The sequence below is a fragment of the Triticum urartu genome, chromosome 1A (genome assembly GCF_056163025.1).
Source record: "Triticum urartu cultivar PI428250 chromosome 1A, HENAU_Tu73, whole genome shotgun sequence".
Taxonomy (NCBI): domain Eukaryota; kingdom Viridiplantae; phylum Streptophyta; class Magnoliopsida; order Poales; family Poaceae; genus Triticum; species Triticum urartu.
This window is the reverse complement of record NC_141873.1, coordinates 563,423,130-563,495,218: the sequence shown is the minus strand read 5'-3', so window position 1 is coordinate 563,495,218 and position 72,089 is coordinate 563,423,130. Positions and strand designations below refer to the sequence as shown.

At 45.1% G+C, this 72,089-nt stretch overlaps 3 protein-coding genes across 3 annotated transcripts; all 3 read left to right on the top strand.

The window, feature by feature from the left end:
* Nucleotides 1-30,967: 30,967 nt before the first annotated feature.
* On the top strand, nt 30,968-31,812 carry LOC125529496 (uncharacterized). The gene is made up of 2 exons (XM_048693911.2): nt 30,968-31,265; nt 31,387-31,812. Exons 1-2 carry the CDS (start codon nt 31,212-31,214, stop codon nt 31,627-31,629), a joined length of 297 nt encoding a protein of 98 aa, XP_048549868.1. The 5' UTR covers nt 30,968-31,211; the 3' UTR covers nt 31,630-31,812.
* A 22,135-nt stretch (nt 31,813-53,947) lies between these two features.
* LOC147992762 (uncharacterized) lies at nt 53,948-54,439 on the top strand (the record flags this gene model as incomplete). The annotated part of the gene is made up of 1 exon (XM_087539132.1): nt 53,948-54,439. A coding segment is annotated over one exon (492 nt), but the record flags the coding sequence as incomplete, so codon positions are not given.
* Nucleotides 54,440-68,251: 13,812 nt separating this feature from the next.
* On the top strand, nt 68,252-69,562 carry LOC147992761 (uncharacterized). Its single transcript, XM_087539131.1, has 4 exons — nt 68,252-68,268; nt 68,353-68,774; nt 68,853-69,045; nt 69,133-69,562. The coding sequence occupies exons 1-4, from the start codon at nt 68,252-68,254 to the stop codon at nt 69,215-69,217; spliced, it is 717 nt and encodes a 238-aa protein (XP_087395257.1). The 3' UTR covers nt 69,218-69,562.
* Nucleotides 69,563-72,089: the final 2,527 nt, after the last annotated feature.

The window sequence follows — 72,089 nt, the reverse complement described above, 5'->3', positions numbered from 1 at the left end:
TGATATCTGCACTTGGAGACATTCTGTTAATTGAATGGATAAAGAAGCAGTTTACTAATGGAATGAACCAGGCACGTTCACATACTTATTAGCTGAGTGATTAGATGAAAAGATCGCCGTACATGCACTGGAATTACACCTAGTAGTAGATCGATGGAGTATACTACGTATCCACGATACATGCACCACCGCCCACACTATCCGATCTACACAAACATACATGTATTGATAGGCACCCGCTGTTGTTTCTATCAGATGGGGACAGAAGGATATCGCCGCCGCCGCCGCCGCCGCCGTCGACGGGCAAGCCATGCGTAGTGTGCAAAATCCTGAGATATGAATTAACAGAACACCTGGGAATTTTCTTGAGTGCCTACCTTACAAGATGAGTACGTCGTGGAGCCACAGCTGACCGCATGTCGTCTCCGTCGCCGTGCCACGGCCTGCGTGCTTGGCGAGGAGCTCATCCATCCACCGCCGGCCGCACGGTCTGTGTCGATGCTGTCGAGTCATAGACTGCAACTTCGTGTGAGCCACCGTCAGCCACGCTTTTCCTCCGGAAGGTCTAGCACACCCGGTCGTTGATTCATACCCAATAAATATAAACGCATCGCTAATAACATGAATTAGCTAACCGAGAGCTATTTTTCAGGAATCAGTTAGTTAATTAGTATTGCATTAATTAATTAATAGCTAACGGATTTGCATGGTGCAACCGAATAGAAACTCCATGCATGATGGTCACGGTGGATGGAGCTAGGAGTATGTATTCCTCGGAGTACCAACCCATTTTCCTATATATATATATATATAGGGAAAATTCATCCTACCACCCGGTGATAGTTACCCCATATGTCTCATATACTACCATCGGGTACTATATATACTACTTTTATCATTTTAAATATATTCGTATATTATATTTAAGATATTTCAAAGCAAGTTACATGAAAAAATTGCATATGAGCCCATAGTTTTTGTTATATTTATAAAATATGTACATATTTGTACGTAAAAAAGAGTATACTCAAAAGATGGTATATACTACCTAAAAATTAGTATATATACTACCTAATCATTATTATATACTACATACTCTTGCTTTCGACGGATACTACATACAACATACAAAACACAAGTGGTATCAGACTAACTCAATATTGTGAAGATAAACATGAAACCAAATCAGTGTTGAAGACAAACCAAATGCAAAGACTATGCAATCAGGACGCCATTGAAACACACCAAACAAGAATTTGGTGGTGGCGTTACCCACCGTATAAGAAGTATTAGACCCAGACACAGCGCACAATTATCGTGGCGCTCCGAAGTCAAATTCCGCATTAATGTATTCACACTTAAAATGTATGTCTTCATTGATTGAAGATATACGTTACTCCGTGTGTTGCACATCTAAGTCATCAACATGCATAAGCATTAGGATGTGTGTCCAATTACAGGACATTCGAGTATTCTAAGATATTTAGCTCACACCGCAATTTACGAAACATTTTCTCATCCAAGGGCTTTGTGAAGATATCTGCCAATTGCTCTTCAGTGTTGACATGAATGATATCAATATCTTCCTTCATGACATGATCTCTGAGAAAGTGATGACGGATCTGAATATGCTTTGTCTTTGAGTGCTGGACTGGGTTGTTGGCAATCTTGATGGCGCTTTCATTGTCGCAGTAAAGTGGCACTTGCTTCACATGGATGCCATAGTCCTTGAGAGTTTGCTTCATCCATAGAAGTTGAGCGCAGCAAGATCCAGCAGCAATGTATTCAGATTCAGCAGTGGAGAGAGATACACAGTTCTGCTTTTTTGAAGACCAACAGACAAAAGATCGTCCAAGAAAATGACATGTGTCTGATGTGGACTTGCGATCAACCTTGTCACCAGCATAATCAGCATCTAAGAATCCAACTAGATCAAACTCTAAGCCTTTTGGATACCATAATCCTAGTGTTGGGGTGTAAGCCAAATATCGAGGAATTCGCTTCACTGCTAAGTGATGCGATTCCTTTGGTGCCGCTTGAAATCGGGCACACATACAAACGCTAAGCACTATATCTGGCCTAGATGCACATAAATAGAGTAAAGAACCAATCATGGCGGTATACCTTTTGATCGAACTCTTTACCATTGTCATCGGGACCCTGGTGACCTTTGGTTGGCATCGGCGTCGTATATCCTTTGCAGTCTTGCATCCAAAACTTCTTCAGGCAATCTTTGAGGTATTTCTCTTGTGATATGAAGATGACATTGCTTTGTTGACGGATTTGAAGACCAAGGAAGAATTTCAGCTCTCCCATCATGGACATCTGATATTGTTCTCGCATCATGTGTCCAAAATCATCATTGTATCTCCTGTCAGTGCAGCCGAATATAATGTCATCCACATAGATCTGGCATACAAACAGTTCTCCATCATATGTCTTCGTGAAGAGCGTAGGATCCAGAGAACCAGGTTTGAAGCCTTTGCTCTTTAGGAAGTCTTTGAGTGTGTCATACCAAGCGCGAGGGGCTTGTTTGAGGCCATACAGTGCCTTGTTGAGCTTGTATACCATATCAAGACATTTTGGGTCCTCAAAGCCAGGTGCTGTGCGACATACACTTCTTCTTTAATCTTGCCATTCAGAAAGGCACTCTTCACATCCATTTGATACAGAAGGATGTTGTGATGATTCACATCCATTCAGAAAGGCACTCTTCAAGCCTAGCCACGGGAGCAAAGGTTTCATCGAAGTCAATCCCTTCTACTTGAGTGTAGCCTTGAGCAACGAGATGAGCCTTGTTTCTGACAACTTAACCATGCTCATCTTGTTTGTTGCGATAGATCCATTTTGTGCCAATGATGTTATGCTTTCGTGGGTCAGGACTCTTAACCAATTCCCACACATTGTTCAGCTCGAACTGTTGAAGCTCTTCTTGCATCGCTTGAATCCATTCAGGTTCCATGAAGGCTTCAGCAACTTTCTTGTGTTTAGATATAGAGACAAATGCAAAGTGCCCATAGAAATTTGCTAGCTGTGTTGCTCTTGAACGAGTGAGTGGACCAGGTGCATTGATGCTATCAATTATCTTCTCAATATGTACTTCATTTGCAACACGAGGATGTACTGGACGAAGACTTTGCTCTGGCTGATCATTGTCTTCATCATCAGTATTGACTTCGGGCTGAGCAGTGTCTTCGGGTTTTGATTAGGTGCAGAAATGATGAGTTCTTCTTAAGCCTGTGCCTCTGAAGGTATGATTTCTCCAGTACCCATAAGCTTGATGGATTCACTTGGTGAGAATTCATCTAGCACATTTGGCAGGTGCTCTCTTTGCGAGCCGTTAGTTTCATCGAACCGCACATCCACAGTTTCAACCACTTTATAGTGAAAGAGGTTGAAGACACTATAGGAGTGCGAATCCTTTCCGTAACCAAGCATAAAACCTTCATTTGCTTTCGGTGCAAATTTTGAAGTGTGATGCGGATCCTTGATCCAGCACCTAGCACCAAATACTCTGAAGTAGCTTACGTTTGGCTTCTTACCAGTTAGTAGCTCATATGATGTCTTCTTTAGAAGCTTGTGAAGATAAACACGGTTGATGACGTGGCATGCAGTATCAATGGCTTCAGGCCAGAACTTCCTTGGAGTGTTGTACTCGTTAAGCATCGTCCGAGCCATCTCAATGAGGGTTCTGTTCTTGCGCTCCACGATGCCATTCTGCTGAGGTGTGCATGGAGCTGAGAACTCATGAGTGATGCCCAACGTATCAAGATAGGTGTCGAGGCCGGTGTTCTTGAACTCTGTGCCATTGTCACTTCTGATGTGCTTGATCTTGATGCCATAGTTCATCATGGCACGATTGGCAAATCGTCTGAAGACATCCTGCACCTCAGTCTTGTAGAGAATTATATGCACCCAGGTATATCTTGAGTAATCATCAACAATAACGAAGCCATAGAGACAAGCAGTGGTAGTAAGAGTAGAGTAGTGAGTAGGGCCGAATAGGTCCATGTGAAGCAGTTCGAAGGGACGTGATGTCGTCATGATTGTCTTCGAGGGATGCTTGGCCCTCGTCATCTTTCCAGCTTCGCAGGCACCACACAGATGATCCTTCTTGAACTTGACGCCTTCGATGCCTAAGACATGCTTCTTATTCGCGAGAGTGTACAAGTTCCTCATGCCAGCATGCCCTAGCCTCCGATGCTAGAGCCAACACTCTGAAGCTTTTGCTAGAAGACATACGGCCAATTGTGGTCCTGCTGAGTGATACGTCTCCAACGTATCTATAATTTTTGATTGCTCCATGCTATATTATCTACTGTTTTGAACCATATTGGGCTTTATTATCCACTTTTATATTGTTTCTGGGACTAACCTATTAACCGAAGGCCCAGCCCAGATTTGTTGTTTTTTGCCTATTTCAGTGTTTCGAAGAAAAGTAATATCAAACGGAGTCGAAACGGAACGAAATCAACTGGAGAAGTTATTTTTGGAAGGAAAGCTACCGGATGGACTTGGACCCCACGTCAGGAGCAAAGAGAGGTGCTCACGAGGGTGGGGGGCACCCCACCCCCCCTAGGGCGCGCCCCCTGCCTCCTAGGGCCCCCGAAGCTCCACCCACGTACTTCCTGCACCCATATATACCCACGTACCCTAAAAACGTCGATGAAGAGAATAGATCGGGAGTTCCGCCGCCGCAAGCCTCTGTAGCCACCAAAAGTCAATCGGGACCCTGTTCCGGCACCCTGCCGGAGGGGGGGAACCCTCACCGGTGGCCATCTTCATCATCCCGGCGCTCTCCATGACGAGGAGGGAGTAGTTCACCCTCGGGGCTAAGGGTATGTACCAGTAGCTATGTGTTTGATCTCTCTCTCTCTCTATCTCGTGTTCTTGATTTGGCACGATCTTGATGTATCGCGAGCTTTGCTATTATAGATGGATCTTATGTTTCTTCTCCCCCTCTACTCTCTTGTAATGGATTGAGTTTTCCCTTTGAAGTAATCTTATCGGATTGAGTCTTTAATGACTTGAGAACACTTGATGTATGTCTTGACGTGCGTATCTGTGGTGACAATGGGATATCACGTGATTCACTTGATGTATGTTTTGGTGATCAACTTGTGGGTTCCGCCCATGAACCTATGCATAGGGGTTGGCACACGTTTTCGTCATGATTCTCCGGTAGAAACTTTGGGGCACTCTTTGAGGTTCTATGTGTTGGTTGAATAGATGAATCTGAGATTTTGTGATGCATATCGTATAATCATACCCACGGATACTTGAGGTGACATTGGAGTATCTAGGTGACATTAGGGTTTTGGTCGATTTGTATCTTAAGGTGTTATTCTAGTACGAACTCTAGGGCTGTTTGTGACACTTATAGGAATAGCCCAATGGATTGATTGGAAAGAATAACTTTGAGGTGGTTTTGTACCCTACCATAATCTTTTCGTTTGTTCTCCTCTATTAGTGACTTTGGAGTGACTCTTTGTTGCATGTTGAGGGATAGTTCTATGATCCAACTACGTTATTATTGTTGAGAGAACTTGCACTAGTGAAAGTATGAACCCTAGGCCTTGTTTCCTAGCATTGCAATACCGTTTATGCTCACTTTTACCACTTGTTACCTTGCTGTTTTTATATTTTCAGTTTACAAAAACCCAATCTACCATCCATATTGCACTTGTATCACCATCTCTTCACCGAACTAGTGCACCTATACAATTTACCATTGTATTGGGTGTGTTGGGGACACAAGTGACTCTTTGTTATTTGGTTGCAGGGTTGTTTGAGAGAGACCATCTTCATCCTACACCTCCTACGGATTGATAAACCTTAGGTCATCCACTTGAGGGAAATTTGCTACTGTCCTACAAACCTCTGCACTTGGAGGCCCAACAACGTCTACAAGGAGAAGGTTGCGTAGTAGACATCAAGCTCTTTTCTGGTGCCGTTGCCGGGGAGGTGAGTGCTTGAAGGTATATCTTTAGATCTTGCAATCGAATCTTTTTGTTTCTTTTTTTAGCACTAGTTTAGTTTATAAAATAAAACTATAAAAAAATGGAATTGAGTTTGTCTCATACACTTCATCTTTTTAATATCTTTCGTGAGTATGATGGAAAGGAAAATTGTGCCAAAGTGTTACAAGAAGAATGTATTAAAATGTTTGGCACTAAATCTTTGAATGATGAGCATGTTTGCAATGTTGTTAGTATGAATTCCTTGAATATCCATGATGCTAATGATATGCAAAGCCACAAGCTTGGGGAAGCTATGTTTGATGAAGATGATATTTTTTGTCCCCCAAGTTTTGATGAGAAAATTTATTATGATAAAAGCATGCCTTCTATCTATGATGATTATTGTGATGACACGTATGCTTTAAAGAATAATGATAACCATGAAACTTCTCATCTTGATCTTAATTTTCAATCATATGATAGTTATTTTGTTGAATTTGCTCCCATTACTATTGAAGAGAAGAATTTTGCTTATGTGGAGAGTAATAAAATTTGTATGCTTGTAGATCATGAAAAGAATGCTTTAGGTGCTGATTATATTGTTGAATTCATTCATGATGCTACTGAAAAGTATTATGAGGTAGGAACAATTGCTTGTAGGAATTGCAATAATATCAAGTTTCCTCTCTATGTGCCTAAAATCTTGAAGTTATGCTTGCTTTACCTTCCTATGCAAGTTGATTATTGTTCTCATAAGTTGTTTGCTCACAAAATCCCTATGCATAGGAAGTGGGTTAGACTTAAATGTGCTAGTCATATTCTTCATGATGCTCTCTTTATATTTCGATTCTTATCTTTTTGTGAGCATCATTGAAATCATCATGCCTGGCTAGGGGCGTTAAACGATAGCACTTGTTGGGAGGCAACCTTATCTTATTTTAGTTTCTTGCTTTTGGTTCTGTTTAGGAATAAATAATCCATATAGCCTCTAGTTAGATGTGGTTTCTGTTTTAATTAGTGTTTGTGCCAAGTAGAACCTTTGGGAAGACTTGGGTGAAGTCTTTACGATCATGCTGTAAAAAAACAGAAACTTTAGCGCTCACGAGATTAGCTAAAACTTTTTACTGGAGAGTGATATTTAGTTGATTATTTTTGCAGATGATTACTAGACAAATTCCTCAGGTCCACCAATTTATTTTAGAATTTTTGGAATTCCAGAAGTTTGCGTTAGTTACAGATTACTACAGACTGTTCTGTTTTTGACAGATTCTATTTTTCGTGTGTTGTTTGCTTATTTTGATTAATCTATGGCTAGTAAAATAGTTTATAAACCATAGAGAAGTTGGAATACATTAGTTTTAACACCAATATAAATAAAGAATGAGTTCATTACAGTACCTTGAAGTGATGTTTTGTTTTCTTTCGCTAACGGAGCTCACGAGTTTTCTGTTAAGTTTTATGTTGTGAAGTTTTCAAGTTTTGGGTAAAGATTCGATGGACTATGGAATAAGGAGTGGCAAGATCCTAAGCTTGGGGATGACCAAGGCACCCCAAGATAATATTCAATGATAACCAAGAGCCTAAGCTTGGGGGTGCCCCGGAAGGCATCCCCTCTTTCGTCTTCGTTCATCGGTAACTTTACTTGGAGCTATATTTTTATTCACCACATGATATGTGTTTTGCTTGGAGCGTCATTTTATTTTCTTTAGCTTTGCTTGCTGTTTGAATAAAGTATCAAGATCTGAAATTATTAAATGGGAGAGTCTTCACATAGTTACATAATTATTCGACTCCTCATTGATCTTCACTTATATCTTTTGAGCTTTATAGTTTTGCTCTAGTGCCTCACTTATATCTTTTAGAGCATGGTGGTGGATTTGTTTTATAGAAACTATTGATATCTCATGCTTCACTTAGATTATTTTGAGAGTCTTAAATAGCATGGTAATTTGCTTAATAATAATAATATGCTTGGTATTCAAGATTTGTAAAACTTTCTTTTGAGTGCGTTGAATACTAAGAGAAGTTTGATGCTTGATAATTGTTTTGAGATATGAAGATGGTGATATTAGAGTCATGCTAGTTGAGTAGTTGTGAATTTGAGAAATACTTGTGTTAAAGTTTGTGATTCCCGTAGCATGCACGTATGGTGAACCGTTATGTGATGAAGTCGGAGCATGATTTATTTATTGATTGTCTTCCTTATGAGTGGCGGTCGGGGACGAGCGATGGTATTTTCCTACCAATCTATCCCCCTAGGAGCATGTGCGTAATACTTTGCTTTGATAACTTCTAGATTTTTGCAATAAGTATATGAGTTCTTTATGACTAATGTTGAGTCCATGGATTATACACACTCTTCTTCCTCCCACCATTGCTAGCCTCTCTAATACCGCGCACCTTTCGCCGGTATCATACACCCACCATATACCTTCCTCAAAACAGCCACCATACCTACCTATCATGGCATTTCCATAGCCATTCCGAGATATATTGCCATGCAACTTTCCACCATTCCGTTTATTATGACACGCTCCATCATTATCATATTGCTTTGCATGATCATGTAGTTGACATTGTATTTGTGGCAAAGCCACCGTTCATAATTCTTTCATACATGTCACTCATGAGTCATTGCACTTCCCGGTACACCGCCGGAGGCATTCATATAGAGTCATACTTTGTTCTAAGTATGTTGTAATTGTTGAGTTGTAAGTAAATAAAAAGTGTGATGATCATCATTTTTATAGCATTGTCCCAAGTGAGGAAAGGATGATGGAGACTATGATTCCCCCACAAGTCGGGATGAGACTCCGGACGAAAAAGAAAAAAAAGAAAAAAAAGAGGCCATAAAAAAAGGTGAAAAGGCCCAAATAAAAATATAAAAAAAATGAGAGAAAAAGAGAGAAGGGGCAATGCTACTATCCTTTTACCACACTTGTGCTTCAAAGTAGCACCATGATCTTCATGATAGAGAGTCTCTCATTTTGTCACTTTCATATACTAGTGGGAATTTTACATTATAGAACTTGGCTTGTATATTCCAATGATGGGCTTCCTCAAAATGCCCTAGGTCTTCGTGAGCAAGTGAGTTGGATGCACACCCACTTAGGGCTTCTTTGATTCAAAGGAATTTTATAGGATTTCTGGAGGATTGAAATCCTTAGGATTTTTTCCTATGTTGGTCCTTTGATTCATAGGATTGGATCCCATAGGAATTTTTCCTATGGAATCTTCTGTACTACATTTCATAGGAAATTTAACATCCACTCGAACCTCTTTTTACAATTCCTTTGTTTTTCCCGTGGCATCAAACAATCATTGCTAATTCTATAGGATTCAAATGGGCATGCCACTCCAACCCTACACTTTTCCTATTCCTATGTTTTCAAAATCCTACGAATCAAAGAGGCCCTTAGTTTCTTTTGTTGAGCTTTCATATACTTATAGCTTTAGTGCATCCGTTGCATGGCAATCCCTACTCACTCACATTGATATCTATTGATGGGCATCTCCATAGCCCATTGATACGCCTAGTTGATGTGAGACTATCTTCCCCTCTTTTTGTCTTCTCTACAACCACCATTATATTCCACATATAGTGCTATATCCATGGCTCACGCTCATGTATTGCGTGAAGATTGAAAAGTTTTGAGAATGTTAATAGTATGAAACAATTGCTTGGCTTGTCATCGGGGTTGTGCATGATTTAAATACTTTGTGTGGTGAAGATAGAGCATAGCCAGACTATATGATTTTGTAGGGATAACTTTCTTTGGCCATATTATTTTGAGAAGACATGATTGCTTAGTTAGTATGCTTGAAGTATTATTATTTTTATGTCAATATGAACTTTTATCTTGAATCTTTCGGATCTGAATATTCATACCATAATTAAGAGGAATTACATTGAAATTAAGCCAAGTAACACTCCGCATCAAAAATTCTTTTTTATCATTTACCTACTGGAGGACGAGCAAGAATTAAGCTTGGGGATGCTTGATACGTCTCCAACGTATCTATAATTTTTGATTGCTCCATGCTATATTATCTACTGTTTTGGACCATATTGGGCTTTATTATCCACTTTTATATTATTTTTGGGACTAACCTATTAACTGGAGGCCCATCCCAGATTTGCTGTTTTTTTCCTATTTCAGTGTTTCGAAGAAAAGTAATATCAAACGGAGTCGAAACGGAACGAAATCAACTAGAGAAGTTATTTTTAGAAGGAAAGCTACCGGATGGACTTGGACCCCACGTCAGGAGAAAAGGGAGGTGCTCACGAGGGTGGGGGCACCCCCCTAGGGCGTGCCCCCTGCCTCGTGGGGCCCCCAAAGCTCCACCGATGTACTTCCTGCACCCATATATACCCACGTACCCTAAAAACATCGATGAAGAGAATAGATCGGGAGTTCCGCCGCCGCAAGCCTCTATAGCCACAAAAATTCAATCGGGACCCTATTCTGACACCCTGCCGGAGGGGGGGAACCCTCACCGGTGGCCATCTTCATCATCCCGGCGCTCTCCATGACGAGGAGGGAGTAGTTCACCCTCGGGGCTGAGGGTATGTACCAGTAGCTATGTGTTTGATCTCTCTCTCTCTCGTGTTCTTGATTTGGCACGATTTTGATGTATCGCGAGCTTTGCTATTATAGGTGGATCTTATGTTTCTTCTCCCCCTCTACTCTCTTGTAATGGATTGAGTTTTCCCTTTGAAGTAATCTTATCGGATTGAGTCTTTAATGACTTGAGAACACTTGATGTATGTCTTGCGTGTGTATCTGTGGTGACAATGGGATATCATGTGATTCACTTGATGTATGTTTTGGTGATCAACTTGCGGTTCCGTCCATGAACCTATGCATAGGGGTTGGCACACGTTTTCGTCATGATTCTCCGGTAGAAACTTTGGGGCACTCTTTGAGGTTCTATGTGTTGGTTGAATAGATGAATCTAAGATTTTGTGATACATATCGTATAATCATACCCACGGATACTTGAGGTGACATTGGAGTATCTAGGTGACATTAGGGTTTTGGTTGATTTGTATCTTAAGGTGTTATTCTAGTACGAACTCTAGGGTTGTTTGTGACACTTATAGGAATAGCCCAATGGATTGATTGGAAAGAATAACTTTGAGGTGGTTTCGTACCCTACCATAATCTCTTCGTTTGTTCTCCTTTATTAGTGACTTTGGAGTGACTCTTTGTTGCATGTTGAGGGATAGTTATATGATCCAACTATGTTATTATTGTTGAGAGAACTTGCACTAGTGAAAGTATGAACCCTATGCCTTGTTTCCTAGCATTGCAATACCGTTTTGTTGGAAATATGCCCTAGAGGCAATAATAAAAGGATTATTATTATATTTCCTTGTTCATGATGATTGTCTTTTATTCATGCTATAATTGTGTTATCCGGAAATCGTAATACATGTGTGAATAATAGACACCAACATGTCCCTAGTAAGCCTCTAGTTGACTAGCTCGTTGATCATTAGATAGTCATGGTTTCCTGGCTATGGGCATTGGATGTCATTGATAACGAGATCACATCATTAGGAGAATGATGTGATGGACAAGACCCAATCCTAAACATAGCACAAGATCGTATAGTTCGTTTGCTAGAGTTTTCCAATGTCAAGTATCCTTTCCTTAGACCATGAGATTGTGTAACTCCCGGATGCCGTAGGAGTGCTTTGGGTGTACCAAACGTCACAACGTAACTGGGTGACTATAAAGGTATACTACGGGTATCTCCGAAAGTGTCTGTTGGGTTGACACGGATCAAGACTGGGATTTGTCACTCCGTATGACGGAGAGGTATCACTGGGCCCACTCGGTGATGCATCATCATAATGAGCTCAAAGTGACCAAGTGTCTGGTCACGGGATCATGCATTATGGTACGAGTAAAGTGACTTGCCGGTGACGAGATTGAACGAGGTATTGGGATACCGACAATCGAATCTCGGGCAAGTAACATACCGATTGACGAAGGGAATTGTATACGGGGTTGCTTGAATCCTCGACATCGTGGTTCATCCGATGAGATCATCGAGGAGCATGTGGGAGCCAACATGGGTATCCAGATCCCGCTGTTGGTTATTGACCGGAGAGCGATCACGGTCATGTCTACATGTCTCCCGAACCCGTAGGGTCTACACACTTAAGGTTCGGTGACGCTAGGGTTGTAGGGATATGTATATGCAGTAACCCGAATGTTGCTCGGAGTCCCGGATGAGATCCCGGACGTCACAAGGAGTTCTGGAATGGTCCGGAGGTAAAGAACTATATATAGGAAGTGCTATTTCGGCCATCGGGACAAGTTTCGGGGTCACCGGTATTGTACCGGGACCACCGGAAGGGTCCCGGGGGTCCACCGGGTGGGGCCACCTGCCCTGGGGGGGCACATGGGCTGTAGGGGTGTGCGCCTTGGGCCAAGGGCACCAGCCCCAAGAGGCCCATGCGCCAAGAGATAAGGAAAGGAAGAGTCCTAAAAGGGGAAGGCACCTCCTAGGTGCCTTGGGGAGGATGGACTCCTCCCTTGGCTGCCGCCCCCCTAGGAGATTGCATCTCCTTGGGCCGGCGCCCCCCCTAGGCTCCCTATATATAGTGGGGGAAGGAGGGCCTCTACCACCATGCCTTTGGTGCCTCTCTCTCCCTCTCCAACACATCCTCCTCCTCCATAGAGCTTGGCGAAGCCCTGCTGGAGTACTGCAGCTCCATCACCACCACGCCGTCGTGCTGCTGCTGGAGCCATCTTCCTCAACCTCTCCTTCCCCCTTGCTGGATCAAGAAGAAGGAGACGTCACGCTGACCGTACGTGTGTTGAACGCGGAGGTGCCGTCCGTTCGGCGCTAGGATCTCCGGTGATTTGGATCACGTCGAGTACGCCTTCCTCATCCCCGTTCTTTGAACGCTTCCGCGCGTGATCTACAAAGGTATGTAGATGCAATCCGATCACTCGTTGCTAGATGAACTCCTAGATGGATCTTGGTGAAACCGTAGGAAAATTTTTGTTTTCTGCAACGTTCCCCAACAGTGGCATCATGAGCTAGGTCTATGCGTAGTTCTCTATGCACGAGTAGAACACAAATTTGTTGTGGGCGTTGATGTTGTCAACTTTCTTGCCGCTACTAGTCTTATCTTGCTTAAACGATATTGTGGGATGAAGCGGCCCGGACCAACCTTACACGTACGCTTACGTGAGACCGGTTCCACCGACTAACATGCACAAGTTGCATAAGGTGGCTGGCGGGTGTCTGTCTCTCCCACTTTAGTTGGAGCGGATTCGATGAAAAGGGTCCTTATGAAGCGTAAATAGAAGTTGACAAATCACGTTGTGGCTTTCACGTAGGTAAGAAAATGTTCTTGCTAGAACCCTTTTGCAGCCACGTAAAACTTGCAACAACAATTAGAGGACGTCTAACTTGTTCTTACAGCAAGTATTCTGTGATGTGATATGGCCAAAGTTGTGATGAATGATATATATGTGATGTATGAGATGTTCGTGCTATTGTAATAGGAATCACGACTTGCATGTCGATGAGTATGACAACCGGCAGGAGCCATAGGAGTTGTCTTTATTTTTTGTGTGACCTGCGTGTCATTGAGAAACGCCATGTAAATTACTTTACTTTATTGCTAAACGTGTTAGCCATAGTAGTAGAAGTAATAGTTGGCAAGCAACTTCATGGAGACACGATGATGGAGATCATGATGATGGAGATCATGGTGTCATGCCGGTGACAAGATGATCATGGAGCCCCAAGATGGAGATCAAAGGAGCTATGTGATATTGGCCATATCATGTCACTTTTATTATTTGATTGCATGTGATGTTTATCATGTTTTGTACATCTTGTTTGCTTAGAACGACGGTAGTAAATAAGATGATCCCTCATAATAATTTCAAGAAAGTGTTCCCCCTAACTGTGCACCGTTGCGAAAGTTCGTTGTTTCGAAGCACCACGTGATGATCGGGTGTGATAGATTCCAACGTTCACATACAATGGGTGTAAGACAGATTTACACATGCAAACACTTAGGTTGACTTGACGAGCCTAGCATGTACAGACATGGCCTCGGAACACAGAAGACCGAAAGGTCGAGCATGAGTCGTATAGAAGATACGATCAACATGAAGATGTTCACCGATGTTGACTAGTCCGTCTAACGTGATGATCGGACACGGCCTAGTTAACTCGGATCATGTTATATTTAGATTACAGGAGGGATGTCTATCTAAGTGGGAGTTCATTGAATAATTTGATTAGATGAACTTAATTATCATGAACTTAGTCTAAAATATTTACAATATGTCTTGTAGATCAAATGGCCAACGTAGTCCTCAACGATGGCAGCAACTACACGGACTGGGTCCGGAACCTGAGGATCATCCTCATAGCTGCCAAGAAAGATTATGTCCTACAAGCACCGCTAGGTGATGCACCTGTTCTCCCTGCAGAACAAGACGTTATGAACGCTTGGCAGGCACGTACCGATGACTACTCCCTCGTTCAGTGCGGCATGCTTTACAGCTTAGAGCCGGGGCTCCAAAAGCGTTTTGAGAGACACGGAGCATATGAGATGTTTGAAGAGCTGAAAATGGTTTTCCAAGCTCATGCCTGGGTCGAGAGATATCAAGTCTCCGACAAGTTCTTCAGCTGTAAGATGGAGGAAAACAGTTCTGTCAGTGAGCATATACTCACTATGTCTGGGTTGCATAACCGCTTGACTCAGCTAGGAGTTAATCTCCCGGATGACGCGGTCATTGACAGAATCCTTCAGTCGCTTCCACCGAGCTACAAGAGCTTTGTGATGAACTTCAATATGCAGGGGATGGAAAAGACCATTCCTGAAGTATTTGCATGCTGAAATCAGCAGAGGTAGAAGTCAAAAAGGAACATCAAGTGTTGATGGTGAATAAAACCACTAAGTTCAAGAAAGGCAAGGGTAAGAAAACCTTCAAGAAGGACGGCAAGGGAGTTGCCACGCCCGGCAAGCAAGCTGCCGGGAAGAAGCCAAAGAATGGACCCAAGCCCGAGACTGAGTGCTTTTATTGCAAGGAAAGTGGTCACTGGAAGCGGAACTGCCCCAAATACTTAGCGGACAAGAAGGCCGGCAAAACGAAAGGTATATGTGATATACATGTAATTGATGTGTACCTTACCAGTACTCGTAGTAGCTCCTGGGTATTTGATACCGGTGCAGTTGCTCACATTTGTAACTCAAAGCAGGAGCTGCGGAATAAGCGGAGACTGGCGAAGGACGAGGTGACGATGCGCGTCGGGAATGGTTCCAAGGTCGATGTGATCGCCGTCGGCACGCTACCTCTACATTTACCTACGGGATTAGTTTTGAACCTCAATAATTGTTATTTAGTGCCAAGTTTGAGCATGAACATTGTATCAGGATCTCATTTAATACGAGATGGCTACTCATTTAAATCCGAGAATAATGGTTGTTCTATTTATATGAGAGATATGTTTTATGGTCATGCTCCGATGGTGAATGGTTTATTCTTAATGAATCTCGAGCGTAATGCTACACATGTTCATAGTGTGAGTACCAAAAGATGTAAGATTGATAATGATAGTCCCACATACTTGTGGCACTGCCGCCTTGGTCACATAGGTGTCAAACACATGAAGAAGCTCCATGCTGATGGACTTTTAGAGTCTCTTGATTACGAATCATTTGACACGTGCGAACCATGCCTCATGGGTAAAATGACCAAGACTCCGTTCTCAGGAACAATGGAGCGAGCAACCAACTTATTGGAAATCATACATACTGATGTGTGCGGTCCAATGAGTGTTGACGCTCGCGGTGGCTATCGTTATGTTCTCACCCTCACTGATGACTTGAGTAGATATGGGTATATCTATTTAATGAAACACAAGTCTGAGACCTTTGAAAAGTTCGAGGAATTTCAGAGTGAGGTTGAGAATCAACGTGACAGGAAAATCAAGTTCCTGCGATCAGATCATGGAGGAGAATACTTGAGTCATGAGTTTGGCACACACTTAACAAAATGTGGAATAGTTTCACAGCTCACGCCGCCTGGAACACCTCAGCATAATGGTGTGTCCGAACATCGTAATCGCACTCTATTAGATATGGTGCGATCTATGATGTCTATTACCGATTTACCGCTATCTTTTTGGGGGTATGCTTTAGAGACTGTCGCTTTCACTTTAAATAGGGCTCCGTCGAAATCCGTTGAGACGACACCGTATGAATTATGGTTTGGGAAGAAACCTAAGCTGTCATTTCTAAAAGTTTGGGGATGCGATGCTTATGTCAAGAAACTTCAACCTAAAAAGCTCGAACCCAAATCGGAAAAATGCGTCTTCATAGGATACCCTAAAGAAACTATTGGGTATACCTTCTACCTCAGATCCGAAGGCAAGATCTTTGTTGCCAAGAATGGGTCCTTTCTAGAGAAAGAGTTTCTCTCGAAAGAAGTAAGTGGGAGGAAAGTAGAACTTGATGAAGTATTACCTCTTGAACCGGAAAATGGCGCAACTCAAGAAAATGTTCCTAAGATGCCTGCACCGACTAGAGAGGAAGTTAATGATGATGATCATGAAACTTCAGATCAAGTTGCTACTGAACTTCGTAGGTCCACAAGGACACGTTCCGCACCAGAGTGGTACGGCAACCCTGTCTTGGAAATCATGTTGTTAGACAACGGTGAACCTTCGAACTATGAAGAAGCGATGGCGGGCCCGGATTCCGACAAATGGCTAGAAGCCATGAAATCCGAGATAGCATCCATGTATGAAAACGAAGTATGGACTTTGACTGACTTGCCCGTTGAGCGGCGAGCCATAGAAAATAAATGGATCTTTAAGAAGAAGACAGACGCGGATGGTAATGTGACCATCTATAAAGCTCGGCTTGTCGCTAAGGGTTATCGACAAGTTCAAGGGGTTGACTACGATGAGACTTTCTCACCGGTAGCGAAGCTAAAGTCCGTCCGAATCATGTTAGCAATTGCCGCATCCTATGATTATGAGATATGGCAAATGGACGTCAAAACGGCATTCCTTAATGGTTTCCTTAAAGAAGAATTGTATATGATGCAGCCGGAAGGTTTTGGCGATCCTAAGAATGCTAACAAGGTGTGCAAGCTCCAACGCTCGATTTATGGGTTGGTGCAAGCATCTCGGAGTTGGAACATTCGCTTTGATGAGATGATCAAAGCGTTTGGGTTTACGCAGACTTATGGAGAAGCCTGCGTTTACAAGAAAGTGAGTGGGAGCTCTGTAGCATTTCTCATATTATATGTAGATGACATACTTTTGATGGGAAATGATATAGAACTCTTGGACAGCATTAAGGCCTACTTGAATAAGAGTTTTTCAATGAAGGACCTTGGAGAAGCTGCTTATATATTAGGCATCAAGATCTATAGAGATAGATCAAGACGCCTCATAGGTATTTCAAAAAGCAAATACCTTGATAAGATATTGAAGAAGTTCAATATGGATCAGTCTAAGAAGGGGTTCTTGCCTGTGTTGCAAGGTGTGAAATTGAGCTCAGCTCAATGTCCGACCACGGTAGAAGATATAGAAGAGATGAGTGTCATCCCCTATGCCTCAGCCATAGGTTCTATTATGTATGCCATGCTGTGTACAAGACCTGATGTAAACCTTGCCGTAAGTTTGGTAGGAAGGTACCAAAGTAATCCCGGCAAGGAACACTGGACAGCGGTCAAGAATATCCTGAAGTACCTGAAAAGGACTAAGGAAATGTTTCTCGTTTATGGAGGTGACGAAGAGCTCGTCGTAAAAGGTTACGTCGACGCTAGCTTCGACACAGATCTGGATGACTCTAAGTCACAAACCGGATACGTGTATATTTTGAATGGTGGGGCAGTAAGCTGGTGCAGTTGCAAGCAGAGTGTCGTGGCGGGATCTACATGTGAAGTGGAGTACATGGCAGCCTCGGAGGCAGCGCATGAAGCAATTTGGGTGAAGGAGTTCATCACCGACCTAGGAGTCATACCCAATGCGTCGGGGCCGATCAAGCTCTTCTGTGACAACTCTGGAGCTATTGCTCTTGCCAAGGAGCCCAGGTTTCACAAGAAGACAAGGCACATCAAGCGTCGCTTCAACTCCATTCGTGAAAATGTTCAAGATGGAGACATAGATATTTGTAAAGTACATACGGACCTGAATCTAGCAGATCCGTTGACTAAACCTCTCCCTAGAGCAAAACATGATCAACACCAGAATTCCATGGGTGTTCGATTCATCACAATGTAACTAGATTATTGACTCTAGTGCAAGTGGGAGACTGTTGGAAATATGCCCTAGAGGCAATAATAAAAGGATTATTATTATATTTCCTTGTTCATGATGATTGTCTTTTATTCATGCTATAATTGTGTTATCCGGAAATCGTAATACATGTGTGAATAATAGACACCAACATGTCCCTAGTAAGCCTCTAGTTGACTAGCTCGTTGATCAATAGATAGTCATGGTTTCCTGACTATGGGCATTGGATGTCATTGATAACGAGATCACATCATTAGGAGAATGATGTGATGGACAAGACCCAATCCTAAACATAGCACAAGATCGTATAGTTCGTTTGCTAGAGTTTTCCAATGTCAAGTATCCTTTCCTTAGACCATGAGATCGTGTAACTCCCGGATGCCGTAGGAGTGCTTTGGGTGTACCAAACGTCACAACATAACTGGGTGACTATAAAGGTATACTACGGGTATCTCTGAAAGTGTCTATTGGGTTGACACAGATCAAGACTGGGATTTGTCACTCCGTATGACGGAGAGGTATCACTGGGCCCACTCGGTGATGCACCATCATAATGAGCTCAAAGTGACCAAGTGTCTGGTTACGGGATCATGCATTACGGTACGAGTAAAGTGACTTGCCGGTGACGAGATTGAACGAGGTATTGGGATACCGACAATCGAATCTCGGGCAAGTAACATACCGATTGACGAAGGGAATTGTATACGGGGTTGCTTGAATTCTCGACATCGTGGTTCATCCGATGAGATCATCGAGGAGCATGTGGGAGCCAACATGGGTATCCAGATCCCGCTGTTGGTTATTGACCGGAGAGCGATCACGGTCATGTCTACATGTCTCCCGAACCCGTAGGGTCTACACACTTAAGGTTCGGTGACGCTAGGGTTGTAGGGATATGTATATGCAGTAACCCGAATGTTGTGCGGAGTCCCGAATGAGATCCCGGACGTCACAAGGAGTTCCGGAATGGTCCGGAGGTAAAGAACTATATATAGGAAGTGCTATTTCGGCCATCGGGACAAGTTTCGGGGTCACCGGTATTGTACCGGGACCACCGGAAGGGTCCCGGGGGTCCACCGGGTGGGGCCACCTGCCCCGGGGGGCCACATGGACTGTAGGGGTGTGTGCCTTGGCCTATATGGGCCAAGGGCACCAGCCCCAAGAGGCCCATGCGCCAAGAGATAAGGAAAGGAAGAGTCGTAAAAGGGGAAGGCACCTCCTAGGTGCCTTGGGGAGGATGGACTCCTCCCTTGGCCGCCGCCCCCCTAGGAGATTGCATCTCCTAGGGCCGGCGCCCCCCCCTAGGCTCCCTATATATAGTGGGGGAAGGAGGGCCTCTACCACCACGCCTTTGGTGCCTCCCTCTCCCTCTCCAACACATCCTCCTCCTCCATAGAGCTTGGTGAAGCCCTGCCGGAGTACTGCAGCTCCATCACCACCACGCCGTCGTGCTGCTGCTGGAGCCATCTTCCTCAACCTCTCCTTCCCCCTTGCTGGATCAATAAGAAGGAGACGTCACGCTGACCGTACGTGTGTTGAACGCGGAGGTGCCGTCCGTTCGGCGCTAGGATCTCCGGTGATTTGGATCACGTCGAGTACGCCTTCCTCATCCCCGTTCTTTGAACGCTTCCGCGCGTGATCTACAAAGGTATGTAGATGCAATCCGATCACTCGTTGCTAGATGAACTCCTAGATGGATCTTGGTGAAACCGCAGGAAAATTTTTGTTTTCTGCAACGTTCCCCAACACGTTTATGCTCACTTTTACCACTTGTTACCTTGCTGTTTTCATATTTTCAGTTTACAAAAACCCATATCTACCATCCATATTGCACTTGTATCACCATCTCTTTGCCGAACTAGTGCACCTATACAATTTACCATTGTATTGGGTGTGTTGGGGACACAAGAGACTCTTTGTTATTTGGTTGCAGGGTTGTTTGAGAGAGACCATCTTCATCCTACACCTCCTACGGATTGATAAACCTTAGGTCATCCACTTGAGGGAAATTTGCTATTGTCCTACAAACCTGTGCACTTGGAGGTCCAACAACGTCTACAAGGAGAAGGTTGCGTAGTAGACATCACTGAGAAATCTACCATGTACAAATCGTCCTTTCGATATCCTTCAAAGACTAGAGATTTGTCAGATTCCATAAGCACAAGGCAACAATATTTTCCAAATATCACTACCATATTCAGATCATAAAGCATTGAGACAGACATTAAGTTGAAACCAAGGGATTCAACAAGCATCACTTTATCCATGTGCTGATCCTTTGAGATTGCAACTCTACCTAGACCCAATACCTTGCTTTTACCAGTGCAGCAAATGTGATATGACTTTTGTCAGATGGTCGTAGGGTTGAGTCCATAAGAAGACTCCGATCACCAGTCATGTGGTTAGTGCATCCACTGTCCATAATCCACTCAGAAGCCTTTGGTGTCGTACCCTACAGTGCAGTTTGGGGGATAGGCTTCACCAAGGGAAGTGTGAAGCATAAACATTTGTCGAACAAGCATATTATCAAAGTTCAGATCCCGGTTAGGATAAATAGGATGTATGTTAAGGAATCCTGGGACGAAATACACAATAAGACCATTTGGACATTTTATCTTGCGTCCCACAAGATGTTTAAGGTCCCCAACATAAGCATCAGACGCCTTTGATTTCAGGCTGGAGACCTTTCCCTGCAAAAGAGAGTTAATTTTTCTTAGCCACCCACATCCTCAGGGGTGGCTTAGAAGCAATGAGTCTAAGTGCAGCATCTGAGAATTTTGGCTTTGGAGCCCTAGCAAATAATCTTGCAGGAGGAGAATAATACTCATAGGAATAAGCAAAATAGTTCTTGGTCTTATGAACATAGCAGTTTGATGAAACACGCTTATATTCATAGGTCTGAGTATGGTTTCCCTGCAAAACATTGGCGTTAGGGTGACTCTGGTGAGTCCTCTGTCTGTATGAAGCCTTTGGACCATATGAAGCGTTTAGTCTAGGGTTTTTCTTCTTCCCAGGTGGTGTCATGATGACATTCACCTGAAGATTTTCAAGACAACTCTTGGGCACCCAGATCTTCTTCAAAGGGGGTTCATTCCTGCAGTTAGTACCAATATACCTGGCAAACACTTTACCATTTTGATTCTTGAACAGTTTATAGTTTGCATCAAAGGATTCATCAATGATAATAGGGTTAGCACAAGTGAAGCCAGATAAGGTAGATGGATCCACTGAAGGTCCCTTTGCAGCAACCCATGTGGTTTTGGGGTACTGCTCATGCTTCCAGTAGGAACCATCAACATTCATTTTCCTCTCGAACCCAACACCCTCTTTCCTAGGGTTTCGGTTCAGAATCTATTTCTTGAGGACATCGCATAGTGTCTGATGCCCTTTGAGACTTTTGTACATTCCTGCCTCAAGCAATGTCTTCAACCTGGCATTCTCATCTGCAATAGTAGTGGTATCCTCAGAAGAGGGGTTAGTTTCCACATCAGCAGTTGAAGACATAGCAACAGTAGTAGCAGTAGACATACAGCAACAGAGACAGCATTATCACGCTCAAGACATTTTAGACATGGTGGTTCAAGTCCTTCCTGAGCGGAACTGGTCTGTTGAGCGCGGAGTGACTCGTTCTCCTTTTGAAGATCTTCATGAGCGGATCTCAAGTTCTCAAGCTCTTGCTTCCTTTGAAGATAATCATAGGAGAGCTTTTCATGAGTAGTTGAGAGCGTTTCATGACGACTTTCAAGTTCTTCGTACTTAACATGAATATTTTAATGTCTTTAATTAAGGACTGAGATCGGGTCATTTCCACGTCCAACAGGTCATCGCCTTTGTCTAGCAATTTTTGAATATGCTCCATAGCATTCTGTTGCTCTGTTGCAATTTTAGCAAGTGTTTTGTAGCTAGGTTTGGATTCACATTCAGAGTCATCTTCACTTGATGTTTGAAAGTAAGCATCGCGTGAGTTTACCTTGGCACTACGTGCCATGAAGCAGTAGGTGGGAGCAGAGTCATCCTCATCATCAGCATCAGCGTTGGTGTCGAGGCCATTGTCTTCAGTGTTGAAGATGGACTTGGCGACGTATGCTGAAGCTAGAGCTAGACTTTCCATGCCTGAATGAGATTCCTCTTCAGACTCCACCTCCGCCTCCTCAGATGCAGACTCCTCCTCTGAATCCATCTCCTTGCCAACAAACGCACGAGCCTTGCTGGATGAGCTCTTCTTGTGTGATGAAGACTTTGACGAAGACTTAGAAGAAGACTTTGAGGATTTCTTCTTCTTGTTGTCATCAGAATCATATTCCTTGCTCTTGTTCTTGTTGTTGTTCTCATTGTCCCACTGTTGACATTCAGAGATGTAGTGACCAGGTTTCTTGCACTTGTGGCACGTTCTCTTCTTGTAGTCACGGGAGGAAGCTTCATCATTTCTTGAGATGGATCTCGAAGACTGTCTGAAGCCTTTCTTCTTGGTGAACCTCTGGAACTTCTTCACCAGCATGGAAAGTTCCTTTCCAATGTCTTCAAGATCCTCAGAACTGCGGTCAGATTCTTCTTCAGATGAGGAAACAGCCTTTGCCTTCAAAGCGTGAGTTCGGCCATAGTTGGGACCACAGATATCTCTTGCGGAGACTTTGATTATCCCTACACACAGCGGAGACTTTGATTATCCCTGCAGATAACTAGCACAGTCTTCACACAATGAAGTCAATCAGATCATGCAAGCAGGCAATGACTTCACGAAGACAAACTGTATGTAAAGAGAGATAAAGGATAGAACCAGTTGCTTGGTGAGGACAAGGATTTGTTGGACCAGTTCCAGTTGTTGTGACAACTGTACGTTTGGTTAGGGAGGCTGAGATTCAACTCAGAAGACCGCGTCTTCACCTTATTCCCCTTGAGTAAGGACACGCAGTCCTCACCCAATCACTCTGGTAAGTCTTCAAGGTAGACTTCCAAACCTTCACAGACTTCATTCACCGGCAATCCACAATGACTCTTGGATGCTCAGAACGCGACGCCTAACCGGCTGGAGGATTCACAGTCCTCAAGTGTAACAAGTCTTCAGGTCATGCAGACAAAAAGACTTCAGTGATGCCTAACACTCTTTGGCTCTGGGTGTTTAGGGCTTTGTCCTCGCAAGGATTTCTCTCTCAAATGCTTCGGAGGTGGGTTGCTCTCAAACGACAAAAGCCGTGCACTAACTCTGAATAGCCATCAATTTATGGTGTAGGGGTGGGCTATTTATAGCCAGGAGGCAAGCCGACCTGATTTGTCCGAAATGACCCTGGGTCACTAAGGAACTGACACGTGTCCAACGGTCAGATTTCAAACACATGCGGCAACTTGACTTGGGCTACAAGTTAAGCTGACTTATCCAGCGCTGGATAAGATTTGCTCTCATTGTCTTCGCTTGAAGACATACGATTTGGTTGAGCATCACATCAGTCACTCTAACTTTGTTCATTTGGACCCCACTTAACAGTGCGATGGTTCCTATGACTCAACAAAGAAGAAAAGGAAACTACGAAACAACTATGTCTTCGCACTCCATAGTCTTCATGTGATGTCTTCTCATGTCATAGTCTTCAATGTGAATATCTTCACAGACCACCATTATCTTCAATGTCTTCACACATTTTTAGAAGTCATCTCTGGTAGGTAAACCGAATCAATGAGGGACTTCTACTTGTGTTATCCTGCAATTCTCACAAACACATTAGTTCCTCAACCAAGTTTGTCGTCAATACTCTAAAACCAACTAGGGGTGGCACTAGATGCACTTACATTGACAAGACCTCCCCAAATATCCAAACACCACAAATGTTTACACGCACATTACACATTCGAGTATCTTGGACGCCAAAGAAAACTTTTATTTTTATTTTTTATTTATTTTTAAAATTTTCATTGTTCACACCCGGGTGCAACTGAGCATTGAATCATCTATAGTTCCATCGCTTGCGTGAGTATTAGCCTAGACATAGTGAGGCAGTGGTGGTGGTATTGGCCTGTTAGGGCGTGTATAATGATGCTATTTTAGAAGTGCACGTAGGATAAATGCTGAGATGGAGGAGAGAGAAATTATAAGAAAAAACATGTCTTCTCTTAATTAAAAAGATGATCTCTTAGCAACAATATGTTTCATCACATGTTCAGTGATGCCTCGTTAGCATCATACAACATATTTTATTGTCTTTTCTAGATTACATAGGATTAAGATAAGACTGTCTTGTAAACCAATGTACATACATGCCTTTATGGACCGTGTAGTCTCTTCTATTTGCTCATGACGTTTCCTTTAAGAAGGAAAAAGGACCAACTAGAACAAAAAAAATACTAAAAAAACCTAACTTCAGATTTTTAAGCATGGAAAATTGAACTATTTTTATGGAAAATTTATGTGTTGTGAGCATGACATTCCCCTTCAACAAGCATGGCAAATCCTAACAAAAAAACTGAGCATGCCAGAATTTACCATGTTTGCTGAAGGGAAAATTACTAGGCTCACGGCATGTAATTTATCATTAAAAAATATTTGATTTGCCATGTTTAAAAATCTGATCTCAGATTTGTAGTGGAATCAACAAAATTGAGGCAATCCGACTAGAAAAAATGTAAAAGTAAAAAGTAAAAAAAAAATGCACGCATACTCTTTGCGAGATGGCCTGTTTTGGCGGCTCGCCTGAGAAAACCTGCTGAGACAGATCCTTTTGGGGCCTGCATTCATTTTCCAGGCGGGCATTCCTCTCTAGTCTATAGCATCCGCCCATGTCTCCCACCAGGATTTCCTATTTGACGCATAATGTGTCAAATTGACGAAGGTTCGCAGAGGCGAGCGATGCGAAGAGCTCAGTGGGCCGGGGCCCGTTTAGCGGTTGCGGATGGGTGGTTCTCTCCTACTTCTGGGAACCTTCCGAACCGGTATTCTTTTTTCCTGTTTGTTTTTCGAGGCTGGTTTAATTTAAGTTTTTTTTTCTTTTTTCGTCTTTCCTTTCTGTTTCTTTTTTTATTTTCATTTTTATCTTTTCTGTTTCTATCTTCTTTTTTCTTTTCTTTCCTTTTTCTGTTTCTTTTTCAAAATTCGCAAATTTAAAAAATGATCAGAATTCAAAATTATTTCTAAAACATGAAAATATGTTTGGAGTTTTCAAAAAAAATGTTCGTGTGTTCAGAACAAATTTCACAAATTGAAAAAAACGTTCGTGTTTTCATAAATGTTTCCCAATTTTAAAAAATGTTTGCTTTTTCAAAATTTTCGTAAAATTGAAAAATATCACATTTTCAGAAAATGTTCGTGTTTTCAAAAAATATTCATAAATTTCAAAGCAATTCACCTGTTTCAAGATAATATTCACAATTTGAAAAAATATTCTTCTTTCTGAAAAATGTTCGCACAATCAAAACAATGTTTGCATTTTTAAAAAATGTTTAAACAAATTAAAAAAAATATTCACAAAAATCAAAATATGTTCAATTTTTTCGAAAAATGTTCGTGTCTTTAGAAAAACATTCAACTTTTGAAACATCTCATATATATTTTTCAAAGTCTTCATGGTTTCAAAAGACATTGCAAAATTTGAAAAATGGTTGTTTAAAAAATGCATTAGCTACTGTGTAATCCTACAGTCATTTTTCTTGCCTACAGTATGTCCGTACGAGTAGATATTGTTCTTAAAACTGTGCGCTGCTTGTATGTAATCAAAGTTGGTGTCGTCTGTTGGCTATCGTTGCATGCACTTCCACTGGAGGTCCAAGGTTTGATTCCATGCAAAGCGCTCGCATTTTTGTTTTCTGTATTTTCAATTCCGCGATACAGTGCAGTACTGGGCCAGCCAACAGACTCTATGCGAGATTGGCTGTTTTGGCGGCTCGTCTGTAGCATCCGCCCATGTCTCCCACCAGGATTTCCTATTTGACGCATCATGTGTCAGATTGACGGAGGTTTGCAGAGGCGAGTGACGCGAAGAGCTCAGTGGGCCGGGGCCCATTAAGCGGTTACGGATGGGTGGTTTTCTCCTGCTTCTGGGAACCTTCCGAACCGGTTTTCTTTTTTCCTGTTTGTTTTTCGAGGCTGGTTTTCTTTTAGTTTTTTTTCGTCTTTCCTTTCTGTTTCTTTTTTATTTTCGTTTTTATCTTTTATGTTTCTAACTTCTTTTTTCCTTTCTTTCCTTTTTCTGTTTCTTTTTCAGAATTCGCAAATTTAAAAAATGCTCAGAATTCAAAATTGTTTCTCAAATTTGAAAATATGTTTGGAGTTTTCAGAAAAATGTTCGTGTGTTCAAAACAAATTTCCCAATTGAAAAAATTGTTCATGTTTTCATAAATGTTTCCAAATTTTAAATTTGTGTTTGCTTTTTCAAAAATTTCGTAAAATTGAAAAATATCATATTTTCAGAAAATGTTCGTGTTTTCAAAAAATATTCAAAAATTTCAAAACAATTCACCCGTTTCGAGATAATGTTCGTGTATTCGTCTTTCTGAAAAATGTTTGCACTTTCAAAACAATGTTCATCTTTCTGAAGAATGTTCGTCTTTCTGAAAAATGTTCACACAATCAAAACAATGTTTGCAGTTTTCAAAAATGTTCAAACAAATTAAAAAAATGTTCACACATATCAAAATATGTTCAAATTTTTCGAAAAATGTTCGTGTCTTCAGAAAAATATTCAATTTTTGAAACATCTCATATATATTTTTCAAAGTGTTTATGGTTTCAAAAGACATTTCAAAATTTGAAGAATGTTTGTTTAAAAAAATGCATTAGCTACTGTCTACTCCTACAGTCATTTTACTTGCCTACAGTATGTCCGTATGAGTAGATAGTTCTTAAAACGGTGCACTGCTTGTATGTCATCAAAGTTGGTGTGGTCTGTTGGCTATCGTCGTGCGCACTTTCACTATAGGTCCAGGGTTTGATTCCATGCAAAAGCGCTTGCATTTTTGTTTTCTGTATTTTCAATTCCGCGATACAGTGTAGTACTGGGCCAGCCCAGGCTAGAACGCGACACATAGGAGGTCCCCCTCCCACCACCAAATATGCTACATCGACGAGCTTAATACGGGGCTTTTACGGACCCTTCCTTTCAACTAAACTTGGCCCCCCTTGATTTTCAGGGTGATGGGGCCCCGCCCTCTCCCTTTGTCCAATCACATTTTGCCAACTCAAATTCACCCTGTAAAATGCCTGTAAGAATCCGTTGATGTAGCATTGCTCTCCCAGCACCGACACCTCCCCCGGGCAATTCCTACGGGAGCTCCTATACGGCGCCGGTAGGCGCTAGCGGCGCTCGCTAGCGACGCCTAGTGGGCCGGCCCAACAACTGACTGAATAAGGAAACGTGAAGAAAAAACAGACCGTCCTAACTCTTCTGTAAACTCTACAAAAACTAATGAAAATATGGCATAGCTGGGATTGGAACCAAGTATGACATCATTCAGAACTTATCGCGGTAACCATTAGACCATCCTAACTCTTCTGTAAACTCTACAAAAACAGACCTACTTAAGGTTTCATTAGTAAAATGTTAAAACTGCAGGAAAACCAATATAAATTATTTTGCAAAAAGTAAAGTCTAGCTTTCGCCTTCTATTCCTTTTGGAAGGGGGCTCGGGGGAAACCTTTTATCGGAAAATATAACTGAGTCAATTTGCCCAAATTTTCAATTCGCAAAATTCATGTGACTAAAATACATACCTTTCTTTAGTCTTCATTCAGAACTTATCGCGGTAACCACTAGACCATCCTAACTCTTCTGTAAACTCTACAAAAACAGACCTACTTAAGGTTTCATTAGTAAAACGTTAAAACTGCAGGAAAACCAATATAAATTATTTTGCAAAAAGTAAATTAGAGAACAAGTTCATATATTTTTAGAAAAGTTCATAAAATTTATAAAGCTCATCGATTTTTAAAAATATTTCATTGATTTTGGAAAAAAAATCATTGATTTTGAAAAGAATTCATCCATTTTGAAAAAAGTTCATCGATTTTGAAAAAAATATTCATCGATTGTGAAAATAGTTCATCGATTTTGAAAAAAGTTCATCGATTTTGAAAAATAGTTCATCGATTTTGAAAAGAGTTCATCGATTTTGGAAAAGAGTTCGTCGATTTTGAAAAGAGTTCATCGATTTTGGAAAAGAGTTCGTCAATTTTGAAAAGAGTTCATTGATTTTGAAAAGAGTTCATCCATTTTGAAAAGAGTTCGCCAATTTTTAAAAGAGTTCATCTATTTCGAGAAAAAGTTCATCAATTTTGAAAAGAGTTTGTCGATTTTGAAAAGAGTTCATCTATTTTGAAAAGATTTTTTCAATTTCAGAAAGAGTTCATCGATTTTTTTAAAAAGTTCGTTCACATTAGCAAAAGAAAATAAAGATTAAAGATTAAAAAAGTTCATCGATTTTGGAAAAGAGTTCGTCGATTTTGAAAAGAGTTCATCGATTTTGGAAAAGAGTTCGTCGATTTTGAAAAGAGTTCATTGATTTTGAAAAGAGTTCATCCATTTTGAAAAGAGTTCGTCAATTTTTAAAAGAGTTCATCTATTTCGAGAAAAAGTTCATCAATTTTGAAAAGAGTTTGTCGATTTTGAAAAGAGTTCATCTATTTTGAAAAGATTTTTTCAATTTCAGAAAGAGTTCATCCATTTTTTAAAAAAGTTCGTTCAAATTAGCAAAAGAAAATAAAGATTAAAGATTAAAAAACCAAACAAAACCGTTCTGAATAAAAAACGAAAAACTAAAGGGAATAAAAAACAGAGAAAAACCGTTCCGAATAAAAAAGAAAGACGAAAAAAGGGAAAAAGAAAGAGGAACGTAGGAACAAAAGGAGAGGAAGTAGAAGTTGAGCAACTAACGCTAGACACTGGAGTGGCTAGTGTATCACGCGAATAACAGTGTGCTCACAATTCGAACTCGAGACCTCACGGATGAAACTACGTGGCAATAACCACCGAGCAAACAAGCCCGGCGTGATAACTCCTTCAAAATTTTCTTATTTCTTCCATCCTTTTTCCTTTTTCCGTTTTTCGTTTTTTCTGTTTCTCTTTTTTTCTTTTTTCTTATTCCCGGTTTGATGATTTCTTTCAAATTTGTGAATTTTTCTTAAAATGGATGATTTTTTTCTCAAAATTGATTGTTTTTATTCAAATCAATGAACTTTTTTTAAATTTGATGAACTTTTTCAAATTTTTTGAATTATTTTTAAAACTTCATGAACTATTTTCAGTTTGGATGAAAATTTTGAAATTTGAAGAACTATTTAAAAAAATGGATGAACATTTTTCAAATTTAATGTAATTTTTTCCAAATTGATGAACTTTTTTTCAAATTTGATGAACTTTAAAAAAACAGATGAACCATTTTCAAATTTGATGAACCTTTTTCAAACCGATGAACTTTTGTGTTGAATTCAATGAACTTTTTTAAAAATTGATGGAATCTTTTCCAAATTTTTGATTTTTTTTCTAAATCGATGAACTTTTTTTAATTTTGTGAACTTTTTCTCAAGATGATGAGCTTTTTTTAAAAGCAATGAACTCTTTTCTTTTCCACAAACTCTTTTGAATTTCTATGAATCTTTTTTTCAAATTCGTAACTGTTTTCTGTATTTTTATAGAATTCTGTTTCGAATTTATATTTTATTTTTAAAATAATGTACACTGGATATATATAGTACTATGTGTTAACTACAGGAAGGTCAAATAGAGATTTTTCTTGTTTCGTTGTCAATGGAATACCTTGTGCTAGGGGTTCGAACCCCAATATTCACGAATTGCTATAGGAAAATAAGCCCCTATATTTCTTTTCTGCAGATTGTTAGCAATGTTTTTAATTGGGCCGCGACCCATTGCCGGTCGCTGTAGGCGCCCGTTGGACAAGTGGCGCCTACAGCACCGACTAGGAGCTCCCCCTCCCCTGCCAGAACCACGGACTTTTCTACATCAAGGGGCAATTTACAGGGGGTTTACGGGCAGGCCGCCCAGACCATCAGTGAAAATCAGGGGGAAGGGGGGCAATTAATTAGGAGAAGGGGTTATTTAGCGCAATTAAAACTGGACAAGTAAGCTGGTCCGTAAAGTTTCGTCTGTGTGTCTAGCATTTTCGCCAGAACCATCCTACATACGTTCCATTTCTCCCATCGTTTTAAATAGCCCGCTATAGTTTCGCTATAGCACGCTATATCGTTTAGAAGAGGTCCTACTCTAAGGGTCTTTTGTGCAAACACATGAGCAAACATTTTAAATAGCCCGCTATAGCACCGAACGCTATACCATTTTAAAGAGGTCCGCCGCTAACAGGCTTAGCACGCTATTTAAAACTTTGTTTTCTCCTCTCCTCTCCTTCGTAGGAATGTCTATTTTTTGCTAAAAAAATAAGAAGGAATGATCTACGTTTTCCAGGAGAGCATTCCCTCCGTGCTCTGTAGCGTCCGCCCATGTCTCCTTCGCTCACCCCACCACCGACACCTCCCCCGGCCGGTAGAGCCAGCCTACGTACGTTCGATTTCTCCTGTCCTCTCCTCCAGCATCTTCCAATTCGGTGCTCCCACTTGGACGGGAGGCGAAAGGCCTTCTTTCCTCCTCTCTCCCGCCGCCCACGCCTCTCGGCAACCTCCGACCGTTGCTTCCCGTGGTCACCGTCGCTTTCGGCCGGTTGCTCGGGTTGAACCAGCGGCGCTTTAGCTGTAGAGCACGTGAAAGGTCGTGGTTGCCAACCAGCCCCCACGTTCCCACCCGATTAGAAAATCCCCTCCCTGCTTTCCAATGCCACCCACCGCCGCGCGCCGCCGTCAACGACGCCAAACGCGCCTTGTTTCCTACTCCAAGATCCCACGCTACGTATAAAGAGCACCCCCTCTGCTAGTTGGCAGCCAGGCTAGCTCTCTCGCTCCTTCGTCCTCGCAAGCATCACACCAGATCCACCGTAGGAGCAAGGAAGGGAGATCCACCTAACCCACCAATGGCGGCCGCTGCTTCCTCCAGCGCGTGGAAGGCGAGGTGGCTCCGCCCCGAGGTACGCACCGCTCCCTCCCATGCAGTGTTCTTTCATTTCATCTGATCTAGCTTAGTTTAGCGATCTCGCTCGCTGGGTTTGTGATGGCCATGGTCTCACGACGGTAGCATGGTCTTGGCAGGCGTACCCTATCTTTGCGGCGACGGGCGTGGCCGTGGGGATCTGCGTCATGCAGCTGGTGCGCAACATCACCACCAACCCCGAGGTCCGGGTGACCAAGGAGAACAGGGCGGCCGGGGTGCTGGACAACCACGACGAGGGCCGCCGCTACGCGCGCCACCCCTTCCGGAGGTTCATCGACGGCAAGTCCGCCGAGATCATGCCCGGCATCAACAGCTTCTTCACCGCCCCACCAAAGAACTAGACGTCGTTGTCGTCGCCGTCGGAGAGCTCTTTCTTCAACTTGAAGGGTGGAATCAATCCCTTCGCGAGAATTACATTCTTTTTTCCGCATGAATTCAAGTATTATTCGCCATGATTGATTGTCAGGCGCTGTACTATATTGATTTTTGTGATCATATATAAGTAGAAAACTTGATCTGAATAATCCCTATGTCTTGAACAACTATTACGCGCGCGCGTGTGTGTGTCTTTCTCTACCACCAAAAGTGTTAAAGTAAATTGTTCTGAAGATTCCCGCAGAAAAAAAATTATTCTGAAGATTGATCGGAAGTGATCGGTTGCATTTCGCAGTTTGTCTTGGCCGCCGACGAATTGTTCAGTCTGATTGTGTAGGTGCCAGGAATTTCAATTTGTTTTACTGGCTTGATGAGTGTTTTTTTTTTAATCGCCAGGTTGGCACCATTTTAGTTTGTGCTCGTCTTCCCCGTCCAAACTAGCCAAGTCGGCAGGCTTTTTCCTCGCATGTTTGGTCAACACAGAATTCGACAGCGGCCTCCTTCCTTGGAAGGTGTCAAACTAGTGCACAACACGCTGGTTACACTACTCACAGTGAGAAGTAATTTAGAGTAGTAACATGCATATGTTAGAGCAACTCCAACACAAGGACCCAAACGGACATGGATTTTGTCTGTTTCATGTCTGTTTGGGTCACCTGTCCGCCTAACGAATATGGGGCGGACAAGCATTGTACCCAACGCGCAGCACAAAAACAGACCCAAACTCCTCGCGCCGCCTGCCCCCTCCTCTCTCCCTCGCGCCGCCCATCCCCTCCTCGTCGCGGCGCCCGTCCTATCTCCCTCACGCCGCCCCTCCTCTCCTCCTCGCGGATCCCCTCCCTCGCGAGTTTTTTCTCTGCTCGCGCCTCTGCTGCAGCCACCCCTTGCTCGCGCCGCCGTCTGGGCCTCGAGCCCCAGCAGGAGCGCGTGGAGGAGCCCTGCGCCGGTGGCCTCGCTGCGGCACGGAAGAGCGGACGAGCGCGCGGAGGAGCCCTGCGCCGGTGGCCTCGCCGGGGCGTGGAGGAGCGGCCGAGCGCACGGAGGAGCCCTGCGCTGGTGGCCTCGTAGCGGCGCGGAGGAGCGGCCGATCGGGCGGAGGAGACCTGTGCCGGTGGCCTCGCTGGGGCGGGGAGGAGCGGCCGAGCGCGCGGAGGAGCCCTGCGCCGGTGGCCTCGCGGCGGCGCGGAGGAGCGGCCGATCGCGCGGAGGAGCCCTGCGCCGGTGGCCTCGTAGCGGCGCGGAGGAGCGGCCGATCGGGCGGAGGAGACCTGTGCCAGTGGCCTCGCTGGGGCGGGGAGGAGCGGCCGAGCGCGCGGAGGAGCCCTGCGCCGGTGGCCTCGCGGCGGCGCGGAGGAGCGGCCGATCGCGCGGAGGAGACCTGCGCCGGTGGCCTCGCTGGGGCGTGGAGGAGCGGCCGAGCGCGCGGAGGAGCCCTGCGCCGGTGGCCTCGCGGCGGCGCGGAGGAGCGGCCGAGCGCGCGTCGGCAACCTGCGTCGGTGGCCTCCCTGCGGCGCGGAGGAGCGGCCGAGCGCGCGTCGACGACCTGCGCCAGTGGCCTTGCTGCGGCGCGTCAGCGACCTGCGCCGGTGGCCTCGCTGCGGTGTGGAGGAGCGGCCGAGCGCGCGGTGGCGACCAGCACCGGTGGCCTTGCTGCGGGCGTTGTGGAGGTAGAAATCGCAATGGTGTTGTGGAGGCAAAAGTTGCAGCCTTTGACATATGGGGCCAGGGACGGACATGAGCGGGTGACGGCGGTGGACGAGAGCGTCCGCTTCTGTCCGCTCCGTACTTATTTGTTTTCAAATTTGGGTCAGGTTTGGGTCGAGGACGGACAGCAGGCAGACACGGGCGTCCGTTTAGGTTGCCCCATTGGGCCAAGTTTTCTGTCCGGATAATCCAAACGGACAAAATGGGTCATTCCATTGGAGTTGCTCTTACTAGTCTAGGTTACTACCTCCACAGTGGGTAGTAATATATGTGTTGTGTCATGCATCACTTCATTTATTGTGTTTTATACTTATCTTTTCTTGATATGTGTGATGTTACAATAACTAGCTATGTTACCACATGTCTCTTTTTCTTCATTAATTACATGTCACATCATCTATTTTGGTTAGATAAGTGTGATGTTACCATCTATATTTACTCCAATTATGGGTAGTCTTTTTTTTGCGGGAACACTGTGGGTAGTCTTATTACCGAAAAAGGGTTTCCCCGCTTTGTATTACAAAGCAACCAACACCAATTACATAGGAATGCTCAGGCGAAAAGTACAACAAACCCAAAAAAAAGAGAAAGAATAAAAAAGAAAAAAAAATGCCAACAACGGCAGTTCGACAAAACGTGAATGACCCGCCACCGCTGCATCCGTCGAAATTGACCCATCACAGACACGGGCTCCGACCCGCCGCGTGGGTAGTCTTATTCAGAGAACGTTTTCTCTAGCTATGACGTGCAGACAACAATGACTTCCAAGCCTGAAAAACTTCTGAATTTACGTCGATGTGTCCGTTGAAGCGCATTTAGGCAGAATAGTCGCTGTAGCGCGGGGCCGAGGCAGTGTACAAACCAGTACTGCAGTGAGCCGTCACTGCAACAACCTGGCACTGTAGCAGATGTTAAAGATGTGAACAGTTTTGAGATTTTCGAACTTTTCCTGAAATTATCTTTACTTTGAAATTTCAAACATTTACCAAAAAAGAACAAATTTTGAAATTATGAACATTTATTGAAAATTATGTTTTTTCAAAAAGGTTTATGATTTTTCTGAAAATTACAGTTTTCTTAATTGAAAGATTTTTTTTCAAATATTTGAATTTCTTTGTAAACTTTTTGAACATTTTCTGAAGATTGTGAACCATATTTTAGTATCCAATCTTTCAAAAACACTAACAATCTTTGGAAATTTGAGCAAAATTTTGATTTCTGTACAGTTCTTGAAAAACCTTTAAAAAATAATAGATATTTAATTTTTATGAATTTTATAAAATAAAACGAAATCAAAAAGGAAAAAGAATACATGAAAAACTGGGAACAAAACTGGAAAACATGTAAAGGAAAAAACTGGAAAAAAACATGCTCAAGAACAAAGGGTCTTATAACTGTAAAAACCCAGGCTGGAACCTTTGAGAACATTCTTAATACCGGAACCAGAGTCCAATCACAGAAGCGTTAAATGGGCTGTGCGAAATGGCGACAACTTGTCATAATAAGCGTCGTCGGATCGGGATTACACAGGTCATAATAAGCGTCGAGCGAAGTTTTTTGAGTTGTTTCCTATTCCTAAAATTTGGCTTTGATGCCTAGGAGACGGGTTGGATCGGGACTACACAGGTCCTAATATGGCCAAACACAGCACAAACCATTAACTGCAGGTTTTATTTTTATTTTTTATTTGGAAAAACGTTTAATACGTATGGAGGAAATATTGCCAGAATAACTCTAAAAAATTATATCAAAGGTATAATGTAAAAAAATGGAATAAAATTCAGTCGATGCATATATATGTTCATCTGTATCAGATAAAAAATTCATCATGTATTAAAAAGTGTTCCTATATTCAAAAAGTTAAATTCATGTTTAACAAGGTTCACGTATCGTCCAAGAAAAGTTCGGGCCACCAATAGCAGCAACGATGATCCGCTCGCGAGGCCAAAGTGATTGAATATTGCTCCCCAAGTCCAGAATTAAGAGCATTAGGGGGTAATAGGGACCCTAGAACTTAAAGCTTTTAGTCAGGCCTTGCCTTAAATACTAACAGGAAGAGGCGCGATGGTGTTGGCCCGTAGTTAGGCTAGTCATATTGGGAGTAACTTAGGTAGTAACATAGCGCATTTTAATTTTTTTTATTTATGTGGCAAATAGTTAATGAAAGGTGGTAACATAATATGTTACTGTAACATAGCGCTTTCCGAGACAAGATGAGTCTATAAGTTAATAAATGAAACTATATATGATACTACTATTATGTTACTTTGCATTATGAAGGTAGTAACTTAGACAAGTGTCATGCATATGACACTAGTATAAGTTACTCTCCACTATGACCAGCCTTAGAATCGTAGTCATGGCACATAGCGTGAGGCATTGCTAACAGTGACGTCCTATCTGTCGCATTATGCGGCTGAATGGCAGGGCTTTACACAAGGCAAGGCAGTCTCCGCCTGGTATAAAAACACCACCAAAATGTGGCACGTTGGCCACGGTTAGAACTAGAGACTCCCCTCTAGTAGATACAAGTACCTAGCCTGGTAACTGCTGGTAATGAATAAGCAAGGCGAATACATTAGAACTAACTATATCAGCAGATACGAATGTTTTTCCTCTTTTTCAAACATTCTTGAAAATTCTAAATAAAATTTTAAAATCCCAAAAAAATTAAAAAACACAAACGAGCTTCAAAAAATTGAGACCAATTTATCAATTTTTAATAAAAATAATAAGCATTTACGAATTTGAAAAAATAATGAAAAATGGGAACAGTTTCTCAATTCTGACTATTTTCGGGCAAACACAAACAAGTTTTGAAAAAAAATGTGATCAAAGTTTGAGTTTATGTACAAATTAAAAAATGGGAACAGTTTCTTTAATTGAATTTTTTAACTGGAACTTTTTTAGAAAAATGGAAAATGGACATTTTTGTTTCTGTGAGCAAATTTTGAAACTCTGAAGAAAATTTGGAAATGACAACATTTTTTCAAATTCACGAACATTTTTAAATTTATGAACAAATTTGAAAGCAGGAACATATTTTAAACTTCTGAACACCTTTTGAAACTATGAACAAAATTAGAAAAAGATATACATTTTTCGATTTTGGGAAATAAAAAATAACAACAGGAACGGTTTTGAACTTCTGAACTACCTTGGGAAAGAACGAACATTTTCTGAAATTCCGGACATTTTTTTGAAAAAAAGTGAACATTTTTTGAATTTGGCAACAAAATTTGAAAACAGATAACGTTTTTTCCATGTCTGAAAGATTATGAAAAACTTATTTTTCAAAATGTATGAATATTTTCGAAAAACTTGAGCATTTTATGCAATATTTTCAAATAAACTTGAAAGAAAGAAAACGGAAAAGTGGCAAGACAACACATGATTGACCTCGACGAGCTCTAGAGTGAAAACTTAGGTTTGACCAAAGTGGGTCATATCTGACAATGGCGATGTTTTTGCATCGTTACCTTATTGAAGGCCTTGGTCGGGTATGCTCAAATGGTTCTTTACGGTGAAAACCTAGAATTTTTCTTTGGTGTTGGATCCGGTGACGGCGGTGCTTGAGTGCCGCTCCCTTCCTAAAAGCGTTGTTGTTGAAGAATCTCGTCGTCCTTGTGGTGTCATAAGATGTTTGGTCTAGATATGATCATAGCTGTAGTTTGTCGATCGAGGATTTGCTCCCTTTGGGATATTTTCTTTTTCCTCGCTTAGACATAGTTTTGGTCTTATATGATTTTGCTCTTTGCCATCGTGTTTTTTATGTGGGTCTGCGCGTGCGACGTTGGTGTTAGTTGTGTGCAACCTATATATGCAGAGGCGGGTGTGCTCATTGTGTTTGTATCTACTTGATGTTTCATTTTGAGTTAATAATAGAATCCACTCTTTGTTGAAAAATGTGCGGTCAATATGTTTGTCTTAAATTTGAGGGAACAGACCGATCGTTACAAGAGTAAAATTTGAAGGAGTTAAATTAAAAAAGGCATACAAAGAGTTAAATTATAAGAGATCGGTTAGAGATGCTCTTACTACCTCCATCACAGACCATGTGATGATTATTTCACAGGTTTTTCATGAAAAACATTTCATAAATCCTGTAAACGTATATCTGGTTATCAACGGATGATACCCTACAAAATAACCATTAGGTAAGTGATGGGAACATTTCAAAATCCTGTAAAGTTTCGAGATTCCCTTAAGGGAAACGTTTAAAATCAGCGTGCCGACTGAAGCTTCGGCCGGTCACACCGCTCTCTCGCACAGCTACTCGTTCTTCTCTCCTCCACGCGTCACGGGCCCCATCCACCGCCTGTGTCATGCCTTATCTTTTCACCCCTGAGCCCACTCATTTCAGCTCATTTCCATGAACACGTCTTTCCTTTGTCACACTTTTCTCCCCAAAATAACAGTAGCGTGGATCCCCTCTCAGGATTTCCTCTCCAATATCCACTCCTCACCTAATCCCGCTCCTCCGCTGATCTCTAACGCAACCAAATCCACTGCTCCGACGAGCGTAAGTCCCTCACTTGCCCCGCTCTATTCTAGCGAGCAGCCGCCTCCACCTGCCCCCGTGCTGCTCCGGCGTGCGCTGTCCCCCACCGGGTGATGGGCCAGCGGTTACGTCTTGCATGAACAAACGAGATGCTGGAATCGGCCTCGGCGGGTGCTGCAATTGGCAATTTTTTTGCTACAACCGGTTTTTGTTTTTGCTGGAATCAGCAACATTTTTTGCTAGGATCCACATTTTTAGAAGTGCTTTTTTGCTACAACCATTCCAAATTTTTGCTACCATCGTTCTGTTTTTTGCTACCACCGTCCTTTTTTGATTTTTGGCACACATCTATGATTTTTTTGCTGAATCCATCTTTCTACTAGAACCACTCCATTTTTTTGTTACCAGAGTCTTTGGTTTGTGCTACCACCGTCTCCGTTTTTGCTACTACCCCGTCTTTTGACTTTTTTTGCCGGATGCATCCTTTTTACCTTTGAACCACTCCAAATTTGCTACCACTGTCTTTGTTTTTTGCTACTAGTGTATTTGAGTTTTGCTACCATCCCTTTTTTTGTTTTTTTTTTGTGCTGGATACATTTTTTGCTGGAACCAACAATTTTTTTTGTTGGAACTGGTGTTTTTGTTATCTACTACATCATCTACAAACGGCGACAGCGATGAACTTTCACTGAAAGGCTGCAACTGGAGGCCGATTTTGCTGGAACCGACATCACAATTTTGCTGCATTGGTGTTATTTTTTGCGACAACCGGTTAATTGTTTTGCTACATGGCGACGGCTCGGTGCAGATCGAGCGAGGATCAGTGCTGCAGGGACGGCGAGCCGACGGTGCTTCGAATCAGCGGCACGCGCAGCCATGGTGGGCTGTGTGAGCGGGACGGGTGCGCCGGAGATTCCTTTATTTATTTTTGTTCTGGCATGATGTGCGAGACGAGGAAAAAAAAGGCCCAGATCCAATGGCAGATGAAACTGCAATCGTATGGGTGCGCACTGACCGGCCGAAATTCAGCGGCGCACCGGCGCCTAGTAGTCGCCTTCTCTTAATCCATAAAACGCCGTGTACAATAACGAAAAGGAAAGTATAATTTGCAGGTTTCATGATCTTAGTTTTCCTATCCCTCCATGCAAGAATAGCATTTTGTTCATGCCAGAAACATCCTGTCAGTCGGTATGGTGTATGATTACCACAAGATCAGCGTCGTTGTCTGTCGGTGTCAGCTGGCATTAGCAAATCCGTCCAACGTCCGTGGTGTGGTTGTAGATCGATGCTCTAATAGACAATTTGACAATTATTTTAGGACATGGCTAGGGAGCGCCGCTGCGCTCGTTTGTTGTCTGGAGCGCACCGTCGTATATAGTAAGTGCATGTCCTTGTGTCCAGCTGTCTACGCTAGAAAAGGAAATTGTTTGGCCACATCCCGTAGCGCACGGACTTGATTTGATTGGAACAAAATAAGGCGGGGACGAGACTTGCCTGCTCCCTGCTTGTGCGCCCATCCGTGCTTCCGCATACGTGGCTTGATTTGATTGGAACAAAATAAGGCTTGGCCCCACTCCTTAAAATCAGGGGGATGATTAGATTAGAAAAGAAAAAGAAAAAAAAGACAGCCGTAGAATAATGTGGGAGCACGGATGGGAGCATGGAGAGGGAGCAGGCAAGCTGGATCCGTAGCGCACATGGGTGCCGATTGAATTAGTATAAATCCGGTCCCACGTGCATTTATTTGGAGGTTTAAAAGTTGTAAAAGCCATAACTTTTGATTCAAGCATCGAAATCTAGTTCCGTTTTCACTGTCGGATTTCTGACGACGAGTTCTTCAAAACTAGATCTCATATGAGTATGTTTCGTTAAACTCTATTTGAGGGCAACTTTGGATGCAATGGAGGCAACTATAGTGCTACACGGAAGCAACTTCTTCTTTTTCGCCTAGTTGGACTGACTATTAGGTTGGTTTGCGTAAAAACGAGAAAAATCACACAAAACATAAGGCATCTATAGTTCTACATACAAAGCAACTTCACTGCACTATGTGTATATGTGAATTCGGTAACATTATCCCAACTTGCCTATCATGGCTGCTCAATTGCCTATTGTTGATGCTTAGTTGCCTACGGCTGATGGTCAATTGCCTATAAATGATATAAACTGCCTACATTGATGCCTAATTTCCTGCTATTGGTAATTAGTTGCCTACAATTGCTTCTTAGATGCCTAACTTTGCAAAAATAGTTGCCTACAATCTTATGAAATTGTTTATCGTTGTTTTTCTAAGTTGCCTACAAAAACTCTGAAGTGGCAAGATTCACCATCATGTTGTCTACCATAACTAGCAATAGTAGACACAAGAGTATCATCGGTAGACGACATCATAGTATTATAGACCATTTAGAAACAATGACGACATACGAGCATGAACAATAGGCAACTTAGAAGTACCGATGAGAAAGTTAGGAGAATGTTTCATAAATTAAGTAGGACACAAAATGTAGTGAAGTTGTCTGCTTTTAGCATTAAGGTTGCCTCTTATCAAAGGAAAGTTGCTTACGAAGGTGATGTCATATTATCCACCTCTGTTTCAAAGTTTTTCTGTATTATTAGTTAGTTGCTTATTGTTGCTAATTAGTTATTTTTAGGAGTGAAGTTGCTTCTGTTTAGTACTAAAGTTGCCTCCGTCTAAGCCGTCTGATCCCAATTTTTTTAATGTGATTGCATTGCTATTGGTGTCTGTCTAATACCTGACGCGGCTAGCTAACGCTGCTACACTCGTTTGCTGTTCCGAGCACACCCTCCACCCCACGCACGCAAGGAACGAAGCAGCTCCAACATTGCGCTCCACACCCTCATGCTACATCGTCCAAGAGACCGCATGCATTTATTTGGGGTTTTGAAAAATTTAAAAAGCCGTAACTTTTGATTCGAGCATCGGAATTTAGATCCGCTTTCACCATTGGGTTTATCGCGACGAGTTCTTCAAAATTAGATCCCATATGGGCAGGTTTTGATTAATTTTTTCTTGAGCAACTTTGGATGCAATGGAGACAACTTTAGTACTGTAGGAAAGCAACTTCTTCTTTCTGACCTAGTAGGACTATCTATTAGGTTGGCCTGTGTAAAAATAAGAAAAAAACAAAAAGCATGAGACATCTGTAGTGCTGTTAACAAGCAACTTCATTACACTATGGGATCGACCTCTCTAGACATTTTTAACCATCCAATGACCCGAATTTGTTTGAACAAGTTCATACATCTGAAATCCTCCAAGCCAAATGAGGAGGGGGCGTTCTCAGGGTCCCTCTATGTCGATTGCTCCCTTTGACATCAAGCCGGATCCCATCTCCTAAGACGACAAGAGGAGCAAAGTCCGCCCTGTTGGAAATATGCCCTAGAGGCAATAATAAAATGATTATTATATTTCCTTGTTCATGATAATTGTCTATTATTCATGCTATAATTGTATTATCCGGAAATCGTAATACATGTGTGAATACATAGACCACAATGTGTCCCTAGTGAGCCTCTAGTTGGCTAGCTCGTTGATCAACAGATAGTCATGGTTTCCTGGCTATGGACATGGGGATGTCATTGATAACGAGATCACATCATTAGGAGAATGATGTGATGGACAAGACCCAAACCTAAGCATAGCACAAAGATCGTGTAGTTCGTTTGCTGTAGCTTTTCTGGATGTCAAGTATCATTTCCTTAGACCATGAGATTGTGCAACTCCCGGATACCGTAAGAGTGCCTTGGGTGTGCCAAACGTCACAACGTAACTGGGTGACTATAAAGGTACATTACAGGTATCTCCGAAAATGTCTGTTGGGTTGGCACGAATCGAGACTGGGATTTGTCACTCCGTATGACGGAGAGGTATCTCTGGGCCCACTCGGTAATGCATCATCATAATGAGCTCAAAGTGACCAAGTGTCTGGTCACGGGATCATGCATTATGGTACGAGTAAAGTGACTTGCCGGTAACGAGATTGAACGAGGTATTGGGATACCAACGATCGGATCTCGGGCAAGTAACATACCGATTGACAAAGGGAATTGTATACGGGGTTGCTTGAATCCTTGACATCGTGGTTCATCCGATGAGATCATCGAGGAGCATGTGGGAGCCAACATGGGTATCCAGATCCCGCTATTGGTTATTGACCGGAGAGCGATCTCGGTCATGTCTACATGTCTCCCGAACCCGTAGGGTCTACACACTTAAGGTTCGGTGACGCTAGGGTTGTAGGGATATGTATATGCAGTAACCCGAATGTTGTTCGGAGTCCCGGATGAGATCCCGGACGTCACGAGGAGTTCCGGAATGGTCCGGAGGTAAAGAATTATATATAGGAAGTGTAGTTTCGGCCATCGGGAAAGTTTCGGGGTCACCGGTATTGTACCGGGACCACCGGATGGGTCTAGGGGGTCCACCGGGTGGGGCCACCCATCCCGGAGGGCCCCATGGGCTGAAGTGGGGAGGGGAACCAGCCCATAGTGGGCTGGTGCGCCCCCCCTTGGGCCCCCCATGCGCCTAGGGTTGGGAACCCTAGGGGAGGGGGCGCCTCCACTTGCCTTGGGGGGTACTCCACCCCCTTGGCCGCCGCCCCCCTAGGAGATCCCATCTCCTAGGGCCGGCGCACCCCCCTAGGGGGCCTATATAAAGGGGGGGAGGGAGGGCAGCCGCACCTCAAGCCTTGGCGCCTCCCTCTCCCCTGCTACACCTCTCCCTCTCGCAGAAGCTCGGCGAAGCCCTGCTGCGTTCACTGCTGCATCCACCACCACGCCGTCGTGCTGCTGGATCTTCATCAACCTCTCCTTCCCCCTTGCTGGATCAAGAAGGAGGAGACGTCATCCGCTCCGTACGTGTGTTGAACGCGGAGGTGCCGTCCGTTCGGCACTTGGTCATCGGTGATTTGGATCACGTCGAGTACGACTCCATCATCCCCGTTCTCTTGAACGCTTCCGCACGCGATCTACAAGGGTATGTAGATGCACTCTCCTCTCGTTGCTAGTTGACTCCATAGATTGATCTTGGTGAAACGTAGGGAAATTTTTTGTTTTCTGCAACATTCCCCAATAGTGGCATCATGAGCTAGGTCTATGCGTAGTTACTATGCACGAGTAGAACACAAAGTAGTTGTGGGCGTCGATATTGTCAATTTGCTTGCCGTTACTAGTCTTATCTTGATTCAGCGGCATCGTGGGATGAAGCGGCCCGGACCAACCTTACACGTACGGTTACGTGAGACCGGTTCCACCGACTGACATGCACTAGTTGCATAAGGTGGCTGGCGGGTGTCTGTCTCTCCCACTTTAGTCGGATCAGATTCGATGAACAGGGTCCTTATGAAGGGTAAATAGAAATTGGCAATTCACGTTGTGGTTTTGGCGTAGGTAAGAAACGTTCTTGCTAGAAACCTATAGCAGCCACGTAAAAACTTGCAACAACAATTAGAGGACGTCTAACTTGTTTTTGCAGCAAGTGTTTTGTGATGTGATATGGCCAAAAGTTGTGATGAATGATGAATGATATATATGATGTATGAGATTGATCATGTTCTTGTAATAGGGATCACGACTTGCATGTCGATGAGTATGACAACCGGCAGGAGCCATAGGAGTTGTCTTTATTTTTTGTATGACCTGCGTGTCATTGAGAAACGCCATGTAAATTACCTTACTTTATTGCTAAACGTGTTAGCCATAGTAGTAGAAGTAATAGTTGGCGAGCAACTTCATGGAGACACGATGATGGAGATCATGATGATGGAGATCATGGTGTCATGCCGGTGACAAGATAATCATGGAGCCCCAAGATGGAGATCAAAGGAGCTATATGATATTGGCCATATCATGTCACTATTATTTGATTGCATGTGATGTTTATCATGTTTTTGCATCTTGTTTACTTAGAACGACGGTAGTAAATAAGATGATCCCTCATAATAATTTCAAGAAAGTGTCCCCCCTAACTGTGCACCGTTGCGACAGTTCGTTGTTTCGAAGCACCACGTGATGATCGGGTGTGATAGATTCCAACGTTCACATACAACGGGTGTAAGACAGATTTACACACGCAATACACTTAGGTTGACTTGATGAGCCTAGCATGTACAGACATGGCCTCGAAACACAGAAGACCGAAAGGTCGAGCATGAGTCGTATAGAAGATACGATCAACATGAAGATGTTCACCGATGTTGACTAGTCCGTCTCACGTGATGATCGGACACGGCCTAGTCAACTCGGATCATGTTATACTTAGATGACTGGAGGAATGTTTATGTAAGTGGGAGTTCATTGAATAATTTGATTAGATGAACTTAATTATCATGAACTTAGTCTAAAATCTTTACAATATGTCTTGTAGATCAAATGGCCAATGTTGTCCTCAACTTCAACGCGTTCCTAGAGAAAATCAAGCTGAAAGACGATGGCAGCAACTATACGGACTGGGTACGGAACCTGAGGATCATCCTCATAGCTACCAAGAAAGATTATGTCCTAGAAGCACCGCTAGGTGACGCACCCGGCCCACAGAACCAGGACGTTATGAACACTTGGCAGACACGTGCTGATGATTACTCCCTCGTTCAGTTCGTCTTGCTTTACAGCTTAGAACCGGGGCTCCAAAAGCGTTTTGAGCGACACGGAGCATATGAGATGTTCGAAGATCTGAAAATGGTTTTCCAAGCTCATGCCCGGGTCGAGAGATATGAAGTCTCCGACAAGTTCTTCAGCTGTAAGATGGAGGAAAATAGTTCTGTCAGTGAGCACATACTCAAAATGTCTGGGTTGCATAACCGCTTGACTCAGCTGGGAGTTAATCTCCCGGATGACGCGGTCATTGACAGAATCCTTCAGTCGCTTCCACCAAGCTACAGGAGCTTTGTGATGAACTTCAATATGCAGGGGATGGAAAAGACCATTCCTGAAGTATTTGCAATGCTGAAATCAGCAGAGGTAGAAGTCAAAAAGGAACATCAAGTGTTGATGGTGAATAAAACCACTAAGTTCAAGAAAGGCAAGGGTAAGAAGAACTTCAAGAAGGACGGCAAGGGAGTTGCCGCGCCCGGTAAGCAAGCTGCCGGGAAGAAGCCAAAGAATGGACCCAAGCCCGAGACTGAGTGCTTTTATTGCAAGGGAAGTGGTCACTTGAAGCGGAACTGCCCCAAATACTTAGCGGACAAGAAGGCCGGCATCACAAAAGGTATATGTGATATACATGTAATTGATGTGTACCTTACCAGTACTCGTAGTAGCTCTTGGGTATTTGATACCGGTGCAGTTGCTCACATTTGTAATTCAAAGCAGGAACTGCAGAATAAGCGGAGACTGGCGAAGGACGAGGTGACGATGCACGTCGGGAATGGTTCCAAGGTCGATGTGATCGCCGTCGGCACGCTACCTCTACATTTACCTACGGGATTAGTTTTAAACCTCAATAATTGTTATTTAGTGCCAGCTTTGAGCATGAACATTGTATCTAGATCTCGTTTAATACGAGATGGCTACTCATTTAAATCCGAAAATAATGGTTGTTCTATTTATATGAGAGATATGTTTTATGGTCATGCTCCGATGGTGAATGGTTTATTCTTAATGAATCTCGAGCGTAATGCTACACATATTCATAGTGTGAATACCAAAAGATGTAAGGTTGATAATGATAGTCCCACATACTTGTGGCACTGCCGCCTTGGTCACATAGGTGTCAAACGCATGAAGAAGCTCCATGCAGATGGACTTTTAGAGTCTCTTGATTATGAATCATTTGACACGTGCGAACCATGCCTCATGGGTAAAATGACCAAGACTCCATTCTCAGGAACAATGGAGCGAGCAACCAACTTATTGGAAATCATACATACTGATGTGTGCGGTCCAATGAGTGTTGAGGCTCGCGGTGGCTATCGTTATGTTCTCACCCTCACTGATGACTTGAGTAGATATGGGTATGTCTACTTAATGAAACACAAGTCTGAGACCTTTGAAAAGTTCAAGGAATTTTAGAGTGAGGTTGAGAATCAACGTGACAGGAAAATCAAGTTCTTTCGATCAGATCGTGGGGGAGAATACTTGAGTCATGAATTTGGCACACACTTAAGAAAATGTGGAATAGTTTCACAACTCACGCCGCCTGGAACACCTCAGCGTAATGGTGTGTCCGAATGTCGTAATCGCACTCTATTATATATGGTGCGATCTATGATGTCTCTTACCGATTTACCGCTATCATTCTGGGGCTATGCCTTAGAGACTGCCGCATTCACTTTAAATAGGGCTCCGTCGAAATCCGTTGAGACGACACCGTATGAATTATGGTTTGGGAAGAAACCTAAGCTGTCGTTTCTAAAAGTTTGGGGATGCGATGCTTATGTCAAGAAACTTCAACCTGAAAAGCTTGAACCCAAGTCAGAAAAATGCGTCTTCATAGGATACCCTAAAGAAACTGTTGGGTATACCTTCTACCTCAGATCCGAAGGCAAGATCTTTGTTGCCAAGAATGGGTCCTTTCTAGAGAAGGAGTTTCTCTCGAAAGAAATAAGTGGGAGGAAGGTAGAACTTGATGAAGTATTACCTCTTGAACCGGTAAGTGGCACAGCTCAAGAAAATGTTCCTGAGGTGCCTGCACCGACTAGAGAGGAAGTTGATGATGATGATCATGAAACTTCAGATCAAGTTGCTACTGAACTTCGTAGGTCCACAAGGACACGTTCCGCACCAGAGTGGTACGGCAACCCTGTCTTGGAAATCATATTGTTAGACAACGGTGAACCTTCGAACTATGAAGAAGCGATGGCGGGCCCGGATTCCGACAAATGGCTGGAAGCCATGAAATCCGAGATAGGATCCATGTATAAAAACGAAGTATGGACTTTGACTGACTTGCCCGTTGATCGGCGAGCCATAGAAAATAAATGGATCTTTAAGAAGAAGACAGACGTGGATGATAATGTGACCATCTATAAAGCTCGGCTTGTCGCTAAGGGTTATCGACAAGTTCAAGGGGTTGACTACGATGAGACTTTCTCACCCGTAGCGAAGCTGAAGTCCGTCCGAATCATGTTAGCAATTACCGCATTCTATGATTATGAGATATGGCAAATGGACGTCAAAACGGCATTTCTTAATGGTTTCCTTAAGGAAGAATTGTATATGATGCAGCCGGAAGGTTTTGTCGATCCTAAGAATGCTGACAAGGTGTGCAAGCTCCAACGCTCGATTTATGGGCTGGTGCAAGCATCTCGGAGTTGGAACATTCGCTTTGATGAGATGATCAAAGCGTTTGGGTTTATGCAGACTTATGGAGAAGCCTGCATTTACAAGAAAGTGAGTGGGAGCTCTGTAGCATTTCTCATATTGTATGTGGATGACATACTGTTGATGGGAAATGATATAGAATTCTTGGAAAGCATAAAGGCCTATTTGAACAAGTGTTTTTCAATGAAGGACCTTGGAGAAGCTGCTTATATATTAGGCATCAAGATCTATAGAGATAGATCGAGACGCCTCATTGGTCTTTCACAGAGTACGTACCTTGACAAGATTTTGAAGAAGTTCAAAATGGATCAGTCAAAGAAGGGGTTCTTGCCTGTATTGCAAGGTACGAGATTGAGCTTGGCTCAATGCCCGACCACGGCAGAAGATAGAGAAAAGATGAGTGTCGTCCCCTATGCCTCGGCCATAGGGTCTATCATGTATGCTATGCTGTGTACCAGACCTGATGTAAACCTTGTCGTGAATTTGGTAGGAAGGTACCAAAGTAATCCCGGCATGGAACACTGGACAGCGGTCAAAAATATCCTGAAGTACCTGAAAAGGACTAAGGAAATGTTTCTCGTTTATGGAGGTGACGAAGAGCTCGTCGTAAAGGGTTACGTCGATGCTAGCTTCGACACAGATTTGGATGACTCAAAGTCACAAACCGGATACGTGTATATTTTGAATGGTGGGGCAGTAAGCTGGTGCAGTTGCAAGCAAAGCGTTGTGGCGGGATCTACATGTGAAGCGGAGTACATGGCAGCCTCGGAGGCAGCACATGAAGCAGTCTGGGTGAAGGAGTTCATTACCGACCTAGGAGTCATACCCAATGCGTCAGGCCCGATGACTCTCTTCTATGACAACATTGGAGCTATTGCCCTTGCCAAGGAGCCCAGGTTTCATAGGAAGACCAGGCATATCAATCGTCGCTTCAACTCCATTCATGGAAGTGTTCAAAATGGAGACATAGAGATTTGTAAAGTACATACAGACCTGAATGTAGCAGATCCGTTGACTAAACCTCTCCCTAGAGCAAAACATGATCAACACCAGAATTCCATGGGTGTTCGATTCATCACAATGTAACTAGATGATTGACTCTAGTGCAAGTGGGAGACTGTTGGAAATATGCCCTAGAGGCAATAATAAAATGATTATTATATTTCCTTGTTCATGATAATTGTCTATTATTCATGCTATAATTGTATTATCCGGAAATCGTAATACATATGTGAATACATAGACCACAATGTGTCCCTAGTGAGCCTCTAGTTGGCTAGCTCGTTGATCAACAAATAGTCATGGTTTCCTGGCTATGGACATGGGGATGTCATTGATAACGGGATCACATCATTAGGAGAATGATGTGATGGACAAGACCCAAACCTAAGCATAGCACAAAGATCGTGTAGTTCGTTTGCTGTAGCTTTTCTGAATGTCAAGTATCATTTCCTTAGACCATGAGATTGTGCAACTCCCGGATACCGTAAGAGTGCCTTGGGTGTGCCAAACGTCACAACGTAACTGGGTGATTATAAAGGTACATTACAGGTATCTCCGAAAGTGTCTGTTGGGTTGGCACGAATCGAGACTGGGATTTGTCACTCCGTATGACGGAGAGGTATCTCTGGGCCCACTCGGTAATGCATCATCATAATGAGCTCAATGTGATCAAGTGGTTGATCACGGGATCATGCATTACGATACGAGTAAAGTGACTTGCCGGTAACGAGACTGAACAAGGTATTGGGATACCGACGATCGAGTCTCGGGCAAGTAACGTACCGATTGACAAAGGGAATTGAGTACGGGATTGATTAGGTCCTCGACATCGTGGTTCATCCGATGAGATCATCAAGGAGCATGTGGGAGCCAACATGGGTATCCAGTTCCCGCTGTTGGTTATTGACTAGAGAGTCGTCTCGGTCATGTCTGCTTGTCTCCCGAACCCGTAGGGTCTACACACTTAAGGTTCGGTGACGCTAGGGTTGTATAGATATGAGTATGCAGTAATCCGAAAGTTGTTCGGAGTCCCGGATGAGATCCTGGACGTCACGAGGAGTTCCGGAATTGTCCGAAGGTGAAGAATTATATATAGGAAGTGTAGTTTCGGCCATCGGGAAAGTTTCGGGGTCACCGGTATTGTACCGGGACCACCGGATGGGTCCAGGGGGTCCACCGGGTGGGGCCACCCATCCCGGAGGGCCCCACGGGCTGAAGTGGGGCGGGGAACCAGCCCATAGTGGGCTGGTGCGCCCCCCCCCTTGGGCCCCCCATGCGCCTAGGGTTGGGAACCCTAGGGGAGGGGGCGCCTCCACTTGCCTTGGGGGGTACTCTACCCCCTTGGCCGCCGCCCGCCTAGGAGATCCCATCTCCTAGGGCCGGCGCACCCCCCTAGGGGGCCTATATAAAGGGGGGGGGGACGGAGGGCAGCCGCACCTCAAGCCTTGGCGCCTCCCTCTCCCCTGCTACACCTCTCCCTCTCGCAGAAGCTCGGCGAAGCCCTGCTGCGTTCACTGCTGCATCCACCACCACGCCGTCGTGCTACTGGATCTTCATCAACCTCTCCTTCCCCCTTGCTGGATCAAGAAGGAGGAGACGTCATCCGCTCCGTACGTGTGTTGAACGCGAAGATGCCGTCTGTCGTGGTTCTAACTCTGACAGTGATGTAGGGGGGTATGTATGGAGAGGCTAGATCTTAGCTATGGAGGAGTTGTAATCACACGAGGATTACGAGTTCAGGCCCTTCTCGGAGAAAGTAACAGCCCTACATCTTGGTGCCCGGAGGCGGTCGACTGAATTATGTGTGTATGAATAACAGGGGTGCCAACCCTTGATACCGAAGAGGGGGGTGGCTTATATAGAGTTCGCCAGGCCCCTCCAGCCCTCAGTAATGCAAGGTTTAAAGTACATTAAGACTGGGGGTTACTGGTAACGCCCCTAATAAAGTGCTATGATGACCATAAAAGCTACTTAATGACCGACCGTTTGCGTGCAGGGTGACTTTAGATCTCCTGGCAGTCGAGTGGTTGGAATTTGGTCGAGTGATTGCTTCGTGGTTGAGTGTCTTGAATCTGTCGAGTGGGATACCTCCAAGTCAATTGAAAGGTGACTTCTTCTAGGGATGTCCTTGGGTAGGGTACTTAGGATAGGTCCATGCCCCTATCCTAGGTACATAGCTTCATCATTAGCCCCCGAATGGATCGAGGTTCAAGTGGGGAAGGAGTTGGGGATCTTTCCGACTGGTTCTTCATGTTATATGAACGTCTTGTTTTGGATCAATTGTCACGGATGACGTCGTCAACTTCTTTCATTTGCTTTGATCCATTCTTGGCCTCTTGTCGAGTGAATTTCTTTACTTGTGAAGTTCCGAGTGACGGTGTGAAAGGGATCTTCTGTTTGACGAGTTGTTCTGTGGCCCGCGGATTTTGCGGGATTTGAATTTTGGGAAGCGCGTGGGATGGGGGCGGCCGCAGTAATCGGATGGGATAGGACGGAAGATCCTCGATCCCCGCGCCACCTTTTTCGCCACGTACCGTGCGCGCGCCTGTTGCGGGATTTGATGGGATTGCCTGGGCCTACCAGTCAGCCACTCGGAAGCGACCTCTTATAAGCTGTCGGCTCGGGACCCCCGAACAGTGCGCCTTCACTTTTCCCCCTTCCTTCACAAGATCCTCCGCCACCTCCGCTCCCACCTTGGTGCCGTAGGTCTGTTCGAGCTTCGCCGGCGACGATGGTGAAGGAGAAGACGTCGGCTCTGTAGCACGCGAAGAAGGCGGCGGTGCAGGGGAAGGGGAAGAAGTCCGCTCGGGGCGGATCTCCTCGAGGACTGCTCTGCCCAAGGATTGGATCCAAGGCGACTGGATGCCGTCGGTGATTCGGCAGGATGATCTTGATGATCTGGTCGAGGGGGGATTCATTCCCCACGAATCTGCGCGCCTCCCGGGGAAAGAAGTCGAACCCCAGCCTCTTGATGGTGAGTGCGTCCTCCTCGCCACCCATATTGATCATGGATTCTCTCTGCCTCCTCATCCTTTTTTCCGGAGCTTCTTGAACTTCTTCGGAGCGCAGCTCCATCATTTTACTCCCAATTCTATTGTGTATCTTGCTGCTTTCGTTTCCTTGTGTGAAAACTTCTTGGGTTGCCGCCCCCATTGGGGACTCTTCAAGCACATCTTCACTTGCCGCTCTCAGTCGGTCAAGAAGGCCAAGTCGAGTGACGAACGGACGCAGGTGATCCAGCTGTGCGGGGGCCTGGCGATCCAGATGAGGGGAAAAAGTTCCTTTCCGTCTATCACTTTTCCCGAGTCAGTCCATGGGTGGCAGTCGACTTGGTTTTACTGTAAAGACCAGGTGACCCCAGGACAGTCGACTGGGCTTCCCCCTTTTTCTCTGAATCGAGCACAAAAACCTGCCTCTCTGAAAGTGACGCCGGAGGAAAAGGCGCAAGTCAAGGTGCTGGTCGGTCGAGTGGTTCAGCTTGTCCGCGAGGGTGTGACTGGCATGGACTTGTTGGAAGTCTTCCTTCGGAGGCGCATCCAACCGCTTCAGGCTCGTGACCACCCGATGTGGCTGTACTCGGGTCTCGGAGACACCACTCGGATTCACCCAGAGGAGGTCACTGACGAGATGTTGGAAGGGTGGCTGTTGAGTATCACAGGGAACAAGGACAACCCCCGAGGAGCTAGGAGGATTCCTCCACTCGACCAAACATACGAAGTGGACAAGGTCTGACCTTGCGTTTCCGACTGTGATCTTGCTTTCTTTATTTGTTCTTTTTGGATCAGTCGATTGACTTTTGTCTCGTTTGTTGTCCTCTAGGCCACTACTGAGATGTACTCGACACCCAATGGAGCACAGGAGCAGGATGAGGAAGGAGAGGCGAGCGGAGGCGAAAGTGGAGACGAGGGAGAAGAGTGGGAATCTGACGGCGAAGGAGAGGGGGATGACGACGACGACCCCAGTGAAGAGGAGGAGGAAGAAGTCGAACCTCCCTGCTCAGAACGGCGATCCAAGCTTACACACGACCCTGCGCGGGAACGTGGTAAGGCGACTGTCCCTGTTGGGCAGTCGTTGAAGCGCCCTCGGACCTCATCTCCAGCGCCGACAGAAAAAGCTCCCAAGCACCCACGCGCGACGCCGTCCAAGCCGCCCAAGGCTCTGCCCAAGATGAAGATGACTTTCCCCACCATTTCTGGGTAATAGTAGAATTTGTTTTCCTTTGTCGAACGTGACGGACTCTTGGTCGACTCATTGAATAAGCTGACTGACTTTCGAAATTTGCAGTGTTGCCACCTCGGAGATCTCCGCCAAGGACGATGATCAAGAGATGGAAGACGCTGTTACCTCCAACCCCGGTATGATTGCTGATGCTCTGCTTTTAGTCGACTGACGATTTCTTATAATTACGGTCGATTGGATTTTTCTTGTAGCTCCTCCTCATGTCATTGACCTCCCTGATGATGATGACGAAGTGCCGCTGAGGGCGCGAAGGAACAGGAGGGCGTTGGCTGGCAAGACCCCACAAACTACTCCGGCGCCTGAGGCCGCAGTCCGGGAGGGTGGTGATACCACTCGGGTTTCTTTGACCTTCGCTGAACCTCTGACGAGTGTCCGGCCTTCGACGTCGACTGCAAATCCGCCTTCGCTTTTTGCCACACACCACGTCCCTGAGGACCAAGTGGGTGCCGCTAAAGAGGCTATACGCCAGGCGGGGATCATGATGGAGCAAGTGAAGGTGGTTCGGGAAGCCATCCAAGCAGCTTATGACGCGAGCTCAGCTCTTCAGAGCAACGTCCAAGTCAGTCGATTCACCGCTTGTTCTGTTAGGACATGCTATCTGAAGAATCTCTTTTCCAAAGATCTTTATATCTGTACGCCCACTGGGTGTGTCTATTAATCTTTTTGACGAGTGGAGGCACGCTAAGTGCACCCACTGGGTGTAGTCCCCGAGACTACGGTGGACTGCTGGCAGTCGACTGTAGTCTTTATATTGTGTTGCTTTAGCTGAACTTCTTCACTCGGTCTGGTCAGGCCATGTCGAATGGAACTGTACACGGTCGGCTGCGGGCAGTCGATTTTTTTGGTCGAACCAGTGGGGGCACGTTGAGTGCACCCACTGGGTGTAGTCCCCGAGACTACTGTCGAATGTTTTTGATTCGGCTGTAGTCTTAGAAACGCCATCATTGTCTCTTGGTTACTCGGAAGCAACTTATCTTGGATGTCTGTTGACTGATTTTTTGCAGAAATCCTGCGAACTTGTGGCTCGCTACACTAAGTTGGAGAACAAACAGATCCAGCTGAACCTTGACTTGAAGCTTGCTCAGGAGAACTTGCAGAAGGCGAGGGACGAAGCAAAAGGTATGGATGGTGAGCTTTTGTCGACTGTCCTTTCTTTCTGGCCATCCTCGATGTTGATCTCACTTGCTGTTTCGTAGACAAAATGGAGGAGGCTCTGAAGAGGAAGGATCAAGACCTTGCCGAAGCGCAGAAGGAGGCCCTGAACAAAACGAAGCTTGCTGAAGAAAAACTGGCTTCAGTCGGTACTCTTGAAAAAGAAAACTCCAGGCTGAAAACTGCTCTCGACGCAGCTAATCGAGAGGTCAGCCATCTGAAGAATGGCAATATAGCTCTGAATGACAAGGCAAGTGAACTGGCGGGGAAGAGAAACGATCTGGAGGCTTATCTCGGTGGACTCACCAAGAAGCTGTTCGTCATGCTCGAGGGTAATTACTCTGGCCCGACTGACTTGCAGTTACCAAATCTGCGTAGAGCCACTGACTTATCCTTGAATTGTGTTTACAGAATTCTGCCAGAACTTCGAAGAGGAGACCAGTCGAGTGGAGACAGACTTGGACCCCATCAATTCTCCAGTGAAGGACGAGGCTGCTATGAACGTGCTCCGACTGGAATCTCGTGTTGCCGGCGTTGTTGACTATCTTGCTCGGTTGAAGGTTGCGATGTCACGGTTCGACACGTCGCTCTGGCCTAGGATGACGCTTCAGAATGACCTCGAGTCCCTGATGACTCGACTGAATGAAGTCCCAGGTCGAGTGGCGGAATGGAAGAAATCTTCTGCTAGATGTGGCGCTGACGTCGCTCTGTCTCTGGTCCGCGTCCACTGCAAGGAGGCGCGAGAAGAAAAGTTGGCCGCCATCCAAGTTGCCAATACCAGGAAGCACAACTTTCAAGACTTCATGGAGACTTTCATTGCTGCTGCCACTCGCATTGTAGACGGGATCGACTTGGACGAGTTCGTCGCCCCTTCCAGTCCTCCGCATGAGGAATAAAAACTTTTATGCTTCACTTTAAATTTGCCTCGGAATGCCGAGTGGATTTTGTAACCGTTAAAATCTGTCGAGCTGGAGGCTCGAGTACTTTGATCTGCAGTCTAGAACCTTTGGATCTTATCTGAACTTGATTTATCGTTGAATATCTTCATGAATTATCTGTCGAGTGGAACTTGTTCTTCACTCGAAATAACTTTGTATTTGTGGTGCAACTCCGAAGGAGAAGGTAGCAGTCGATTTGCACCTCGTCGTCCTTGCGGATTGGGATGTGTTCCGTACTTAGGCGAGCACTGGGCTGCAGCTAAGCCTCCGAGTGGAAGGTCTGCTCTCCACTCGGTAGGATTTTAAAAACTTAGGCGAGTACTGGACTGCAGCTAAGACCCCGAGTGGGAGGTTTGCTCTCCACTCGGTAGGATTTTTTCAAACTTAGGCGAGTACTGGACTGCAGCTAAGCCTCCGAGTGGGAGGTTTGCTCTCCACTCGGTAGGATTTTTAAACACTTAGGCGAGCACTGGGCTGCAACTAAGCCTCCGAGTGGGAGTCTGGCTCACCACTCGGTAGGATTTTTAAACACTTAGGTGAGCACTGGGCTGCAGCTAAGCCTCTGAGTGGGAGTCTGGCTCACCACTCAGTAGGATTTTTAAACACTTAGGCGAGCACTGGGCTGCAGCTAAGCCTCCGAGTGGGAGTCTGGCTCACCACTCGGTAGGATTTTTAAACACTTAGGCAAGCAATGGGCTGCAACTAAGCCTCCGAGTGGGAGTCTGGCTCACCACTCGGTAGGATTTTTAAACACTTAGGCGAGCAATGGGCTGCAACTAAGCCTCCGAGTGGGAGTCTGGCTCACCACTCGGTAGGATTTTTAAACACTTAGGCGAGCACTGGGCTGCAGCTAAGCCTCCGAGTGGGAGTCTGGCTCACCACTCGGTACGATTTTTAAACACTTAGGCGAGCACTGGGCTGCAGCTAAGCCTCCGAGTGGGAGGTTTGCCCTCCACTCGGTAGGATTTTTAAACACTTAGGCGAGCATTGGGCTGCAGCTAAGCCTCCGAGTGGGAGGTTTGCTCTCCACTCGGTAGGATTTTTAAACACTTAGGCGAGCACTGGGCTGCAGCTAAGCCTCCGAGTGGGAGTCTGGCTCACCACTCGGTAGGATTTTTAAACACTTAGGCGAGCACTGGGCTGCAGCTAAGTCTCCGAGTGGGAGTCTGGCTTGCCACTCGGTAGGATTTTTAAACACTTAGGCGAGCACTGAGCTGCAGCTAAGCCTCCGAGTGGGAGTCTGGCGCACCACTCGGTAGGATTTTTTTTACAAACTTAGGCGAAACGGATTCGTAGCTAAGCCACCCACTGGGGAATTTCACACGCAAACAAAAGCAACAACAATTATAGGAAAATTTGTAACACTCTTGTCTTTGATAAATAGACTACAGAAGTTTTTCTTATTACATCTCATCCGAGTGAGAATTCAAGTGTGAAAGGGGCGGAGCAGTTCTGCATTCCAAGCTCGTGGCTCATCGATCTGGCGATCGACATTGTAAAGATGATACGCTCCATTGTGGAGGACTCTGGTGACGATGAAGGGACCTTCCCAAGTAGGAGCGAGCTTGTGTGGTTTCTGTTGATCCACTTGGAGGACCAAATCTCCTTCTTGGAAGGCTCGACTCTTCACATTTCTGGCATGGAATCGACACAAGTCTTGCTGATAAATGGTCGACCGGATCATAGCCATTTCTCTTTCTTCTTCCAGGAGGTCGACTGCGTCTTGCCGGGCTTGTTCTGCTTCATCTTCGGTATAAAGCTCGACTCGGGGTGCATTGTGAAGTAGATCACTCGGCAGGACTGCTTCCGCTCCGTAAACTAGAAAGAACGGAGTTCTTCCAGTCGACCGATTCGGGGTGGTCCTCAATCCCCACAGAACTGACGGAAGCTCGTCGACCCAAGCGCCTGCTGCGTGCTTGAGATCACGCATCAGCCGAGGCTTTAGTCCTTTGAGAATCAGACCATTTGCCCTTTCTGCTTGTCCATTCGACTGGGGGTGGGCGACCGATGCGTAGTCGACTCGTGTGCCTTGAGAGGCGCAAAAAGCTCTGAACTTGTCTGAATCAAAGTTTGACCCATTGTCGGTGATGATGCTATGCGGGACTCCATATCTGAATGTTAACTCTCTGACGAAACTGATAGCAGTGCAAGCATCAAGATTCTTGATAGGCTTAGCTTCAATCCATTTGGTAAACTTGTCGACTGCCACAAGCACATGTGTGAAACCGCTCCTGCCTGTTCTCAATGGGCCAACCATGTCCAGTCCCCAAACAGCGAAGGGCCAGACGAGTGGAATGGTCTTTAGGGCTGATGCAGGCTTGTGCGACATGTTGGAGTAGAACTGGCACCCTTCACACTTGTCGACTATCTCTTTTGCCATTTCATTCGCTCTTGGCCAGTAAAATCCCGCTCGGTATGCTTTAGCCACAATGGTCCGAGAGGACGCATGATGACCACAGGTCCTTGAGTGGATATCATCAAGGATTATCTAACCTTCTTCTGGTGTTATACACTTCTGACCGACTCCAGTCGCGCTTTCTCTATACAACTGTCCCTTTATGACTGTAAAGGCCTTGGATCGACGGACGATCTGTCGAGCCTCTTCTTCGTCCTCCGGGAGTTCATTTCTCAGGATATACGCGATGTACGGTATCATCCAGTCAGGGGTGATTGCCAAAACTTCCATGATTAGGTCGACCACTGCCGGAATTTCAACTTCAGTCGGATCTGTGGCACTCTTTGGCTGTGGGGCTTCATCTGTAAAAGGATCTTCTTGGACTGATGGCGAGTGGATGTGTTCCAAAAACACATTGCTGGGGATCGCTTCTCTCTTGGAGCCTATCTTTGCCAAATCATCAGCCGCTTGATTTTTCAGTCGAGGGATGTGATGAAGCTCTAACCCCTCGAATTTCTTCTCTAACTTTCTCACTGCATTGCAATAACCAGTCATAGCTGGACTTCTGACGTCCCATTCTTTCATCACCTGATTAACCACCAAATCTGAGTCGCCATAGACCATGAGGCGACGGACGCCGAGTGAAATGGCCATGCGCAACCCATACAAAAGTGCTTCATATTCTGCTTCGTTATTGGAGGAATCGAAGTGAATCTGGAGAACATATCTGAGCTTATCTCCTTGGGGGGAAACCAATACTACCCCAGCACCGGAACCATTCAGCATCTTAGATCCATCGAAGAACATGGTCCAGTGTTCCGAGTGAACTTGAGTGGGAAGTTGCTGTTCGATCCACTCAGCGACGAAATCTGCAATTGCTTGGGACTTGATAGCTTTCTTTGCCTCAAACTTGATATCTAGGGGAAGAAGTTCAATCGCCCATTTGGCCACTCGACCAGTTGCATCTCTGTTGTGCAAAATATCTGATAGTGGAGCGTCGCTGACGACTGTAATGGAATGATCAGAGAAGTAATGTGCAACCTTCTTCGTGGTCATATAAATCCCATATACAAGCTTCTGGTAATGAGGATAGCTTTACTTTGAAGGAGTCAAAACTTCAGAAACATAATATACTGGGCGCTGAACTTTGAAGGCCTTTCCTTCTTCTTCCCGCTCGACCGTAAGTACTGTACTGACAACTTGTCCTGTGGCTGCAATGTAAATCAGCAAAGGCTCCTTGCTGATTGGGGCAGCAAGCACCGGCTGGGTGGAGAGCAGAGCTTTGAGCTCTGTAAACGCTGCATCAGCTTCTGGAGTCCACTCGAACTTGTCGGACTTCTTCATCAGTCGGTAAAGAGGCAATGCCTTTTCACTGAGGCGAGAGATGAATCGACTTAAAGCAGCCAAGCATCCTGTAAGCTTCTGGACGTCATGCACACGCACAGGACGTTTCATCCGGAGTATAGTACCAATTTTTTCAGGATTGGCGTCGATTCCCCGTTCGGAAACGAGAAAACCGAGTAACTTCCCACCTGGAACTCCGAACGTGCACTTTGGCGAATTGAGCTTGATATCATACCTCCTAAGGTTGGCAAAGGTTTCAGCAAGGTCAGTCAGCAGGTCGGAACCCTTCCGTGACTTGACCACAATATCATCCATGTATGCCTCCACATTCCGACTGATTTGAGTGAGCAAACACTTCTGAATCATCCTCATGAACGTGGCTCCGGCATTCTTGAGGCCGAACGGCATGGTGACATAACAGAAGCACCCGAATGGAGTGATGAAAGCTATTTTGATCTCGTCGGGCCCATACAGACTGATCTGATGGTACCCGAAATAAGCGTCTAGGAAAGACAAATGCTCACATCCCGCAGTCGAGTCGACTATCTGGTCGATGCGGGGAGAGGAACATGATCTTTCGGGCAGGCCCGATTGATATGCTTGAAATCAATGCACATGCGAAGTGACTTGTCCTTCTTGGGGACCATGACAACATTGGCGAGCCACTCGGAGTGGTAAATTTCTCGGATGAACTCCGCTGCTAAGAGCCGAGCCACCTCCTCGCCAATGGCCTTCCTCTTCTGGACGGCGGACCGTCGAAGATGTTCTTTCACAGGTTTAAATTTTGGGTCGACTCGTAAACGGTGCTCAGCCAGCCCCCTGGGAATTCCAGGCATGTCAGCAGGCTTCCATGCAAAGATGGCCCAGTTCTCACGGAGGAACTGGATGAGCGCTTCTTCCTATTTGGAGTCGACCGTCGTTGAGATGTGAGTCGGAGCAGCGTTTGGATCGGTCGGGTGAATGTGAACTGCCTTCGTTTCACCGGACGACTGAAAAGCTGATTCTGAAGCAGGCTTCTTAGCTCGTAGCAACTCACTCGGATCTGCAGTCTTCTGATACTCTTGCAGCTCGACCACCGCCATCTGAGCGTCAGCAATCTTTGAGCCTTTCTGAAAACACTCTTCTGCTTTCTTCCGATTGCCTGTAACAGTGATCACACCTTTGGGACCAGGCATCTTCAATTTGAGATACACATAACATGGTCGAGCCATGAAGCATGCATAACCTGGTCTGCCCAAAATAGCGTGATAAGCACTTTGGAAATCCACAACTTCGAATGTCAACTTTTCCTTGCGGTAATTCTTGGAATCACCGAAAACCACATCAAGAGCAATTTGGCCGAGTGACTCGGCTTTCTTCCCAGGAATGACTCCATGGAAACTCATGTTACTGGTGCTGAGCCTGGACATCGGAATGCCCATCCCTTTCAATGTTTCTGCATACAGTATGTTCAAACCGCTGCCTCCATCCATCAGGACTTTGGTCAGTCGAGTGCCTTCGACAACTGGGTCGACCACCAGAGCTTGCCTCCCAGGGGTGGCAATGTGCATAGGGTGATCAGACTGGTCGAATGTGATGGCAGTCTGGGACCACTTCAGATAATTGGGTGTTGCCGAAGCAACCATATTTACCTCACGGTTAATAACCTTCAGTCGACTTTTGCTCTCAACATCAGCAAAAATCATCAGGGTGGAATTGACCTAGGGGTACCCATCGTCACTATCTTCCTTGTCCTCAACTTTGTCCGACTCCTTTTCCTTATCTTTGGACTGCTTGCCCTGAAACTGCTGGATCAGAAGCCGACACTGTCGAGTGGTATGCTTTGGGTAAATGAGTTTACCTTCTTCATCTTTCTTGGTGTGGATGTGACATGGTAGATCCAAAACATCATTTCCATCTTAGTCTTTAACTTTCTTGGGGTTCCAAGGTCCTTTGGGTTTTCCCTTAAATTTTCCTTGGGTTACGGCCAGGGCCTCCCCAGGAGCGGCTGGCTCGGCTTTCCGCTTCTGTTTCCAACTAGAATTTCCTCCGGTTTCCTGGGCGACTGCTTTATGCTTGCCACTCCGGAGTCGATCCTCATCTTCACCATTAGCGCATTTGGTGGCAATCTCCATCATCCGATTCAGAGACATCTCTCTGGTTCGACCGAACTTCAGATTCAATTCTCTGTACTTAACGCCTTCTTTAAAGGCACAAACTGCTTGATGATCTGGTACATTTTCAACTGTGTGATGCAATGTGATCCACCTCTGGATGTAATCCCTCAGAGTTTCATTCGGTTTCTGCACGCAAGACCGCAATTCCGTAAGGCCTGCAGGTCGCTTGCATGTTCCTTCAAATGTGGTGACAAACACTCGGGAGAGATCCTCCCAAGTGTAAATGCTGCTGGGTGCTAACTGATTCAGCCACGCTCTGGCCGAGCCTTCTAACATGAGAGGCAGGTGCTTCATGGCTACCTAATCATTCCCACCGCCAATCTGGACAGCCACTCGGTAATCTTCGAGCCAAGTATCGGGCTTGGACTCACCGGTGAACTTACTAACTCCAGTCGCCAACCTGAAGTTGGGAGGAATTACAGCGGCTCTGATGGCTCGACTGAAACACTCCGGCCCTGAAACATGTACTCTGCTACTGGTAGGCGCATCTCTGTCGTGGCCTTCTTGGTGAGCTCTATTCCTGTTGACCAAACCTAGAACGAGAATGGATCTCGCATCAAAGCCTGGTTCCCTGGGGTCGACTGGAATTCTCCGCCCAACACTATGAGGGCGTCTGTCAACCTGCTGTCGAGGCACATATGATCCACTCCTCGGGGGAGGGGTTGGCACTCGACGTCGATCATCACGCTCGAATCGGTGATCATACTGCTCATTCCTTCTGTACTGATCACGCCGGTCTCCACGTCCCTCACGCCTCGGAGGCGATCTTGGGCTGTGAGTGGACTGGACTGTATCCGCTGCAACGGATCGACTGTGGATCCTGTTCCGCGACCGAGAAACAGCGGAATTCTGGTCTCCCGCTGCCCGGAGCAACGCTCTGATTTGCAACAAGCCTCTGCCAGCCTCTGACTGGGAGGGCTGAATCGACTCTGCTATATGGGCCGCAGCCGCCAAATTCTGAATCAGAGTACGATATACCTGCGGGGGCAGAAAGAGTTGACGTCGACTGGATTCTGGAGCCCGTTGACGCGCTCGCTCGTCGAGTATTCGCTGGAGATTCTCCAGTCGAGTGCGCTCGGCCAAGTTAGCCAAGCGCGCGTCCTCCAAGACTCGGGCCTCGGGGGTTTCTCCAACGATAGGAGTGTGGAGTGCATCCATGTTCCGGCGGCGAAGCTCCTCCCGCTGCAACGACGTGAGAGGCTCGGGGAGATACTCCTCGTGAGGACGCGACGGGTCGCCCCCATCTGCGCCTCCGTCAGCGCGGGGGAAACAGGGAGGACTGTGTGGCCCATCGATCACCAGAACCTCTGCAGCTGGGTCACTGCTGTCGCATTCGGATGCGGTCTCTGCGGAGCCAGTCGACAGGTCGAACAGGCCGTAGAGGGATTCGTCGGGCTCAATTGCCGCGACTTGTGGGGTGGCCGACTGGCGGTCCACCACATGCCTCACCCACCTCTGAAGCCTTGACCGACCGGAGCGCTTGCGCCGGCGAGAAACAGGGCGGGGAGATGCCACGGGAGCCGACCGATACTGGGTTGACGGCTGCCGCAGGAGGACACCACGGACGCATGCGCGAAAGTGCGTCGCCCCGCGGACGGGGAGTGCGTCGACGTCGAGTGGAGCCTCCTGAAGCCAAGCGGAGTCGTCGGCGATGAACGTGAGCGCGCCGAGACGGATCTCGCGGCCCTCCACCAAAGCTCCGCCCGAAACCATGATCAAGGAGATCGGAAAAAATTGCAACTTCTCAAACTAGGCGCTAAGACTCCTAGCCCCAAGGTGGGCGCCAACTGTCGTGGTTCTAACTCTAACAGTCATGTAAGGGGGTATGTATGGAGAGGCTAGATCTTAGCTATGGAGGAGTTGTAAGCACACGAGGATTACGAGTTCAGACCCTTCTCGAAGAAAGTAACAGCCCTACGTCTCGGTGCCCGGAGGCGGTCGACTGAATTATGTGTGTATAAATAACAGGGGTGCCAACCCTTGATACTGAGGAGGGGGGTGACTTATATAGAGTTCGCCAGGCCCCTCCAGCCCTCAGTAATGCAAGGTTTAAAGTACATTAAGACTGGGGGTTACTGGTAACACCCCTAATAAAGTGCTATGATGACCATAAAAGCTACTTAATAACCGACCGTTTGCGTGCAGGGTGACTTTAGATCTCCTGGCAGTCGAGTGGTTGGAATTTGGTCGAGTGATTGCTTCGTGGTCGAGTGTCTTGAATCTGTCGAGTGGGATACCTCCAAGTCGATTGAAAGGTGACTTCTTCTAGGGATGTCCTTGGGTAGGGTACTTAGGACAGGTCCATGCCCCTATCCTAGGTACATAGCTTCATCACCATCCGTTCGACACTTGGTCATCGGTGATTTGGATCACGGCGAGTACGACTCCATCATCCCCGTTCTCTTGAACGCTTCCGCACGCGATCTACAAGGATATGTAGATGCACTCTCCTCTCGTTGCTAGTTGACTCCATAGATTGATCTTGGTGAAACGTAGGGAAATTTTTTGTTTTCTGCAATGTTCCCCAACACGCCCCTCCTAGCCGAGGCCCCCACGATGGATAAAGAGTCCGCACTACAAATTGAGATGCCAATCAAACAGTCAACTTCCGACAGCTGTCTAACGATGCCCTCTCCGCCGCTCCCGAGCAAACACGACGTCCAAAATTAGATGCTGCGTAAAGGAGGAGACATCCTCCCCACTACACCAACCATTTTTGTTGTAACAAGGAGGTGGCAACAACTTTGATTATTGATAAACGCAACCATATATAGAAAAGACTAAGTTCGCCCAACAGAACCCATTGGGGGTAGAAAAGAAAAACAACTGTGTGACTTATATGCACTAGAGTTGTACTTAAAAAAGCAGCAACTTTTTGGGTGTTTTTGTGCAACTCATATGCATTCACCAGATAACTTTTCGATATTGGTAAATATTTCTGTTCGTGAGGATTGGACAACTGGATACATGGTTTTAGGCAAACTATTTGTTGATTGTGGGCAACTGGATACTTTGTTTTAGGCAACTGTACGGTTGATTGTGGGCAACTGAATATTTTTTAGGGCAACTTTGGGTGCGAAGGAGGCAACTATCGTGCTATAGGGGAGCACCTTCTTCTCTTTGGCCTAGTAGGACTTCCTATTAGGTTTGTTTGCGTAAAAACAAGAAAAATCACACAAAACATAAGGCCCCTTTAGTGCTACATACAAAACAACTTCACTACACTATGTATACCAGTGAGCTTGCCTATTTTTAGCACTAAAGTAGTCTCTCGTAGCGTGATGTTAGAAACATAAGGCCCCCTTTAGTGCTACATACAAAACAATTGAAGTTAGGAGAATGTTAGAAAAAATCAATTAGGAGAAAGTGCAGTGAACTTGCCTATTTTTAGCACTAAAGTTGTCTCTCGTAGAAAGAAAGTTGCTTATAAAGGTGATATGATGTTGTCTACTTTTGTTCAAAGTTATTCTCTATTACTAGTTAGTTGCTCATTGTTGGTAATTAGTTACTTTAAATTGGAGTGGAGTTGCTTCTGTTTGGCACTAAAGTTGTCTCATCCAGTGTCTAAGTTGCTTTCTGAAAGAAAAAAGAAAAATCATCAAAACATATCCATGTGGGTTTAGTTTTGAAGAGCTCGTCACGACCTGACTAGCTAACACCTGTGTGCTCGGTAGCGTTGGCGGTCAGACTCCCCTAGAAAAGAAAAGCACACAGATCTCATACCACCCATCCCCACATAGTTCAAAATTTGAAATCATGATAGATGACTTAGATCCCACAATTTTTTTTGATATTGTAGGCAACTTAGGTCCCTTGATGGACAACTTTCATAGTATTGTAAGAAATTGAGGATCACCCGTAGGCAACTTCGTAGTGAAAGGGCAACCTAGTTTCTAAGGTAGACAACTTAGAAACCATGTTAGACAAGTTTCTACTCTATGATAAGAAACTTTTACAGTATGATAGGCAACTAAACAATCCACAACTTATTTTCCAATGTATGCAAGTCATGGTGACCACCTATTACACTGTTGCACCCAACTAACTAGGTGACTACTAGGCGAAGTTAGTTATACACACGGCGCAATTCATCTAGCATCGGAGTTGCTCGTGTTTAGCACTAAAATTGCTTCATCTAGCATCAAAGTTGCTTTTGAAAAAAATCATCAAAACATATTCATATGGGATCTAGTTTTGAAGAGCTCGTCACGAGAAACCCAGCAATGAAAATGGTTCTGCGTTCTGACACTCGGTAGCTTTTTGAAAAACTGAAACAGAATAAATAGATGACGTTGGCACATGCATGCACATGGGTATTCTTTACACTACCCACTGGATAACACGTTTGTTCCGGACAGCGGCCTACTTTTTTGTCGTCTAGCGCATGCGCTCGCAGCGTCCAAATAGCGTAGCTGCACGTTTAAGTATTTAGGATTATTTATAGGTTTTTCCTGAAAATCATTTCATAAATCCTGTAAATCTTTATCTATTGTGTTTCGAGATTCTCTCCATCTATAAAACGCCGTGTTTAATAACTAAAACGAAAGAATAATTTGCGTGACAATTTGGTTTCATGATCTCAGTTTTGCTATTCCTCAATGTCTAAACAAAAACTGAACAATCACATCCAGACATCCAATCCTACCCTAGAGTCGACTTGCTTTGCTGCCCTAATGCTGGCGCCGCCAGTGGCGCTGCCGTTGTCTCTCCGCCGTCTATATCTTGGCGATGACCAAACACATGAGACCACCGTCCTGCCGAAACGCCCATATCTGGATCTCATCCATCACTTGTAGCCCACTCACGTCGACGAAGCTCCGGTGGCTTCCGAATTTCAGCACTGTGTTGCCGTTAGAGGTCCATCGCGTCAGCTCAGCATTCATCCGGTCGCCGGCATGGTTGACGTAGACCGGCACGACCAGCCCGCCGTGCTTCTTCCCCTGCGCCCTCGCCTTCTTCTCCTCGCTGCTGTCGCTGTGGTTGCCGGACGCCTTCCGCTTCTGCCTCGTCCATGGCTTGTCCAGGTTGGCGGCGCGGAGCCCGTCCTCGGAGAGGAGCGGGAGGAGCCGGGCCACGTCGCCGCTCGGGATCAGCAGGCGGCTCTGCTGCAGGTCGAGGTCCGAGCGCTCGATGCGCTTCTGGGCGATGAAGCTGAGCCGCACTCCGGCGGGGAGGCCCAGCGTCGCGCGTATCCAGGCCGGCTCCGTCGGGGCTGCATCGGCGGCGAGAGGGATGTACCGGCGCGGTGCCGCCCGCAGCGGAACGGCGTCAATGGGCTCAATGGAGAATGGCGCCGCCACGGCGCTGCCTGAGGTGGACGCGACGTCGTTCGCTGTGACATCTCTGGCGCCGCCGTGGCGCAGCCTTAAGAGGTGCGAGGCCATCCCGGCATGGTCGTAGTACACCGCCTGCAGCGGTACGGCGTCGATGGGTTCCGTGCCCGTGGCCATTGCTTCCGGGCCCGGGGAACTCGCCTTGCCGTGTGTCCTTGAGGATCGCGAGACGTTGTCGTTGCCGTGGGTCACGATCGCCAGCGCGAGCGACCGTGAGCTGCTCGCCACCGTTTCTTGGTAAACACAAGGCGCAAGCTTTCGCTTCTTGGGTGGCAGCATTGTTTCCGCCGCGCCGCTCGACGTATCGCCGGCGACGGCGCTCGGTTCATCCTCATCCGGTGGCGCGACCGAGAGCTTTAGGTAGTCACGCGGCGCGTCTATATGCCTCAGCGTCACCTCCCCGGGCTGTTTCCGCCGTGGCCATGCTTCCCCGGCGGGCGTGAGCGACAGCGTCAGGTACTCAGGCGGCGCCGCGTCAGGCCCCTGCAGCAGATGGGCCAGGGACACCACCGCCGGCCGGGGTTCGGCGTCTTCCCCGGCCGTGCCGGAAGCCGATGCTGATGACGAGCAAGATCGCGACATCGTCGTCGAAGGTGCAATGCAATATCGGTCGCCTCCGTATGTAGATTCAGGGCGTGATTCCTCCGATCCTGGGGTGTAAATATATATAGTACTGAGAGAGACGGGTCGACGAGGGACGCTGCGATTGATATGCCATCGATCCGTGTGCAGAATGAACTCAGATTCACATTTGGATTCGCATTTGGACTCGTTAATTAGTATCCGTCTCCCGTCCGTCTTCAAGTGTTCCTGCATGCGAGAAGTGTAATCCGAGCTGGACTCGTAAAGCAGTAAATTTTTCGCGGGGCAGGGTTTCCAGGTGTTACACAACTCCGGCCAGATTGAAACGGATTGTTTCAGCCTTGGCTCAATTTTTTTTTGGGCAAGTCGATTTTTTGAGCCATTCGATGCGAAATCAATGATCGGATATCCTTCTTCAACCCCCCACACCCTCCTCTTCTTCCTTTGAATTGCCGCACCGCAGTCGGCCTAATCGCCTGCTTTCGCCGCCCGCGACCGCCTCGTCGCACGACCCTTCGCTGAACCCCCCCCCCCCCCCCCCCCCCCACACCACCGGTCTTGCCGCCGCCCCTGGCCGTCCCCGAAAACTCCAGCGAAGCAGCACCCCACCCGCCACCCTAAGAAAGATAGTGGGAGTGCTTCTCCGGCGAATCTGCATCCGCCATCCTAAGATAGATAGTAGGGTTGTTCTTCCCGGCGCCGGCGGCCTCACCGTCTCCTTCTTCATCTCCGGCACTTTTTTCTTCCTTCTCAAAGTTGACTGACGCAAATCCGACTGGCATTTAGCCATTGTGTATTTCAAATGCCCCATAAGAAAAAAATGTCTAAAATATGCCCTACATTCCTCGTTTTCTGAAACAATAAGAAAATGTTCCCGTAAGGCAACTCTGCTCGCTAGTCAGTAGCCTAGCCACCAACATTGGATCTGTATCCCGAGCGATATACGAGGCTAATTTCTGAAGCGAATTTGTTGAGTAGGTCAATTGTATTCAACGTGTTTTGCTTTTGCCTGTAGTGTGAGGTCTTTCTTGCCCAAATCTGTTTACCTGCGTCCCGTCCCTGAATTTTATTTGACTCTTGTCCTAGCAGAACTCTGTTACTGTTTGCATTGCGATTTGAGAAGGAAAAATAAAATAAAAATTCGAATCGAGCTATGCATCCTTTGTAATATCTCTGCGTTTGATGTGCTGATTGCCATAAGTTGAATCAAATGTACTTGATTTTGACGTGTGTATATGCCTATAGGCTTGATGTGCTGGTTTCCATAACTGGAATCAATGTAGAGAAAGAGCACAAAGCTTGGCACAAGTTCACTTGTGACCGGACTGCAGTTAGTCTGAGACTGCACTCGAATCGCTAGTACGCGGAGGAGCTTGCGTTCAGAATTGAAACCACCATAACTACCAGCGCAACACTAGATTGGGGCTCCTGCTTTTTCAAGGCTTGCATGCTAATCAAGCAAGGAAGAAATTTCAGAGGTTCAGGTACATTGACATGGAAAGATTCTCAAGGAAGATTGCCCTGAATTTGGTTTATATTTTCTCAGGGAACCCTCCTGGTGGCTTGCCATTGTGATGGCATCCCTAATGAAGTTAACCTCGAATTCAAAGCATAACACTCAATAAACTGTGAGTCTGGTTTGGTTCGTATATAATCTTAAATAATTATACTTACCGTATTTAAATCATCAAACACATGGCATAATATTACGGAATCGATAACTCCCGAACGCACTGCGTTTTTGTGTTTCGGTCCGGACGTGATCTGTACCGTTAGATCAATTGGCATGGATCTTGAAGCATGTGCTGACACGTCACGTTTCTCGTTCGTTCCTTCCACGAACTCCTCGGCCCGAACGCCTTATCCTCTCCCCCCGTCACTTTTTCGGACAATGCTTCGGTGCCTTAAGGCACCTACCTTTGTGTCTATGACATGTGGGCCCAACAGGTGGCTGGTCCACATGTCAGTGACCCGAAGGTAGGTGCCTTTAAGACACCGAAGCTGCGTCCCACTTTTTCCTTCCACCTCTTTTCCTCATCCCCATCGTCTTCACTGAGAGAGAGAGAGGGAGAGAGAGAGCAGCCGCGCATTGCCGCCGCTCACCGGTGAGGCCTCGCCGCGCCCCGTCGGTGGCTTAGATTTCGGGGAGGCGCTCGTCGGGAGCGACGGCGGGGGCGACCTGGGAGGCGGCGGAGGTGTTGTTCGCACGAAGTGGCCGTGGCGGCGACTGCCACACCAGCGGAGCTGTTCAACGCCGCAGCAGGGGCCTACCACGGCTCCAACAAGGTGCCTGCGCTGCAAGCGGGGAGCGACGCCGGCGGCGACCTGGGAGGTAGCAGAGGTGCTGCTAGAAGGGAGCGGCGGCGGCGCCCGGCCTCCAGTGGAGCTATTCAACGCTGTAGCGGGGCCCTTCAACGGCTCCCGCACGTTGCCTGCGTGGGGGCTTACCACGGCGCCGCGATTTCCTCTGGCTTGTCGACAAGGTGGACTTCTACCTCGGCGCCGTCTTCGGCAGCGTCGATACAGGGATGGTGGTGGCTGTGCTCATCTCAGTGCTGCAGGTGCTGCTCTTCTTGGCGCGGCCGCGGACGACGGTCATGGGCAACGTGCCAGAGACGCCCATCTACCGGCGGATGGACCAGTACACGACGTGCCTGGCGTGCTCGGTGGATTGACGATGACGACACCCTTCGCGAGAAGATCACCCGGTGGATTGACGACGACGACGAACGGACCTCGTCCTCAACATGTGTGGTACGTTACAACAACTTCGTCTCAAATTTTTCCCACATCTGAGCATCTCAAGCAGAGCATGTCTGAAACATGTCTTTCTGGACACAGCAATTGGCAGCATCGACACCAGTGGTACAAGTATGCATTTCGACATGGCAAATTTTGTGTGGAAGATGGTAATTTAGTGAGCTGAAATTTCAATTTGCATTTAAATTTAGATAGTTCATTTTCATATGGCAATTTTTTTCTTCGACCCCGCATCTGCGACACCTCCAGTTCGTCTATGATGTATCAACTGCAGGATACAAGTTCGCTAGTGTTTTTGTGTCCTGCCATTGCACATTGCTGTAACATTTTTTGTAGGCTGCTAGTCTGTGGTTTGTTCTAGAGCACATGGCAAGTTGCAGATAAAAATGATGTATCAACTGCAGGATACAAGTTCGCTAGTGTTTTTGTGTCCTGCCATTGCACATTGCTGTAACATTTTTTGTAGGCTGCTAGTCTGTGGTTTGTTCTAGAGCACATGGCAAGTTGCAGATAAAAATGTGCCTTGTTCTAGAGCACATGGCAAGTTGCAGATAAAAATGTGCCCCCCCCCCCCCCCCCCCCCCCTAGAAATGATGGAACAATTGTTTTGCAGTGATGGCAAGTTGATATGCACCCCCATTGCAAATTTGCCATGTTTTTTGTTTGGGAAACAACAATAATTGACATGGTAAATTCATATATTTGACATCTTTTTGCAAGAAGATCATTTTGGTTCAGTCATCTTATAGCGGTAAAACTGTCATGGCAATTTTAAACCCATTGTTGCCATGGTCAATTTCAATATGTAGTTTTTGCTTTTGACGGTACAGATGTCATGGAAATTTTGTGTAGAAACATGGCAAATACAGTCCAATTTACATTATGTAAATTGCCATGGCAATATAGTCTTCTTTTTTGCCATGGCACATTCACAAAAAAAAGTGGCCATGTTATACAGTGACGATTTTCTAAAATTGCCATGTCAACTTTCAGCATGTTTTTTTTGCCGTGAGCATGGCAAATTTCTTCTAATTTTTGCAACATGGCAACATTTCCTCTCTATGTAACCATGGCAAACCTAGTCGATACATCATGGCAAACTTTTTTATTGATTATGTATTTTTCGTATCATTGAAAATTTTACTTTTTATTGCCATGGCAACTTTACATTGTCTCTTTGTTTCTATTTATGATGTCTCTTTTTTGTATCATGACAAAAATTGCTAAAATGGGTATTTACATTTTTTATAGGGAAATAAATCCTGCAATATGCCTTCGTGCCTCATTGCAATAATACCGCATTTTAGATACAAATTTGTCGTCGCAAGTTTTTGTTCATAACTTGTGTTTACTTTACATACATAGCATTTTTTTCTCATACAGAAAAATGCAACTTTTAATAAAATACCATGGGAATTTTGGATATGGATTTTCCATGGCTATTTTTGTTCTCAACTTGTGTTTACATTATATACATGGCATGTTTCTCATTCAGAACATGCCATGGGAAACTAAACTTTCCACGGCAATGACAAAATTAGCTTTACTTTATTGGCATGACAAAATTAACTTTTCATTTTGCAATGGCAAATTTACCTTTATTAACATGGCAAATTTACCTAAATCCTCATCGTAGTATTTAACTTTTATTGCCATGGCAAGTTTTACTATTTATTTGCCATGGTTAATTTTTACATTTATTCCCATGGCAAAATTACCTACATGATCATGGAATATATTTAACTTCATTGCCGTGGCAAGTCTCAATTTTTTTTGCCCTGTAAAATTCACATTTTCTTTCGCTTACATTTTGCAAAGTTACTACATAGACCATGGCAAAATTAGTTTATGGATCATGGAAAGATTAATTCAAGTACCATGTCAAAAAAAATGTCTTACATTTTGCCCTTTTTTTACGTAAATGACAATTTTCTTTAAAGATTTGATGACATGGCAAATTTACTCAAGTCCCATGTCTAAATTTGCCATGTTTTAAGACATATCCGAAATTTCCATGAGAAACTATCTCAAAAACATGGAAAACTTGCCATCCTTCGAATAGCTTCCCACCATTTTCTTCAAATGCATTTATTTATTTTCTCTAACATTCTGCAAAGTTACTATATAAACCATGCAAAATTAGTTGATGGATCACGGCAAGATTAATACAAGTACCATGGCAAAATTATTTTTGTCTTATCATTTGCCACTTTTTCTTACGTAAATGACAATTTTCTTTAAATATTTGACATGTCAAGTTTGACTAAAGCCCATGTCTAAATTTGCCATATTTTTAGACCTCTCCAAAATTGCCATGACAAATGATCACAAAAACATGGCAAATTCATAAAGTTTCTAAAACATGGCAAACTTGCCATCATTCAAATAGTTTGCCACCATTTTTCTTCAAATGCATTTTTTTATTTTCTCTAAAATTGTGCAAAGTTACTATATTGACCATGGCAAAATTAGCTTATGGATCATGGCAAGATTAATTGAAGTACCATGGCAAAATTCTTTTTGTCTTATCATTTGCCATTTTTTACTCAAATGACAATCATAGCAATTTCCCCTTAATGTTTTGAACTTCTGATTTATACGCGACCATTTTTATAGCCCAACACATGGCAATTTCCCCTTTTTTGTATGCTATGTCAATTTTGTTGGGTTTTTGTTTGGCTATTGAAAATGAGATCCAAAGTATCAGTTTTCTATATGTTGTTAGAGTCGTCATAGGAAAATTGGGCCTTTTTTTGGCCCAGGTGGAGGCTCAAAAGGGGATTCGAAGAAAAAAAAGCCTGTAGGCCTTGGGATCGATGGTGTTCGTGCTGGGGGCTTCTCGTCCGGAACGTATTCGTTCGATCGATAGGCTTTCCCGTGACAAACGAGTCGTTCGGTCGGCACTTATCGATGTCCTAATATTAGCTACAGTAAAGAGCACAATCATAGGTCCTCTTGACCAAGAAGGAACCAATAATTATGCAATTGTATAGCAAATGCAATAGTTGCACTAGAATCTATCAAAACAGACCAGAGGT

Coding starts and splice junctions, on each gene's coding strand:
- LOC147992761 (XM_087539131.1), top strand. Junction 68,775..68,852: donor TCCTCTGGCTTGTCGACAAG/GTGGACTTCTAC, acceptor TCAGTGCTGCAG/GTGCTGCTCTTCTTGGCGCG. Junction 69,046..69,132: donor CCTCGTCCTCAACATGTGTG/GTACGTTACAAC, acceptor TTCTGGACACAG/CAATTGGCAGCATCGACACC.
- LOC125529496 (XM_048693911.2), top strand. CDS start 31,212: ATGGCGGCCGCTGCTTCCTCCAGCGCGTGGAAGGCGAGGTGGCTCCGC. Junction 31,266..31,386: donor CGAGGTGGCTCCGCCCCGAG/GTACGCACCGCT, acceptor TGGTCTTGGCAG/GCGTACCCTATCTTTGCGGC.